The sequence below is a fragment of the Dermacentor andersoni genome, chromosome 2 (genome assembly GCF_023375885.2).
Source record: "Dermacentor andersoni chromosome 2, qqDerAnde1_hic_scaffold, whole genome shotgun sequence".
Classification (NCBI taxonomy): domain Eukaryota; kingdom Metazoa; phylum Arthropoda; class Arachnida; order Ixodida; family Ixodidae; genus Dermacentor; species Dermacentor andersoni.
Window position 1 is genome coordinate 15,925,729 of NC_092815.1, and position 72,089 is coordinate 15,997,817.

Genomic DNA, 72,089 nt, shown 5'->3' on the forward strand with positions numbered 1-72,089 from the left:
AAAAAGACTACTTCAGTTTAGTACACGTATTGTGAAGGTACTGAAATTCGCAATCTAACAGAGACAACGATGCATGGCTAACGCAAGTGTCTCCTAATCTTTTGATGTGGAATGCCTCGATAATTTCCCGTGTGGTTTGGCATTTGTGTCTGGAAAGAATTTTTGTGTCTTCAAAGAAAGGTTTACAACCACAATTGAAACAATGTGACGCTAAATGTGATGCATTAGGGTTGTTTAGTGAATGTTTGTGTTCTTTTAGTCTAATATTAATGCACCTGCCGCTCTGTCCAATGTAAGCTTTCCCGCACTTGAGTGGAATCTGATAAACTATACTGGTGTTACAAGGCACTAAAGGGGACACAGGTTTAACGCCGCAATCATCTTTTCTTTATTTTTTTTGCCACCCTGTTCAACTTTCCTATTTATCATAGGGCACATGTTAGACATCTTGCGAGGGGCCGAGAAAACTGTATTGACCCACCTGTATTGACCCAAACTGTATTGACCCAAACTGTATTGACGTCACACCTATTGGCCACGTTCCGTAAACCATGGGATAGTCTATGTACATAGGGTACCACAGCAAACTTTGTTTCTTTTCTCTGTTTTTATTGTTTCTTACTGGGGCTTTTTACCCATTTTAAAAGTTTTTCGCAGGTTAGTGATAATAAATGCACGGGATAACTAGCCTTTCCAAGCCTTTCTATCTGTTGTGAAAAACTTTGTTGCATATTGTGCGGACATGACTTAGTAATGGCAGACCTAAGAGTTGAATGAGCTATCCCCTGTTTAACAAGTTTAGAATGACAAGAAGAAAATTCAAGCAGTGGTTTCTTAGCCCTAGGCGAATAATGACAACAGACGCGTCAATAGAATATCTAAGTCGCGTCAATAGAAAACTACAAAACAATCTTAAGGAATTGGCGGTGCATGCGTTTAAATACGTAGATGACTACCTGGTGTTTTGTTCTCGCGATAACTACGCCAAGAAAGCTACGGATATTTTAAAAGCTTTTAGGGAATGTGGTGGGGCCTAAGTTTCACGCTTGAGCTTATCCAGGGCAACAAATTACAATCTTTAGATCTGTGCTTAACGTTCCAGGATGAGCATGTCTGTTGGCATTATTCGCCTAGGGCTAAGAAGAAACTGCTTGAATTTTCTTCTTGTCATTCTAAACTTGTTAAACAGGAGATAGTTCATTCAACTCTTAGGTCTGCCATTACTAAGTCATGTCCGCACAATATGCAGCAAAGTTTTTCACAACAGATAGAAAGGCTTGGAAAGGCTAGTTAACCCGTGCATTTATTATCACTAACCTGCGAAAAACATTTAAAATGGGTAAAAAGCCCCGGTAGGAAACAAGAAGAACAGAAAAAAGAAACAAAGTTTGCTGTGGTACCCTATGTGCATAGACTATCCCATGGTTTACGGAACGTGGCCAAAAGGTATGACGTCAATACAGTTGTCTCGGCCCCTCGCAAGTTGTCTAACATGTGCCCTATGACAAATAGGAAACTTGAACAGGGTGGCAAAAAAAGAAAAGATGATTACGGCGTTAAACATGTTTCCCCTTTAGTGCCTTGTAACACCGGTATAGTTTATCAGATTCCACTCAAGTGCGGGAAAGCTTACATTGGACAGAGCGGCAGCTGCATTAATATTAGACTAAAAGAACACAAACATTCACTAAACAACCCTAATGCATCACATTTAGCGTCACATTGTTTCAATTGTGGTTGTAAATCTTTCTTTGAAGACACAAAAATTCTTTCCAGACACAAATGCCAAACCAGACAGGAAATTATATCGAGGCATTCCACATCAGAAGATTAGGATACACTTGCGTTAGCCATGCATCGTTGTCTCTGTTAGATTCCGAATTTCAGTACCTTCACAATACGTGTACTAATCTGAAGTAATCTTTTTTTTGTGTTTCCTTCTTTGACTTCCATACCTCCTGATATGCTTAACTGATGTTTTTTACCTTATCATGTTCTTATGCTGCGGTTTTTGCAATCACCTATATATATATATATATATATATATATATATAAGTTCTTCGGCTTAATAAAAATTTAGTTGAGAGTTAGCGCTCGTCCTGTCTGCTCCTTTCTGTGTCTGTGTTCGCTTCGCACTACAATCCAAGATCATGTTACCGTACCAACTCGCCCAACTTTCGATCCTTTTGCATTCCAGTCCAGAACAGATCATGACGTCGTCCTGACCCAAAGGAAAAGAGAAAAGAAGAAGGAAGAAAATGCGCAGCTTATTTTGCAGTGAGCAAGACAGCCCGAACAAAGACAGCCGAAGGCTATGCCATTATCGCTGATAAACATAGCAGACTTGACCTTCAAACCAAGAACGCAGCGCTGCGTTTCGACGGACGCGAGACAAACCGCCGTTCCACTCTTCGACCGCGTCGGCTTGCGATCGGCGAAGTGGGGACCCGAGGAAACCCTCCCTGGGCAATGAAAACGGGCCGCCGTACGTGCTGAGCGAGTAAATAAACGATGCCACACGCACACCCGCGCAATGACGAAAAGGCATGAAGACTGCACAAGCTTCTCGCAGCCAATGCACACAACTGTCGCACCGTGGTCGACCGAGCGGCAAACCGCAGACAGGACGGCCACGAGGCTGCGCACTCTGAGTGCCTCGCCTGCCAACTCTGGGCTTCACACACAGCGCGTGAGATCACGAAGGAACGCGCGCATATACAGCGTTCGCATAGAACAAACCTTCGCGCGCATGCGTTCACAAGTGGAGAGACAGAACTCGCCTCTTCCAGCTCACAACGCGCGGTAGAGTAAAATAAGAGTCGACAAGAACCGCAGACACGACGTCATCTCCAGAAGTTTATTCCAAGAGAGTCCTTTTCCGCGAAGACCTTCTGCCCCCCTCGTATTGAGAAGCGTTGCGGCCCTTGCTATAGCTACTCTAAGAAGGAGAAGAGAGAGAGAATAAAAAAAGAAATAGAGAAACAGAAACCGGCAAAGGCACGAGAAAGGAGAGAAAGGGAACTTATTTTCTCTTCAACGCAATTATCAAAAAGACAAGCACTGAGGAAGGCAGCTGGCCCGCCGGCGGTCAGACTGTCCAGGAGCGGCCGCGCAGAGAAAGGATAGAGAGAGTGCGCGAGAGAAGAGCTGTCCCGCCATAACCGGTGGCGAGCGCTTTCGACGTCGCCGCCGGTGCCCGCCGAAACGGGGTCAGCGCAGCGAGAGAAACCCTCCGCGGCGGCCGTTACAGGCTGCGAAGCGAAATCCCGAAAGACCAGTTGTCGACGAGCCAGTCTCGCCAGCGCCCGTATAAAACGCAAGCCGGTTTGCGCGGGCGTCTCTCTCCTTAGCGCAGCGCACGTCCGCGGGAGAGCGAGTGCAAGGCAGATACCGCTAGCCGACGGCCGGCAAACAACGGCATCGCCTTCGGTCGCCTCCGGCAGAGGCGAGAGAAGAACAGCCACGTTGCCACTGCGATAGCCTTCACGACCAGAGAACGACCGAGTGCCGCCGCAGACGGCTGTTTCTTCGGGAACGTGTGCATCCGGGAAACATGGCGTCGACCTGACCGGCCGGCGTTCCGCCCCCATCGCGCATCTCTTCGCACGTACAGTGACTTGTAGCGAAGGAAGAGACAGGAGGGCCTGTCGTCTCCGTGACCGCTCCTCGCCATCCTTGTGCCAGTGAGAGTGAGTGAGGTGACGAGGTATTGTGCAAGTGACACGACATTCGGCGCTTATCTGTCTCGGAGTGTGCGCCTGCAGGATTTTGCGCTCCCATCTCGGTCGGCATCGCGAGCTCCTAAAGGGGAGGTGACACAGCCGTAACCTTGCGAGGCCGACGTGCCGCCCGTGTTTCGCGAGAACAAGGATTGCATCGCCGTTTCGTTTTCCGTTCTCCGTCGAAAGCCGCCCAGGGACCGAAGAACGGCCGGATAATGCAGCTGAGGTAGGTGGCCCTGCTCACCCTCATTTTGCGCTTCGATGGTGCTTGTGGTTCCGGCCTATACGCTCTTCTAGGCTCGGCTTAGTGCAAATTGCATTCACTGTGCCTCTTCAGTCATCGAGAACCTTACAAATAAGATACGGGATATTTTGCAACTGTCCGTAGCTTTCTTTGGACTTTCTAAGGATTTCATGTGTGTGCGTTTATAAGCGCTAGAAAAAGAAATGCACGGTGTAATTCCATTTCGTCTTAAGCACTCAATTTCTCTTGTTCGTACGTAGTTAATCTTGTTTATTTATTTGTTAATTTTTTTCAAGGGGACACAAGCTCATGTATGTTTTGTGAGTACAATACTTACACAGGCTGTTCAACGTCATTTCGGGTATGAGGATTGAATAGCGAGATCTTCGAGCCAAACAGAAAATAGCAATGACTGCAAGCTGTTTTTCCAGCATGCCTTCTCATAATTTGGGAAAGTATCTCTAACGCAGAGCGACGACCAAGTGGTAACTCTATCGGCTTCTGAATTTTGTTCCAGACAACATAAAATCAATGCATAATGTTGTTTGTTCTTTAGTTTACATACTTCGTCCTAAAGACGTCTTCCTTACCGGCGTCGTCGCAAAGGCGAGGCGCGGCCATGTGGGAAGACTGATGTGATTATGCAAATAAAACAACCATGACGTACGGTGAACTCTCGGGCTGCTTTCAATTTTACTGTTCAGAGCAGTTGAGGACTCTGGGGAAAGCCTGAAGGAACGACTCGACGTGACTAGATTGTCAAGTATGCAAATATGCCCAGACATTTCGCGAACGCATCTAAGATAACACCATTACAGCGTCGTCTGCGTACCATCATTGAGCACGACGCAGCGAACGCAGTGGCGTAGAAACGTTATTTTCTTTGCTTTGTAGTTGTGTAGCTAGATAGATAAACACCTGGGAAGTGTATATTGAACTGCTTTTATTAACCATGGGAAATTTGCAAGGGTTGAAGTCTGCCAATCGATCCCTTAAAGATATCGTTCTAGACGTCCTCCGACGGAGTCTAGGTTGCACGAGCCAATTGGTTTTTATATGATATAAAAATATAGAGCTATGATGCCTAATCTAAATATTTCTTTCTTTCTGCAGTACCCTGCAAACAGAGTGCAAGTTCGGACTAACAACCTTATTAGAGCTTAAAGTAATAAAAAGAAATCCGCCTGACTGTTTATTCAATATGACAAATAGCGATCAAATGACCAAGTTGGAAATATCGAGAGCAGTGCCCACCACGTGACTAAATTAAATTAAATTATGGGGTTTAACGTGCCAAAACCACTTTCTGATTATGAGGCACGCCGTAGTGGAGAACTCCGGAAATTTCGACCACCTGGGGATCTTTAACGTGCACCTAAATCTAAGTACACGGGTGTTTTCGCATTTCGCCCCCATCGAAATGCGGCCGCCGTGGCCACCACGTGACTAGTAGCTATCGGCAAGATAAACCATTGCGGCTGTCGCCAACGACTCAAACGTCGGTGTACCAATCATAATGATAATCAATGATAAACGAGCAAAACCAGCACTCATGCACAAAATTAGCTTTGCTGTTTGCTAGCGCCTAGCTGACATAACAACAATTTGGTAAACCTCGTGGCCGAATGATGACTAAAAATACCCTTTTGCTTTTCATATCTGAACTCTCACAGCTGCATTATTGTGCCAGCGATATTTACGCTCCGTAGGAAACATTGTCACTGCAATCAGACATCGTCAAGTTCTAAGACACGGAAAGTTGAGGTAGCGGTCCTGAGGCAGCTTTTGTTTAACTGCAATTTAACACCTCGCCGAAAGAGTTCCAAAACAAGAAAGCGATTCACAAGAAGATGGAGGCTTCGACTTATTAACAGTGGAGGGATGTCGCTGAAGCCGGCGCTCCGACAAGGGCACTTGTCTTCGTCAGGGCAGCCCTGACGAAGACAAGCCCTGATGACAGGGCTTCACCAGACAAGCCCCGGTGCCAGGCCAAATGAAGCTAACGTTCCGACAGGGGGGACTTGTCTTCGTCAGTGCTTGCCTTCTTGTCTTCTACTACTGGGAGCGTGCACTGTGCGGCATGGAAGGCTCAACGGTCACTTTAGTATACGCATCGCGGACGTTCTGCCAACCGTGCTGTTTTTTATCTTCCTCAGTGCCCACGCGCAGGCAAACTTGTTCCATTCTGTGTGGCAATGATATGCCTTTCGTCGTCGCTGACACGAGATAAAGTACAACGCGGTGCAACAAACTTGACGAAAGATAAACAAATGATCGAAACCTAATAATGGAGCGGCAAGATTATTTCAGTGTGCGTTTGAAAGAAGATGTAACACCAAGAAGGATTCCGAGAAAGGTAAAAGCTACCGACCAACAATGACCCGAACGTATATGCTTGGTTGCGGATACTGACGCATATGACTGCAGCGATATCGAGCACGCAGGAACGCGATGCGAATATGGCATCACTCGCAGTCACTGTGCACTTTTGGCTATAAGAGCTGAGGCGTCGTCGATGACGACACTTTAGAAATGGCCATGGATCGAGAAGAAGAATAAATCCAGCAGAAAAATAAAGCGAGTTCAATTCGAAGTAAGCGTACACTGGCAGACGCGCATAGAGCCACCAAGGGCGCGGAACAGTGCGGGCGTTGCAGCCGTCTGTCTTCCTCCGTGGCTCGCTCATGGACCACATACCATCACGCACCCCTGCACACTGCACTCCTTCTTTCATCACTTCCCCGATCGCATAGATAGCGGGGATAAAAGGAAGATGAAGGAAAAGAGAAGATCGACGCTAGCCCCACATTCTCTGTACACGCAGTATACGCATAAAGGTGAAAGCGGCGACAAAGAAAGAAAGCCGTCAGCGAATGTAGCCGAGGAAGCGTTGTCTTCTCTTTTTCTCTAATTTGTGGCGGGACTCCGTGAAATATGCCGGCGAAAGGCAACAAAACGCCAGGGGAAAGTCGATTACCGGGTTAAAGAAAAACAAACAGGCAGCCCAGTTACAACGCCGCCAGCAGGAAACGAAAGGAAACCGCCGGCGCCGCTTCATAAGTCTTTCTCGCGGTTCTATTTTAGGGTTGCGCCACGCTTCTTTCATTCCAGCGAAGCGGGTCACACGCACACTTACGCTTCTTCGAGTGGGTCCGGAAAGAGAAACCTCGCCGAGCCAGAAAACGAGCGTCTCTCCGCCGCTGACGCCACAGCTGATTTCCGTAACGCGGTGGGCACATCGTTGCTGCTGCTTTCTACACCGGGCCTCCAGTTATAGTCATTCCATCCGCCTCAATACTGCCCGTCAAACGTCTCCCGTTTCTTCCTCGTCTCCTGTTTAGATCGATTTGCTTTGGACAAATCTACGGCGGGATTCTTCTTTTGCTTAGTATGCAAGGACAGTGAAAAAAAAAAGAAAGAAATGAACAGTTCTTATTCCTTCCCCGTCTTTCTAGTACGGTTCTCACTCTCCTCTGTTTCTCCCGCGGCAGTTATTTCTTACCGTTGAAGCGCACTGCTCATAACCTGTGCCCCATCCGGTAGCTGGGCGCAATAAAACCCGGCACACGCGTGCACTGCAGAAGGCCGGCGTTTCTCAGCAACACGCATACGCGCGCCACCGCTCGGAATCTCGCTGCCTCGGGAATGCAACGCGTAACGCCACCCACGGCGTGTGGCCCGCGCCGCCACTTGATTGCTTTCCCACCGCCGGCAGCGCTGAACCGCAACAGAAAATAAACAGCGCAGGATCAACGCACGCACGGTCGGCTTTCCGAATCGTGGCCCGTAACAATAAAACCCGATGTAGCCGTACGCGGAAGGAGAATCCGCTTGCCAGGAACGAGTACGCAATATGCGCTGCGTGGAAGTTGTGGCGAAGGGACGACGATGGGATTGTGTAAAAAGAGACTGTATACGAGGAAAAGAGGACTTCCCGCCCGGCCTTCTTTCTTCCTTTTGCGGTTGTTTTGCATCCTTCTTTTTTTTTTTTTCATCGTGGAAGACCGTTTTAGCGTTTCATTTTTGGCAAGCGTGCAGCCGTGTGCCTGCGATCTCGTTGACCCGCGCAGATCTTTGGATAGCTGCTTCAAAGTGCTGCGCACGCCTTCCCCGCATCTGCAAATCCTTTGGCACGACCACCTCAGGTGTCGTTTGTGGAGCACGAGGAAAAGCGCGATAAAACGGGAGTGCGTGCGGAGAAGAAGCGTGTTCGATGAATATTCCACGCGGACGCACGCGCCAACGTCGCCGCGTGCGAGTTAACCTGCACCACGGCCGTGCACGGGACTCGCGCGCGCGTGGAGTCCAGCCAGGCCGTGCCTGCACCTTCGACAGATTCGTATCCATCCGCTGAGGAGAAATTATTCGGTGTCGCCGAATGAGATCTGGCGACACCGAATAACAGTGAAATTCACGTAAATACTTGTCATTGTGTCTCTGTGAATGCATGTAAAGCTTATTTTATGCGCCAGACATATGCATACGTAGGGCGTCTCTGATGTTTGAGATAGAATGCCTGCTTTTCGCCCACAAGTAAAGCTTAACGACGTTCGGATACGGCTACGTGAATGTCTGATTTATTGGCACCGAGGCAGAAATGCGTTCGTTTAGTGCCGACAACAAGAAATTCGTCTAACAAGAAATCTCTTGCAGGAGTGATTTACACACATCTCCTTTGAAAATTCTCAATGCGTTAACCGCGTTCGTTAACCGAAGCGAACGTATACATTTCGCACTAGACATTTAAGTGTTCCAAGCGTTTAAAGAACATATAGAGGGTGACTAAGTGAAAGTGCCCCACTGCAACCCTCCTCATCTGAATGCATGCCTAATTAAGGATTTACTTAGTCAAGTCACGTGCTAAATTTGCAGAAACTTCATAATATCCTCTAAATAACAAAATGACTGCGTTGTAGGAACGTAACCGAAGTCTTAGTGGCATAACTGTCTGCTAGTATAGCATGGTTAAACGATTGCGTAACGAAAAGCATGAAACCAAAGAAAACTCCGTATCTAGCACGAACATCGACATTGTATGCTGCGTACTTGTTTCTGCACGAGTGCGCGTTGAAAATATGCACGCTACAGCGCCAGGCGCCAGACGAGACCAGGCTTTGAATTCCAACAAACGTTGGCAACTGCTTGAACTGGAAGCCGCGGCAAAGACTTCGTGGCGAATGTCCATAAGGACGCTAAGCTATTGCCGTGCCAATCAGTATATTACTTAAAATATCCCCCGAGGGGGGGGGGGGGGGGGGGCACAACTTGAGTAATGCAGAGGCCGCATTCATCTTGCAGTTCTTCGACGTTTCCTTGTACCTTTTCCAGTCTTGCACTACATTCTAGCACGCAACGCCTTCAGTGGTCGGTGTCCTGCTTTTTTTTTTGCGCTTCTTCATGATGCCTCCCGACCAGACGGGCTTCCGTGAAAACCTCTACTTCACTGAAGCCGAATGGGAAAAAGAAAAAGAAAAGAAGACCGCGAGCAAGAAATGTAAATGTGCGGTCACTGCGCACTAGGTCGACGAAGCCCTGGTGATACTGCAATTCGTCCTGTGCAGGACCACTTTCTTTGACGTGCGCCGAAATTGTAATGCAAGGGCGTTTTCTTGCCCCTCAGTTAAACAAACGGTTGCGGCTTGGCCGAGCATGAAGTCGATGTCCGTGGTAGCTGTGTGGTGACGCCCAAACAACAGAGCAGGAACAGGGCTGAGCAAGGATCACTGTTTTGTGCTCTGCGTTTGTAAATAATCAGGTGGTCTAAAACGTAATTAATTGTCATATATTGCAAACGTCAAAACAGCTCAAAAACCTGTGCAGAATTCCTTTTACATTTTTTTAGCAGCTTCTTGTTAGTCTATCCAACGTGCGTGAAGTCACAAACGTACCCTCATGCAAAAAGCGGCAGGTCACATTTCACGTAGTGTGGGTGAAACAAAGGATTACCGTGCAGTGTCGACGTCGCGATCAATACTTCCGGCTGCAGCGCGCGCGGTAAGGATGAGCTAGAACTCAGAACCGAGGTCGCATATTAAACCACATCCAACTACGTTGCTGTCGCAGTCTATGACTTATTAAACATACTAGCTTTTTTTACTTTGTGTTCCCCCCAAACGCAAAAATTTCTTCGCATCTGTTCCATAGTGTCGTCAGAACATCTCTCGAAAAAGTGTCTGCATAATGGATTTGTCACGTGGATAGTGATGCTAGCGAGCACCAGGCGCCGCTTTGCGCTGTGTAGGCCGCTCTTAATAAAGTAATGAATTACATCAGATTTCAAATGTTGGCCACTTGAACCGCTGTTTAGTTTGTTGCTATTGTCTGACCACCCGGTTCATGCTCCTGACGCATTATCACGTACGCACTTCTCCAAGCTCTTGAGACGAGCAGAAAACCACGTGCCATGGCAATGCAGCGCGGCTGCCTCGACGTTAGCGGCGGTGCCTGTTTACAACGACGACATAGCGGATCGACTGCACAGACCAAGCAGCCCGAAGCGTGAGCTCGCGGGGAGCGGTCTTCTTCGTTATTGCGATTTGTCTATGAGAACAAGTTGAGAGCACGTGCCCCGTCGTCCTGTTGGCTAAACCATCAACTCCACCGGGCCCCTCTCCCGGCCTGGCCCTTTCCGTTCTTCTGACATGGCGCGCAGTTCACACGGCGACGGCATGCAGTGTGCACGGCGCAGCCTTCACCCAGATCGGTGGTGCATCGAGCGCTTCGGATAACGTCACCGCTGCGCGTCCTCGCGCATTCCACATCTTAGCGCCAGCCTTGCGGGCTTCACTCGGTATCGGAGAGCGCGCGCTGATCTCAAGCTCGATGCGAATTCGTCGTGCGGCTGAGCAAGGTCGGCCAATGGCCGCAAGCCGGCCTCGTCGGCGTAAACAATCACAGTTTTTACGACGCTTAGGCAAATTACCCTGGAAAGCTCGTTCGCCAGCGATTAACAATGGTTCTCACTGAAAAATAAAAGAACGAGAGCGTCTCACAGATGTGCGGTCCTTTAGCTGCTCACGCCTGTCACCCGAGACGACTGCGCATGCCCGAGAGCTGCCTCCTCTGCTCGGGTCGTTCAGCATGTCTAGGACAAGGAGACACGGGTTTCTTCCCTGTTTTCCAAGGCAGCGACTGTCACGCAGCGATATACAGAAACTGCTCGTATATTGGCTGCTCGTTATATGACGAACAGGGTCAGACCATTCAAGGACTCGACGGCCCAAACCCCAGCGGGCAGCTTCGAGCGCTTGTACTGTACATACATGTTAATAGATCGACAGGGACTGTCTTTACTCTCTCAGCCCCTGTGGATTTATTGTGCAATAGTGTGCAATAGACACGTACTATGGGTGCTACACGAAATATATTCATAATGTACGCTTCGCCTTCGTCAGCTATCAGAAAATTGATGCCGATCTGCGGAGTTCATCTTTGCGTAGGCTTCGCTTAGTTGCTTGGTCGCTACGCTGAATTAGCTCGCCACTTTACATTTTGTAGGCTAGAGCCGGGTATAAGACCGCTGCAGCTAGGTGTATCATACTAGCTAAAAAATGCTAAGTGCGCAGCCTTGGAACGTCAAGGAGCAAGAGAGAAATCCGAATGATTATTCAGTGATCACAGAAGTGCATGGTGGCATGAATTTGTACGAAAAGTTCGAATGGGGGTGAGTTAAGAGGATCAGGGTATGAAGAGCATCGAAACAAAGCTCCTCCCTAAGTTTGACTGGCTGCAGAGCGTTAGCTGTGAGGCAATAGAACTTGTAGCACGGTGCGGTGTCTTCTTAGGCTTATCGTTCATTGCACATATGCATGTTTTGATTTATTAATGAGCAAGGATTATATGCCCCATTACGCGAAAATCCGTCGGCGTGACTGAAAGATGGTACCAAAAATTTCCGACGCTGCAAAGAGTAAAATCACGTCAAATAAATGCGCGTATTGACGTCACATTTCTCAGGGAGGTTCCTGTAAACAAAGTAAATTAATGGCTTTGAAAATAAAGTTTCGCGAATTTCGGTTAGAGTGGGAATCGAACCTGGGCCTCCGGAGTGCGAGACGAGCACGCTTCACCGACGCCGCGACGGCTTTCTTTTTTTTTTCATTATAGTCGATTTTTCATGGACTGGAAACACACAATACATGTACATACTAAGAAATCATTATATTGATAATGATAAAAAAGGCGCGCCATCAATTCTTAGCTCGCCTGTTGGAGTTAAAAGCGCGTCAATGACACTAAGTCATCCAGCATAATAAACCATACTTGGTTCGTCTTGGTGCGACGCCACGACGGCTCCACGGGTCTGGTTGACGGCATGGAAAAAGGAACGGCTAGGAAGGAGCATCGCGCAATGCGATTGATGTCGTCCCAACAGGTGCCCAGAGATACGGGAAAAATGTGACCACAGACACAGACAGAGCAGCCGAGCAGCTGCCGGCCGAGCGCGCATCGATTAAAAACTACGCATAGAATAAAACAACTACCAGGCACATGGAGGAAGGAAAGCGTAGGAGAGTCGCCAGTCGCATTTTTACATTTGCTAGTAAGTACAGCGGGGCGTGGCATTTCCCGAGGCACTTTCGGAGGCGCTCGACGTTTCTGCTAAGACCGGGTGCGAGAGAGAAAATGTGGGGGCTTTTGCTCCTTGAATATCGGACTTTGCCTAGGCACTACGGAGGAGAAGTTTCCTTGCTCGTGTTGTACGCGTTTGTGCCCTAGATATTCCGGCATTGCGGAGTTGGGTCGAGTTTGTTTACGCTCTGACGCTGGCTGCCCGCACGGTGAAGCAGTGGGCACGGATTTGGTGATCGCTGTGTCTGGAGGTACGTCGGACAGACTCGCGCCTGCGGCGCTGGTGCTTAGTAATTTCGGATTAAACATTTCTGGCCCTTTACGGCGCTCTACCTAAAAAAAAACATCACTGATTTTCCAGGGGGAGCAGTAGGGGCTGTACTAGAGGCCGGGCCTTCTCTCCTAGTGCAGTATCTTCGCTCTCTTGGCAGGCTTTTCGTATGCTGCTGTCTTCGATTTTTCAGGAGCATTTTAAAGGGATCCCCTTTGCGTGAAATAAGCGTACGGTGCCTTAGCAACCGCGGTTGAACGCCATTGCCTGATGTCACGCCATGATGATTATTGGCTTTGCGTCTCGCCCCCGTTAGGTTCTGTTAAGCTTAGGTTTAGGTTAACTTAGATTAGGTTAGCGTAAAAGGTGTTAGAGTCGCGCGGCGTATTCTCACAGCGGTAACGCCGTGTGGATTATTGTCCTTGCGGCTCTGCCACGCTAGGTTAGGCTAACGGTAGGGTACGTTAGGTTACGCTGCGTTAGCGTAAAAGACGTTAGTGTGGCGCGGCGTAGTCTCACAGCGGTAACGCCGTGCGGATTATTGTCCTTGCGGCTCTGCCACGCTAGGTTAGGCTAACGGTAGGGTACGTTAGGTTACGCTGCGTTAGCGTAAAAGACGTTAGTGTGGCGCGGCGTATTCTCACAGCGGTAACGCCGTGCGGATTATTGTCCTTGCGGCTCTGCCACGCTAGGTTAGGCTAACGGTAGGGTACGTTAGGTTACGCTGCGTTAGCGTAAAAGACGTTAGTGTGGCGCGGCGTAGTCTCACAGCGGTAACGCCGTGCGGATTATTGTCCTTGCGGCTCTGCCACGCTAGGTTAGGGTAACGTTAGGTTACGTTAGGTTAGGCTACGTTAACGTAAAAAGGTGTTAGGGTAGCGCGGCGTAGCCTCACAGCAGTAACTCCGTGCGGATTATTGTCCTTGCGGCTCGGCCACGCTAGGTTAGGTTAACGTTACGTTACGTTATGTTAGGCTACGTTAGCGTAAAAGGCGTTAGGGTATAGCGCGGCGTAGTCTCACAGCGGTAACGCCGTGCGGATTATTGTCCTTGCGGCTCGGCCACGCTAGGTTGGATTAATGTTAGGTTACGTTAGGTTAGCTTAGCGTAAAATGCGTTAGGGTGGCGCGGCATATTCTCAGAGTGGTTACGCCGTGAGGATTATTGTTTTTGCGTGTCGGGCACGTTTGGTTAGGTTAACTTTAGGTTAGGTTAACATTACGTTAGGTTAGGTTAGTGTACAAGGCGCTAGGGTAGCGTGACGTATTCTGATAGCGGTTGCAGGGGCGCCAAGCGTCACCGACGGCCTTTCAGCCACTGGCGTTCAACCGCGGTTGCTAAGGCGCTCTGCCTTCTCCATCTTCAATACATGCGGCCCGATTTATACTACGGTCCCTACTACTCCCACGGAAACACATTTGATGTTATTTTCAAGGTGCATTGCCGTAAGGCGCGAGAAACGTACGATCCGGCACGACTGACTTAGCACAAGCGCCGCAGGTGCGAGACAGTCTGTCCGACACAGCGGTCGCCAAATGGGGGGTCAGTGTCCGCTGTTTCACCTGTTTCACCGCGCCGGCAGCCAGCGTCCGAGCGTAAACAAACTCGCCCCCACTCCGCAATGCCGGCACGCCTGGGCACCGAAACGCGTACAACACGCGCTAACAAACTTCTCCGTAGTGCCTAGGCAAAGTCATATACTGAAGGAGCAAAAGCCCCACATTTTCTCTTTCGCACCTACTCTTTCTCGTGCATGAGCACAAGCGTCCTGCGCCTCCGGAAGTGCCTAGCAATTGTAAACTCGCGCCCCGGCCAGCACGGACGTTTTGGAGAAAGTGTGGCGGAAGTCACGTGCCGTTTTTCGCAAAGGACCACTGGGACTGGTACCCCAAACCTCAACGTCGCCATAGCAACCGCGCTTCTTAAGCTCTTGCGGCTGCTGTTCTAGGCCTCTGAAAAGTGAGATAACTTTTTTTGGCCCGCGTCTTTCTCGCAGCACATTCTGTTCGCGAGACCGCTTGTCTTTGAAGCGGGGTGTGTAAGTTTCAAAGTTGTGTTTAGGGTCTATGAGAGTGAGTGCCAGCCAGGCAACAGACACACTCAAGCAACCACGGCGCGGGTCTTCATCGTCTTCAGCACAGGAGCGCATCTGCTGCGCTAAAACTGTTACCCAAGTTTCGTAGGCTTTGTTCTGACGCGTGTCGGCAGCACCCACTTCCGACGGCTCGTAGCAATGCAAGTTCAAAGCTCCCGTCTATCTGCTCCGGCGAGCTGATTGGAGGTGCAAAGGGAGACGGAACACCAACATGGCTGCAGTTCCAGCTTCAAGGACGTGACGTCAGGGCCTCTCCTATTTTGTTTCGTTCCTCCATGACTGGGCACCAAACGTCTCGGCCAATCTCGATTCTTGCTCGTGATCTCGACGCAAGGGGTGACTGGTGTCACGTAGCGTTCGCTTGCCAAGGCTGGCAACGTGACGTAATGCTCTCTCCCAAGGAGGAAGGAAAAATACAGGAGGAAGCATTACGTTACACAGCCAGCCTTGGCAAGCGAACGCTCCGTGAAGCCACAATAGTGGCCCAACACGTGACCTCTTGCGTCGAGATCATGGAGCAAGAATCGAGATTTGCTGAGATGTTTGGTTGCCAGTAGCTATGCCAGTAGTTTTTATTCGGTGCGCGCTTGTTCAGCTGCCCTGCCGTGGCTCTGCCTGCAGAGTGGGAACATTAAAACCAACCGCGCACTTTGACGTGTGATCACGTTTTGGGCCACCAGGTTGGCTTGAGTCGCGTTGAGGTGTGCTTCCTCCTATCATTTTCCTTCCTCCATGACTATATACAGGTGTGCCTAGTGCGTGCGTCATTGCACACGTCACGTTTATGAACTCCTTTCAGCAAGTGAGCGCGTTGAGAGGCTTTGCACGTTTTGATTTGGCCTTATCGAGGCGCAGTTAGAACGCAGGCGAGAGCTTGCGCTGACAAGGAACGCGCGAAAAAAAAATGAATTCACCAAAGGCACTATCATACTTTCGCATTCCCACACGTAAGCAGTGTTTCTGCTGACTTTTTTTATTTGCCGACACTATCGGTTCTGATTAGAACCAAGATGGGAGTGGTATTACACACACACGCAAAAAGATACGATAAACAGTGTTGGTGCACGTAGCAGAAAGAAGGTATAACGGCGTGTACACGGGTAACACAACACTCACCAATAACAATAAACTCGCACTTGGGGTAACAGAAATTAAGTAGAACGCAGTTAAAACTTACTTTTCCATCGAGTTCCCGGCGTAGTTATTAGATAGCAATAAACACGGGCGGAGGGACGCGCCCACGCACGGGACTTTGCAGAGCGACACGATTTCAAAACCGAAAGCAAACTGCAAAGATTGAACTGCAGTGGTCTACAGCAACAGTTACCTTTTAAATAAGGCAGCACAATCGCATCGCACAGCGCTATCGCGAGAAATCGCGAATACACAGTCGCGCATGTCCAGTAGATATGTTACTGACCAATCCATTTTTCCATTCTCCTCAGGAGTCCCACTGTGCACAGCAGCCTAGGTTTAACGACGGCGGCACAGCTGCCTCGGTCCTTGCCCGCGGATCACTCAAAAAACGAGCATCGCCTCCGCGTCGCCGACTTAAGAGGAAGCTTTAGCTCGCGTGCTCCTATCTAAACACATGTAAAAGGAGAATTCGTTTTTCTCGGCAACCACTGCACCAAATTTGACGAGGTTTGTTGCATTTAAAAGACAGACTTAAAATCTAGTAACAGTTGGTTTCGAATTTTCGATTTATGTCCTCATTTTCTTATAAAAAAAATGGCAAAAATCGGAAATCTTCAGAAAACGAAACTATCACGTTTACAACTCTGTAACTCAGTAAGAAAAACTGATAAAACAATTCTCTAAATTGCATCTAATAGTACATCTAAAGCGGACAAAATTGATATGTTACTCATGAATCTGAAAAAATCTAGTAATATGGAAATGCAGCTTTTGCAGAACCTTTGTAAACAACGTAACAAATTCACGTAAGATATAAAATGACATACTGAATTTGTCCGCTTTCAACGATCTGATGGATGCCATTTACAGGAACGCGATATCTTTTCTTGATGTAGAGCTACTAATTTGTAAACTTCGTGCTTCTATATTTTTTCAGACGGTCGAATATTTTAAAATCCTTTTAAAAAAATCCAGGCCCTAAAGCGACATCGCGCTTCCAACAGTCACTAGAATTAAACTTTTTCTCTGAAATGCAACAAATTTCATTAAAATCGGTCCCGAGGTTATCTTAGAAAAACGTTCTTGCCTTTTACACGTCTTTCAATAGGCCGTGCCGGAGTTGGGCCCGAGCTAAAGCTTCCTCTTAAGAGGATTTTAAAAAATTCGAAAGTTCGAAAATTATAGACGCACGAAGTTTACAAATCAACAGCTCTGCGTCAAGAGCAGGTATCGCGGTTCTGTAAACGGCATCTATTAGATTATTCAAGGCAGCCAAATTCGATATGTCAATTTATATCTTACGGGAATTTGTTACGTTGTCTACAAGGATTCTGCAAAAGTTGTATTTCCATATTACTGACTTTTTTTTAGATTCATGCGTAACATATCAATTTTGTCCGCTTTAGATGTACTATCAGATGCAATTCACAGAATTGTGATATCATCTTTTTCTGGCTGAGTCATAGAGTTGTAAACTTGATAGTTTCGTTTTCTGAAAATGTTAGATTTTTTCCAATTTTTAATAGAAAGTTGACAACCTAAATCAAAAATTGGAAACCAGCAGTCACTAGACTTTAAGTTTTTTCTTTTAAATGCAGCAAATCTGGTCAAATTTAGTGAAGTAGTTGCCGAGAAAAACGTATTCTCCTTTTACATGTATTTAGATAGGAGCTCCCGAGCTTCCCCTTACAACCGCCCTGCCATAACGCACCAGCCGTGCTCACGCCTGGCGAGCTAGGAGAGTGCACGCTCTGGAACGCGCGTCAAGCAGGCGCCTCCATCAGTGCACGCCCCCGCCGCGGAGGTCGGCCGCAAAAAGAAAAGGCGGTTGCAGCCGCGGCGGCGTGGCAGCGGCAACGCTGGCGACGCAATCGGGTCAGCGAGCCAACACCCAGCGGCTCCGGGATCCGAATTACATGCAATAAGGCTCCCTGGGCAACGCTTTTGCAGCGCCGAGGGGAGGGAGGGGTGTAAGGGGGTCGCGGGCTCAATTCCTCGGCCCCCTGCCTGTTGGCGCGGCCTCCACTTGTGTTCGCAACGAGCTCTCTCGTACTGCCCTCGCTTCGGCGCGTGCGGCCTGCAAAGCACACTCGTTGCTCGCAACCCATGTTTGTGTGCGTGGGCAGCCGGCGTCCAAGTCGTGCGCGGAGTCGAGGAGGAGGAGGCGTACGTACGCAAAGACAGCGCTGTCCCAGTTCGGCCGACACTCGCCGCCGCTTCACTTCCTCTCGCCGTGGCCGCTGTGCCAGTGTCACGCCAAGGCCACGCACCGAGTTTCGCACGGTGAACGCTGGGAATGCGCGTCGGTGTCGCGGAAGACGGTGTCTGCTGGGAGAAAACGTGGCGTTCGTGAAGGTGGAAACTGAGATGGGAAGAAGCGATCCTTCGGCGCGGGCATGCGGCGCCCAATTGTTTGAAAAAAATACAAAACAACGTAGATGGCACAATGAGCCAAAGACTCAGTAAAGTGTTACTGACTTGTTGTAATTAGGTTTTATATTGACAGCCGTCGTTGCCATCTGTGACACAGTGAAGAGAATTTTCATTGCGTCGGCGGCTCCAGTGCACGTGAGTACCATTGACCTCTCTCCATGTGGATCTTTTCCTCCCCTTTCTGAGTGCAGGGCAGCCAGCGGAAGTTTGTTCTGGACAACCTTCCTGCCTTTTATTCATTCGTTTCTCTCCATATCTGGCTCGTCATTGTCTCTCACGCTATTTTAAGTATTAGAGACACTCCATAAGATGAAGCTGAATTCTGTGTGCTAAACAAAATACAACAGGGACGCGCCCCGCCTTACATCGCGCACACACGTGCATATGCCCGGGTACCAAAACAGTACCAACGAACGAACCAGCGAAGCCAAAGCGGGAGAACTGCATGCACGATGAAAGTCGCGAAAGCATCCAGATGCCACCGGGGCGCTGAGGCCGCCCAGCTAGAGTTACTGAGTATGCTATCTTTGGTAGCATATACAGTAACTCTACGTCCAGCGACAGTCACGCTCCACTATCGTACCACTGCCTTCACAAAGCTTTCGCTATGCAGCGACTCTCTACAGCGGGGCTCGGCAGAAGGACATTTATATAGGAGAAGATAGAATCCGCGCCTGCATATACAAGATATATATCAGTGCAATGCCCAAGGTATCACTAACAAAAGGATGATTTAGCTGCACATGAGCGATCTTAAGCAAGGCGTGATACTGATTATACTTCTGGGTCAGTGCGTGGATGTATACCAGAAAATATCTGACGGAAATGTGATCGGCTCCGTGAGGATGACGTTCAACAAAAGGTTCTCTTAAGGCATTCTGTTTGGGGTGCTGTAACGATCGGCCAGCGGGGGTAGTGACCTTCTAGCCTCTCCTGCTCCGCTTCGACGAATCGCTTCGTGAAGCCAACAATGCGTCCCCTTCGGACAGGCGTGCGGCGCCAGTAGGGGAGACACGTTAGGTGGACCGAATAATGTTTGTTGGTTCACTGTCGCCTTCACGGACCAATGGGAGCAAGAAAGCTCGTGGAAAAGGGTGTTCTAAGGCGTTTCCTCATGGACCCCGAAAACTACCACGGTCGTTTGACAAACGCTCCAGCTAACTGCGGGGTCATTCCAGGAACCAAGACGCGCCAGCTTGAGTCAAGCGTGACAATCCCATTGTACGAGGCTCCCCTCCTTTCTGTGTGCTGATTGAACAAAGGTGCTGGAGTGAGTTTGTGAACCCTCGCCCTCAACGTGGGTCCTTCGACGACATTGGACGATCCGATTGGACGAAAGTTGGACGGCAGTTTTCCTGACCTAGGGATCTAGGGAGGACAGAGGTTAAGCAGTTGTTTTCGGCTCCTCAGTGTGTGCTTCACTTCAGTCATGCTAGACTGACGAGATGTAGCGTTCTCCACTCTTCATGTAGATATTGTAAAAGTACTCCTCGTTCTCGACGAGAACACGTTCCTTCCCTCAACAACGTCCTCAGCATGCATGAGTCGGACGAAGGCATGGGCCAGCTACCCCTTTTTACATGACCGACCCCAACTCTTACAACGTGCAGTACACATACGGCCACTTTGCTCTGCAGAATGCTAATTTTGAAGCTATTTCTATTCATTACTTTGTTTCTTATCATGGCAGCGCAATGCCTTTGTTTGTAATAGGGAGACGAGTCAGACGCGCGCACAAGGAGAACGAGTGCTCGATATATAAAAACGGAAGGGTGTTGCGACCGGGGGTCCGAAGATGTGAGATGTTCATTCACTGTGGAGGAGTAACGGAACGTCAGGCTGAGCCTGACATCCAGGACGTTTTAAACACACGTTTACATTCACGTTTTGTGCAAGAATGATGATGAATAGTGAAGGTAATATCGCAACCCCCCCCCGCCCCCCATCGTCCTGGTGCCGTCGCCTTCCCCCAATATAGCGTCAGGAGATTGATGACATCACCTCCCCCCCACCCTCCCCCGCCAATCCAGAAGTTGGTAGCACTTTTATACCGAGGAGAGCTTGGCCCAAGACACCCGCACATCACTGTGCACCAACAAGGAAAGAGGGAATCTCAATGACTACGTCTCTGGCGCGGACATGGTCGTTGGGGCCGGAGGTCATGTGAAGGAATGTCGCCTTGGAAATTGCCCAAACCCGTCCTGCCGGTGTTGAACTGTTTGCCATGAATCATCGCAATTAGAGACAGCTCTGGCGAGGTCATCGGCTCGTTCACCATTGTCGCGTTCTTCGAGAGCGACTGGTTTCGCGGGGTAAACAGTCGATCACAACAAGGGTCACAAGTGCAGCGCTCATCAAGCCAAACTACCTGGTAAATACGGTGAATTGAAATTGAAATCCAGTCCACTTTTTTCCTTATGAACGCGTCTTAATGCCTCACTGGCCTCCTTCCTGTTCGTTCACAAACACGTAGAAGCTCGCCCGAACCCACTGTTTTGTATTATGGCTTGAACGCAAGAGTGCTTGGGCTCAATTCCAATTGCAAGCTCGCAGAGTGCAGTGTAATGTTTTGAATACACAACATCCCTTGGAAATCTGATCGTGCGTATTGTGAGGAGCACGGACACTGCTTCCGAGACATGTGTTATTTAAAAATCAATGGACACAAAACTTGCGTTCCAAATTGAGCTTGTAGTGAACCAATATGTAAATTTTGAAAACTTCAAGTGCCACTGAAACGTGTTTTGTGCTATTTCTATGTTTGTGTAGCATTTCTGACTGATATGTTTATGTTGTCTTAATATTTCCAACTGGGCCAGTGTAATGCGTATTACATTTACAAATGTTCTTGACGCGATGGATGAGAAGCACCAATTTCTTTAAGTGCATATAAATTATAAGAGAACGTCCACAGTGAAGTTCGATGACGCAACCTTTGGATTTAGTGCATATACTATATCAAGGATTTCAGGATGCCGAATGTATGATTTGCAGTGCCTTTCTTGAGAAAACCAGCACAGTTTGGTACCGAAATTAAGAACTCGTAATAGAGTATTGCGAATAAAATAAGGTCTCCAATGGCGTGAGGGTCTTTGTGGAGCTACTGGGGGGCGATAAATACGAAGTGCAGTTTCTCCTCACGTGCACAGCCATGCGATAGCCCCTACTCACGAGAGCTACAACAAACCAATAAATGAAGTTGGTGGTCGCGACGTATGGCCAGAAGTTGCAAGTGGAAGGTGTGTTAGGTCTTCACAAACGGTACCTGAAAAATTTTTCTCGTCAACCAGCGAGTAATCAGTGGTGAATAGTACGCAGTCACATCACACGAGAGAACATTTGTAACTTAACACAGCGAAGAAGTACGATTGGCGAAGCGTCCCGCCGGTTCATTTTATGGGAGCTTGCGGCAAGAAATGGATAAAGAGTATTTTTTTCGACACCAACAACACCCATTTGTGAATTGATGTACACCTTAAAGAGGTTTGTTCTCAATATTTTATCGTGGAACCACAAATGCAATCGAATACCACGAGTACTCCACGGCCGCCTGATCTGGGAATCCGCCTCTCTTGTCCCTAGCAATGCCGCCATGCTTTCACTTGCCCTCGTAGGCGGCTGCAAGAATTGCCACCCCAGAAGTTTTATATAACCTCCTTGCGGAAACCCTCCCTGAAACGCTCCTTTTTGTAGCTTCCGGGGGGCGGCGTCACAAGTTCAAGCTTGTGCCGTCGCGGCAGCAGCCTGATAATTCATCACAGTGCACTCGGTGCTCGGTACACGAGCGTCTTTGCATACCGCCCCCCTTGAGTATATGGCCACCGAAATCGGGAATCGAACTCTCGACCTCGTGTTCAGCAGCAGAATGCCACAACCACAAGGCCGCAGATAGCTCGTGTACGCTCGCATACACACCGCACTGACATGCAACTGTGAGCGTCTGAGCGTGCAGAAATTGAAAACACCTGAGCCCCGAATTCAGATCAAGACCCATAAAAAAATTTCATAGTTCTTAGTTTAATTCGTAAGGGTAGCTGCAAGCGAATAGCGACGTCAGACGCGACTGCTTCGTTGAAAAAGAAGTCTAAATGAGGATAACTTCTCTTGGAACTCGAGCCGTTTATACTGCGAGAGCTATTTTCATAACAGGATCTATTCGGCCAGCACGTTCGCTCTTTTCGTGCTCCTTTCTTCTTCAAGCAAACATGCTTTCAGAAAGCGCGAAACGAGTCTGCCCGGTTTCTCTATGTTAGCTGCGGCTGTACACAGTTCGATTTGCTTTGCGAGGAATCAAACAAGGACAAGGTAATATAAAGAAGGCACCTGCTACTGTGCTGTTATTTTAACTGTCTGCTTCAATGGATTGTGAAAGCATCACTTGGCTTCAAAGAAACGCGAGAACAGATACGGTGCCGCGGCACACGTCCCCCCACAAATATTCCTTCGCATCGAATAGGCTTCGCTACGGAAAACTGCGTTGACGAGAAAAAAGCAAGAGGAAGGAAAGAAGGAAACTTCAAGCGCCGGGCTATTTAATTTTCGAGCCAAAGTAGGTCAACAGAGAAGGCACGCGTTTTATGAGAATTCTTCGGGATTCGTCATGGTAATTCTGTAGTATGCTAATTGAAAAGAGCGGTACATGTTCCATTCGACTCTATGTGGTAGTGGTAGCGTAAATACGGTTACATTTTCTCATACGATAACGCTTCTGCGCTTTAAACAAACACCGAGAAGCGGGTAATAAAGAAACGGTGGAAAGGAAGAAGTTAGTAAGCGGCGAAAGAGATATAGCGCACGAAATGAACACAAACATCCCGCCGCTGGAGAAATTTTATTTTAAAAACAGGCAAGTCATGGAAATAGATGCACTGTAGCTGGGAAATATTCTTCGATTGTTGTTCTTTTTATTACGATAGCAAATATATGGACACTTCTGGCGCATTTCTGCCGCCATCGCTGTGACGTTCCGTATAAATTCCAAGGGCGATAACAACGGCCCCGCACGCCGTATGCTGATTGCGCGAGTGAAAGCATGCAAGTGTGAGCCGACGATGGCAGCTCGATCTCGTGCGTGCAAGGCAGGAAAGCTCGGAGGAAGCGCGCCGTCTTCGGTCGCGCGCAAGGCGGAGGGAAGGGAGGGGGGTTACGCTGGCGGCTGCTGCGTATGGCACGGCCGCGCGTGTCCTACCTTGAAAGAGATCTACGAGGGGTCAGAGGGCGCCGCGTGCTCATAGCTTCGTGTGCGCTGCGTTCGCGCTGCTTAGTTCGCGTTGAAGCATGAGTCAGCACGAAAGTCAATTCGCGCGCTGCTGCAGCCGCGCTTCCTCACACCAGCGTTTTGAGAGCGAGTATCAGCGGCCATTGAGTGAGAAGTGTTCATGTTTGCTTGTGCGCGCGTGACACCATGCTTGTTATTTAGTTAGCGAATGTTTACAAGTCTATGAGGCATATAATACGACTATCCTTACTTCGCATAGGTGTCGACTAATTTACTATCTCAGTCGATGCTTCGCGTTTCGGGCGAAATTGTGACTTTTTTGTATCGTTGAGACCTACAGTTTGATACCTCTTTCAACTGGATCAGACGCTTTGGAGGCGCGAAGGGATCGTTTTTACTTCTGGAAGTGGTTACAAGATATCCAGATCCCACATACCTCTTACCCGTGTGAAATTAGCCAAGACCTGGTCTTCAAAAGTGTCGTAAGATGGCTTTCCCTCAACATATATATATCTGCAGCGAAGCACCCTTTACTGGAGTGTAGTGCTATGTGGTTTAATTTAGACTACAGTGGCGATAGTTGCACCCGTACCATACCTACTCCACGTCAAACAAGTGCCGATGATAAATAAGACAAGGTCGACGTATATCGTTGTAAAGTGATTATTTCATTAAGGTTGATTTCATCTCTCTATTTCCTCTATTTGCCTATTTCATGTTCATTATTCACTCATTTTGTGTCTTATTCATGTCGTATTTCACGCGTCGACCTTGTCTTATTTAGCACCGACGCTTGGTTGACCCTTCCGGTTTTCCTTTTTTAACCAAGAGGCCAGGGGAGCCGATACCGGTGATCGTATGGTGCAATTTCGCTACTTTTCTACTATATTGGCACTAATTACGCCCGTACCGTTAGTTATGCCTACACTTCGACTAATTCTCAATTTTTGTTCCGCTGAGAGCTACATTATGATACCTCCTGTAACTCGCTACGACGCTCTGGAGGCGCGAAAAGGCCGTTTTTTTATCGGAGAGGCTACAACATACACAGATCCCAAATACCTTATACGCGTGGAAAGTTAAACTAAATACACCTTGTTCTTCAAAAAAATCTGCCCAGTGTACCCAGCGAGTGTTCGCAGCACGCGTCGTACACACTGAGGCGACTAAATGCTACGCATTGCATCTGTGTCACATACACGCATGTCCGCCGCGTGTAGAAGAGCAGATACATCGCGTTCGCAAAAGAGCAAGCGTGGCCGCCCTGTAATTGCAGCAGGCACTAGACAGTTCCCTTTTTTGGCCTTACCGCCCGGCACAAGTGGGATATTCAACCAGCTAAAGCTTTCAAAGTCAACGCTATCCGAAAATACGCCAACTATGGCATATGCATGAGCTTAAGACGTTATAGCTTCTGGTTATAATTTGAACACAAAACGTATTTTCTCTCTCGGAGACTTAAAAGGCGAACCTTTAAAATATCGGCTATTAATGAGTGGGCTGAGACAATGAGCAGACTTAAAATCCTTCGGCACCCGTCTGGGAAACACGCACACAGCCATCTGGCAAGACGCGTCTCCCCCCTGATGCAGGTTATCAGAAAGATATTTCGCATGCCGATTCCACATCTCAATCGTGTCCATGATGACGTAATTCTGGGGACTGTGCCCACAATAGGAAGTCGCTTGGAAGGCTTGGAAGTCCAGCGTATGTCTTCTTTTGCATGCGAAACGTGTGAATCTATTCGAGACGTCCATGGAACTTTTCGTATCGTCTGGGATAAGATATATTTTAAAGCGAAGCTTTCTTTATCTGCTTCCCCGAGGTTTGGCGTGGCTAGATCGGTCGTTCAGTGCCTCACCTTGGTGGCCCAGCACAAAGGGTCACTCAAAAAAAAAAAAGAAAACATTTCCGGTGGTGGAATTTAAAATAGGGTCCTTCATTGCAGCAGCCAGAAGCTCTACCCTTTCTGTGTCTGTAAGGTTCGTGGCCGAGGATGGTTGCGGGATGCGTTTATCGTTGGAATATAAGCTACGCGAGACGCGAGGAAAAAACGCACTGCGTCGGTTATCGTGTTGCGCCCTTTCGTCTTGCCGGCTCGCCAAAGCTTCGCTTATAGCGATTTCTACAGTGCGTGAGATTTTTATGAAGTTCAAAGCGAATAGATTTATATGGCTCTTTTATTGCGATAGCAAGTGTATGGAGACTCCAGGCGCATTTCAGCCGTCGGCGTCGCCGTGAAGTTTTGTATAAAGTCCAATGGCGCTAAAAGCGTCGCCGCGCGTCATATGCTGTATGCGAGAGTGAAAGCGTGCGAGGGTGAGCCGACGATGGTAGCTCAATATCGCACGCGCAATGGAGGAAAGCGGGGAGAAAGCGCGCAGTCTTCGGTCGCGCGCAAGGCCCGGGAGGGGGGGGGGGCGGAGGCGGGCGGCGCGTTCTACTTCGGGTCGCCGCGCGCGCCCGCCCGCCCTGTCCACTATATCATGAAAGCTACCTGCGATGGGGACAGTCCGCCGCACGCTGTGCTTTCGCGACTTCGTTCGTGTGGATGCGAGACGCTCACAGGTCAATTCGCTCGCTGCTGCTGCCGCGCTTTCTCGCTCCAGCGTTTTGACAAGTTTCCGCTGTCAACGAGTGAGATGTGTATATGTTTGCTATTGCGCGCGTGACACCATGCCTGGTAATTTAGTTAGTATTTGAACGTTTACAAGTTTATACGGCCGATAAAACTACTATCCGTACTTCGTATAGTTGTCTACTAATTTGCTATCGCAATAGATGCTTCGCCTTTCGGGCAAAATTACAACTTGTTTCTTTGTTTACCCGCAGAAGTGGTTTATAACTTGGTTTCCAACAAACTTCTGGTGCCAGGGTGGTACCTTTCTGCCCATACAGATTATCATTTCTGACCCATTTACTCCGTTTACGGAAAGCGGACGCTGTTGCAGGCTTTCGCTTTTCTTTATCTGACATCGGAAGCAAACTTTGTGCTTTGCTTAGGCTGTTGTCTTGACATTTGTTCTCGATATCGAGGGAAGAATGTCTATAGCTTATGTTAACGCGCAGGTGGCCAGCCATGTTACTGTCTTGGATTTGCTTGACTTCAGGCAGCATGCGCAAACATCCGATCTTCGCTCGTGGCAGCTCGCGTGTTGATATGACTGAAACACTCATTGACGAACACAAAGAGACGAAAGCAGCGAAACGCTTAATTCAGTAGATTGAATGACGCCAAGTGACCCATGTTCAACGCGCCCTCTTTAAATGAACAGACTTTATAACTCGAGTCCCACAGACGCCTGTAGTGTATACTATGTCTTCAAGTTCTGCAGTTCCTGCAGCCCTCGCTAGCCTTCGACCGTCATCTAGTTAGCTTGAGAAATCAAATAGCCATGTTCTTTTTCAAACACCTTTCTATTTGGTTTAGCGATTCGCGCCAACGCTGATGCAAATTCCGCCAAATATTATGACACAAGGTTTGTGAAAGAGCCAGAAAAAATAAGTAAATAAGAGGAACTTTTCCGCGCTTGAAAAAGAGAGAGCCAAAAGAATAAGGAAGGTACATGGGATACGCCAGCACAAAGCGAATAACATTGTTGAAAAAGGTAACCAGAGAGAGACGTGCGTGTATGAATTTCGCAACGCGCGCAAAGGCCCTTAAAGGATGAAGAAAAGCATATAGTGCACAACGCAGGTTCGAATGTATTGCCAAGAGCGCAAACACGGTACCGAGTCAGAAGCAAGTTACTCGTTCACAAGATAACGCAACTTAGCATAGCGCGCACTTCATTATACTATACAGACGATTGAAAAGAAAAACACGATTTCTATTCACTAGGGTGCTTAGAATGCAGAGAGCGCAACCGAATGTCTCGCAAGCATTCGTGCTCTTGGCAAACTTGTAAGAGCAGTTCATTATTAACGGAACAAAAGGTGCGGGCTGCACGTAATGTTACAACGAGTAAATAAATTCCCTCGCTCCATCGCACTCCATTGCATAGCATGGTATTGTTATCTCACGGGCGCACTGCGAACGAAACAGCTCGCGGCCCAACTTGCCTGTTTTATTCGTCGCAAGTTTCAAATTACTCGGCGCCCTATTGCATACCCACTCTTTTGTACACCTTACTCTTCGTTTTGCAATTTTCGCCTCGTGACGTTGTGGATCTCATAAACAAATGGGACAATTGGCTCTTATTCGCTGCTTGCTGACGACTTCGTTCCGCGAGTCTGTCAAAGCAGAGACCTGCGGTTTTGTATACTGCTTATATTTCTGGCAGAAATGAAAAGTAAAAATAAAATATAAAGCATACACCAAAACAAATGATGAAGAAGAAGCAGAACGTAATCGAAATCACTAAGAACGCCCGGAACGGTGTAAGCCGGACGCTAGTTTGAACAGCAGGTGATTAACTGACAAGCGTGCTCTTTAAGCTTTAGCAATGTACCGGCGACAAAGAAAACGGGAATTGTTTAAAAGCATTCTGCAAGGAGTGTGCTGCTTTGTCGCTTTGTGAAAGCTCAAGCATGCATTCAGGCTCAGCTTTTGTTCTCCAAATGTGTTCTTAGAATAAAGACCCTCTGGATTCGAGACTGTAGTGCGAATGATGTCTTTCTATCGCTCAGTGAAAAAGAAAAAAAACGCGTCTGTACTCCGGAGCACCGCGACTGCTTGGATGTCTGCGCTTCGATAGTGCCCTTACTTCCATCGGCGTTTTCAAGGAAACTGGATCCTCCGCACGTGAAAGCAAGGAAGCAACGCGTCAGCCGTGATTTTTGCGCGAACGCATCTGATTCAGCCACTCCTTAACTATTGCAGACTGGCGGCAGCAAGTGCGTACACAGGATTAAGTTTCCCTAGTCACGCATTCGTTTCCAGGGCCACCATCGTTTTCTAAGAGGTGTAGTAAAACAGTTAGAGGATGTAGAAAGAAGAGAGAGAAAGAGAGAAACACTTATTGTTCGAAACAGTGTTCCGAGCTAGGCCCGGTATCACCCTGAGGTGGGAAGGCTCATTATCATTAGTCCAGGAACCCTCTGGCTTCGACTGCCCTCTTGGCAAGACGAAAAAAAAAAAGGAATTGCCTTCGCCACATCGTGCACATATTTGGCACTGGCGAAACGAAGGATTCTTTTTTTCATTTGCAGATGAGCGTATCTTTGTAGCTGCACCGATGGTCTCTGCATGTGTCGCGTCATATGTCGTCGAGTTTCATTAACGATACATGCGGCCGCAAACATCCACGGCCCATTAAGTCTTTTCGCAGTCATTACCGACAATTTGGGCGAGAATGCGCTGCCAAAAAAAAAAAAAAATTAAACGACAGCACCTGCACCCGGGCACGCCTATACAGTGATAGGATTCGTCATCGTTAATTCGTGTATAGTGACGCGGAGAAATACGGAAGACCATGGCGTGTATACACCTTTGGTTGCGTGTATGGCCATGCCAAGGTATTAGAAAATTGAAAAGCGAATGCCTCTGTGAAAACAGCCCGCTGTTACGAGGGGAAGATCATGCTTCGGTAAGAACCGTTATGCTCAGCTAACCTTGGGAATCGAGCGCCGTTGAGCGCGGTAAACACTTCGCCTGTGTGCATGTGAATTCTCGGAAGCGTCCAGCGCCTTGAGCGAAGGGCGAGGCAAGCACAGCGGGCGCTCCTTAATTGACGACAGAAGATGGCAGGTTAAACGTGGGCTGTCGGTGCCAAATCGCGATTACGACAGCGACGCCCGATGCGCCCGCGCGCATCAGCGCTCACGGACTTCACTCGGCCGGCTGCCCGTGAGACGTCAGTCCTTATGCGCCATTTATTGGCTTTCGTTTTCTTTCCCCTGCTATCTCGTCCCTTTCTGGCCTTTGCAGTTGCTAATGCGAATGCAGATTGCCGCAGCTTACAAAGCAACGTTACAGGAAAGAAAAGAATATTATCTGCATGTTGGAGATAATTTGATCATTATTGAAAGGTTCTCTCATCGAGGGCCCGAACATTCCTAATGCACCTATTCGCAAATATGGCACTTTCCAATGTAGTGAAGAAGGGATCCTCAGGCATTAAGATTTTTTTTTTTGCATATTGTTGTTGATGAGAAATAGATACGAGAGGGAATCGGTGATATCTTGGCAAGCGGACTGCAGTCGATTGCCAGATGTTTAGTCTTTTGTCAGAGCGGTGCGTGCGAGGGAAGTTCCCCGGGCCCCGTGTTACCCCGCCGGACGTGCAGGCAAGTGAGCGGACACGGCGCACTTGAGACCCCGACAGCTGCATTTAAGCAGCCGAGCCAAGCTCACGCGTTTTCCTTCCCAAGGCGGGCGGCACTTGCCTTGGGAGGCTTAATTAAGATCCGCTATAGTCTACGAAAAAAAAGGAACACGCCATTTCTCGCAAAGGACTACGCCTCCATGTCATGGAAAAGAATAATGCAATAAGTAGCTATGTGTATTTTTTTTCCCCGAAGTCACCGTACTTGTCCTCTAGTACCCCTACACTACGGAGACTTGATATATAGATGCATGCTTCTTCATAAAATAATCGTTCAGCCAATCGATTGAGCCACCGATCCCGGCTCAACTACTTTATTTATTATCTTGTTGTCTGACTGACTGTTTTCCCCTTTAATTATCTTTAAATCGGTATTCTAGTTTATAAGTTCGTTTCATATCAGCGGCAATGAAGGAAAAGGCAGAAAAAGCCTGTTGCTATATACAATGTCTCTATGTATGCCATAATACTTTACGCCAGAGACGTAATAATCAAGGTGTACGAAACATTGCACACACGAGAATATCGACATCCACTTAGGACCAATTATACGTATGGCTCTGTAAAATGCTTGTTTGGTCTCTGCAGAAAGGACAAAGAAAGTATGCAGATTCAACGCGCCTGTTAGAGTCCACGTGAAGCGGAGCGGTTACTTAAAGGCCGTACAACTAAATGCTATGCTTGCCGTTGTGTTTATTTTTATCCTATGCAACGGGTAATCACAAGAAATGCTTATGTTTATTCTCCCCACAGATGACAAGTTCTATGTAATGGAGTGTTTACGTTCGTGTACTACACCGTTCATAAGCAGTGGAGAAATGCAAACGCTAAATCACGCGCATGCGCACCGTGAGACGTCTGCACAGCGATGCCACGAGGGCGAAGGCGATGCATAATGTTTGTGGACCGACACACACTTAAATAAATCTAAGCGTCCCGTACAGCTGCTGTCACAGTGGCACGTATACACTCGAGAGGAGACTGGCCGAGAGTGGGCGCGTGTCCAGTGGTCCCAGGCATGGCGTGGCGCAGATATGCTAGGATTAAGAGAATCGAAGAAGCCATTGAATATCGTACGCACTGTTTCATTAGGAGACCTGTGTGCTTCAGAGAAACGTGTGAGCCGACATCAGATGTCGCGATTTATAGTTTGACTACGCAGAACGGAGCTGCTTTAGCTGGCAAATTTGTCGGTCAACGTGCAGTGCTGTACACAAGCCGGTTTTGGTGGAGGCGCCCGTTCCTGCGGCGAGCGCCGGCGTCTCTCGCGACCGAGCGAGCGAGCACAGCGAACGATGAGAGCGAACGCGGAGCGCAGCGGCGGATGAAAAAAGCGGCGAGAGCGAGGAGGAAAGTGGAGAGGAGGGTGCAGCAGTACCATGAGGTGGATCGGGCGAGGAACCGAAGCGTTGACTGTTTTTGTCAACGAACATCTTGATACGACCAATAAGAAGCTGTTTAGCAAAGCGCTTGCTTTAAAAAAAAAAGGAAAAGAAATGGCAGTTCCTCTGGACTAAGAATTGTCATATTAAGGCCCTTCAGTCTGATGATAGCAGGGCCTTTTGGATAAATGCGGAAGCTGACCTTCGCGTATTCTATTGACGCTGATTTCTGCAGTTTATTTTTCCTATTTTATAATATTTGTTCTATATCATGATGACACTGCTTTCACCTGAGGGAACAAAATCGTTGCTCTCTAATTCTGCCTGTTCGTTGCTGCACACCAATGCGCGTAGTTGGTGCAAAAGCCATGACAGCATTGCTGCCTACTCTGAACTGCTCTGTCATTCTTTTTCATTTCTGTGTATTACACAACGTGGTTAGGCCCTTGTGATGGCAATTTGTATGGCTTTCGCTCGTACAATTCAAAATATTATCACCGTGATTCTGGTCGCTACGGTGGCTCGGCTATATTTATATCATCTGAAATTAGGTACAAGCGTAGGTTTGATTTGTCTTTAAATGTTTTGAACTGTGAATCCGTGTGGATTGAACCTAATGTTTCCCCTTCTTGCAATCTTAACAATTTGATCATCGTGTGCATTTACCGTTCCCCATCTTCATTTATCCCGGATTTTCTACGCAATTTTGCTGCAGTACTCCAGATAATTCCTGCTGAAAACAAGAAAGTTGCGCTGGTTGGTGATATCAGTCATTAATTTATTGGACACATATAACAATAGCATATAGTGATTGCTTTCTTTGTTTCGGGCTTCAGTCCCTAATTTCATCCCGTACGCGATTTTCACCCAACGGAAATGGTACTCTTCCTGACCACGCTTTACGCAGTATCACACCAACACCACGCGCAGGCATCAACTCTCAACTAAATTTTTATTGAAACTAAGAATATATATATATATATATATATATATATATATATATATATATATATATATATATATATATATATATATATATATATATATATATATATATATATGTGTGATTGGAAATACCGCAGCATATGAACATGAAAATGTCTAACGACATCAGGTGAAGATAGCAAGAGGTATGGAAGCCAAAAAAGAAAACAACAAAAAGACACTACTTGAAGTTAACACTACTTGAAGTTAACACACGTGGGAGTTGAGAGTTAGCGCTCGTCCTGTCTGCATCTAATCTGTCCGTGTCACTTCGCGCTACAATTCAAGATCGGATTCTACAATCCTGAATCTAAAAAACTCTAGCGTCAGGCTAGGTAATATTTCTGCTTATCGCTTAAAGCTCGTTGCTTCATATATTGCGGAAGTATTGAGCAATGTAATTAATCCCATATTTAAATGTGGCACCTTTCCGCGCTCACTTAAGAAGGCCAAGTTAATCCCAGCGCAAAAGAAAGGTGATATAACAGAGGTCCTAAACTATTGCCCTATCTCTCCTCAATTAGCAAAATTATTGAAAAATTATTTCTGAAACGCATTAACAAGTACCTAGACAAATTTAACTCACTAAAACCTTGGCGATTTAGTTTTCGTGCAGCTAGTTCAACCAATTTAGCTTTACTTAATCGATTTCTTAATGTCTTCCATCGACAAAGGCGATTTCGTCGGTTCTATATTTCTTGATTTTACTAAAGCCTTTGACAGCGTTAATCATAATATTTTATTTACTAAACTAAAATGATTGGCTATAACTGGTCCACCTTTAACTTTTCAAAATATTACATACTTGATCGCGAACAATCAGTCTGCATAAGTGTCGTTTACTCAAATGTTAAGGTCATTAATCAAGGGGTACCGCAGGCCTCAATACTTGGCCCTTTATTATTTTGCATCTACATTAATGATTTACCTGATTGCATTAATCTTCCTAAAGTTGTCCTTTACGCTGATGATACCACCATTCTATGTCACACAAATTGTAAACAACGCTCATAACTAAACTGAACAACGAATTGACCAAAGTTATTCAATGGTGTTCTTTGAGCAACCTAAATTTGAACCCGCTTAAATTTCAGTTCATGATTTTTAAATCATCTCAAAAAGTTTCCCCTTATCTACCCTAAGTATCCATAGGCCATCATTTAATCCCAGCGGCCAATTGTGCAACTTTCCTTGGCATAAAATTAGACCCTAACTTGCACTTGAATAATCATATTGCTTATGTTAGGCAAAAACTGCTTTTGGGATAAGGACTTTCATTAAATCTCGTCCATTTTTTTCTGTTTACGCCTTATTTGCCTTCATAGATAGTCACTTTACATATGGCAATACTCCATGGGGAAATACATATGCTTGTGACCTTTCGTCCATACAGCACATTCAGAAGGAGGCTATTCGCATGTTTACCAACAGTTCTTTTTACTCTAATGCTGCTCCGCTGCTTCAGGCTAAGTTTATTCTTCCTATATCTGGCTTGTTTAAATTTCATTTACTTATCAGATTATTCGAATTACGTAACAAACCGGTCGCGTTTCAATTAATCGACTCTAGATTGCTCACAAATACCAATAGCACTATGTCTTTTTCATAATCACAACTTTCTATTACCTAAATGAAACACGAACTATGACAAGATGACTTCCTCATTCACAGCGATTCAACAGTGAAATGACTTACTTCATGCTCTTAAATCATCATCTTTGCATGCATTCAAATATGAACTTAAAATTTTCATTTTGTATAACTAGTTGTCCTTATTCACTTACTTCGTATATAAAGTGTGTACTTCACTTGTTAAATAGGTTATAACAATTTAGATTGGCAATGTGCGAATTATTTTTATTTTACATGTATGACTCCTTGTACAAAAATCGAATGTATTCCTTTTCACTACTTCGTTATTTATTTACTTATGTATTGCATAATTTTACACTGCTGTATTAAATAATCATTTTGTACCAATCTTCTTGTTAACCGAGGGTCCCGCTGCAGTCGTTTGACTTTGGCGCCCTCGCCTGTATAATATTAACAACCAACTATATTGAAAGAATAATAAACTGAAACTGAATTAAGCACCAGGGTTGTAGGCATTGAGCGATTTCCTTTAAAAAAAGAGATAAGGAAGGGAAAAATTAGTTCATCTCGAGGAGCAGAATGCCTGTTATCTCGAGATATTTCCAATGGACTCATGACAACTTGCTCTTTAAAGGAAGCGTTTGCTTGCTCAAGCTTTACTACACATAGGCAATACAATACTGCTTGTGTAGCGCTCCCGGTAATGTGCTGCACAAATACATTTACGGTTGCAGGCAAAGGGACATCAATGCACCTTGCACAGCCATAACTCCATAGGCAGAACCAGCAGGACATCCGCACTCGGGCAAACAGAACAATGCGTTACGAAACGCGCTCAGATATCTCACAATGAAAGAACACGGCCGTTATAGTGCGCTCGAGTTTCATAAGTACTTGAGCTGCGGTCAGCCCGGAATCCTCAGACGGTCATTAAAAGCGCTGACCAATGCAGCACCACACACATTCGTCTGATTGTGGGAGCAGTTTTGTTGAAAAATGACCGTCGCACTGTACTCATTATACGCACGAACATCGCTCCAAGAAGCATTCCAGTCACGCGCACGTAGAAGCATTCAACGGCCTTTCGAGGAGCGTATATTGTGCAGCCACAACACACGAACTCAGGCTGAAGGCGTTCTTCTCAGCCATGAAAGAGAATGGAGAACCGTAAATGACCGCCTCGGCTTACATCTCGCACAGCTTTGGTGGGCGTGCGCAGTAATGTTTCAGTAATGGCAGAAAACAGCCGCCATTTTGCTTGAAATGCAAGTGCAACTCCAGAGTTCTCGGGGAAAAGAGAGTTTGGAAAATTCGTTGCTCCAGGTATTGTTTCGCAATAACCGCTCCTGCAAAGCTTCGCAATGAAACGATAGCTGCACGCCTGTCGCATGGCTTTGTCTGAGCGCAGTTTGGATGAGGTCATCCCGCGAGAATGTACATACATTATACCGCACCGCCCTAAGTGAAGGCGAACTTTCGTTCGATCGATGTTCGCCTTCTTTGTCACGACCACTGGACAACGACGCAAACGAAAAATTTTGATACGCGTAATGTTTGCTGCTCTAGGCACGACGAACGCGCCAGTTTACCCAATCAGGTAGCAGCCCGAGACGAATCTACGTGCTCTTTGATTGCTCGTGCTGTAAAGGCATGTAAACAAGAGTGCACAGGCTCAACAGTTACGCAACTGTGTGACTGCTTGCTTGTCCGAGGCTGTCGCTACAATTGCACGGCATTTTCCCTCGTGTTTGTCTTAGCCCGCCGGTCTTGAATCATTTACCCCCAATGTGTACTTTGCTTCGCCGATGTCTCGCCATCGTAATCTTCGCGAGCGTAAAACGTTGCGTTAGGTAAGAACCTCATGCGGGAAAAAGAGAGGCGATGGCGTCTTCTCATAGAAGCTGCGGGAACGCTTCTACGAAATCATTGAAGCGAACATTGTTTAACTGCGCGAACGAACGGACCACAGAGACAGCATTGGAAAAGGACGGGCGCAGACTTGCAACAAATGTTTATTCCACAACGACCACATATAACTACACCCCCGACATACACCACTGCGCGTGCGCACAAAAAAGAAAAGATAAAAGAAAAGAAAAACCTTGTATATGCAAAACGCGACCTACCTACGCTCGTCAATAAACCTCATCTCACTGTTGTGTAAATAAACTGAGGTGTCACTGACACAGTCTTGTCCCTTCTTTCTAATATGGTACGCCTCGGCTATCTCGGCAGCGGCACAAAATCTTTACTTCCTTCATGATCGGCTTGCACGTGCACGCCAAGAAGTGGACAGGCAGGTGCCCATTCGTTTTATTTCTAATTGACAATTCATGCTCACGCAAGCGCACATTCACGCACCTTCCTGTTTGGCCTATGAAAATTTGCCGCATGATAGAGGTATCTGATAAACTACTCCAAGATTGAACATTGAGAAATCATTGAACTTCGCCCTTGTTTCAAAGCGCACGTGACAGGCCGTATCATGTGATCGAGACATGCGCAACGTCACTGTTGACTACACTAACCTACATTAATGTACAGCACAGGCTCATCGCATGCCAGCGATTGCAACATTAATTCAAATAATTTTATCGAGTGCCCTGCGATTTGGTGGGGCGGGCCTGGACCCGCCTAGGTTTCGGACAAGGGTTGTTGGCCCTTGGCGGCTTCCTCAGCTCGCTGGACGGTCCAGAGTTGGTGCTGCAGGTCCGAGCTGAGCAACGCTGACTCCCAGCGCGCGCGGAGGCTGTCGCTCTTTGAGGCTGCATCACCGTTATTCTGTATTACAGCCGTACATTCCCATAAGATATGCTCCAGGGTGGCTCTAGAGTCGCAATGTCTGCACTTGCCAGTCGTGTATGAGTCTGGGTGTATTAGGTGCACGATAGCTGGACTCGAGGGTGCAGCGGTGGCGTAGAGGTAGAGCATCCGCCTCGCGTGCAAGAAGAGCGTGATTTGAATCTGGGTGCCGCGCAATTTTCCACCGGATTAAAAAAAAATCCGCGTGTTGATAAACAGACCTGGAGTGCGGCCTGATCCCGGTCACCAGAACCGGTAACGCACTTTCTCACCAGAGCAGGATTGACCAGCGTCGTGCAGTACTTGGCCACAACCTCCTATACGAATACAACAATCAAACCCCGGCCCTCAGTCCCCAGCAGCTGCGAAGCAACTGACCATGCACGGCGGCGGTCAGACCTGCGACGCGGCAGAGCGTGCTAAGAATCCCTGGCTCCGGACAGGCCGTCATTGGAATCTGAACCTGGCAACGTTTAACGTTAGAACGTTATCTAGTGAGGCGAGTTTAGCAGTGCTATTGGAGGAATTAGAGGGCAGTAAATGAGACATAATAGGGCTCAGTGAAGTTAGGAGGACGAAAGAAGCATACACAGTGCTGAAAAGCGGGCACGTCCTGTGCTACTGGGGCTTACCGGAGAGACGAGAACTAGGAGTCGGATCCCTGATTATTAAGGATATAGCTGGTAACATACAGGAATTCTATAGCATTAACGAGAGGGTGGCAGGTCTTGTTGTGAAACTTAATAAGAGGTACAAGTTGAAGGTCGTACAGGTCTACGCCCCTACATCCAGTCATGATTACCAGGAAGTCGAAAGCTTCTATGAAGACGTGGAATCGGCGATGGGTAAAGTCAAAACAAAATACACTATACTGATGGGCGACTTCAATGCCAGGGTAGGCAAGAAGCAGGCTGGAGACAAGTCAGTGGCGGAATATGGCATAGGCTCTAGGAATAGCAGGGGAGAGTTATTAGTAGAGTTTGCAGAACAGAATAATATGCGGATAATGAATGCCTTCTTCCGCATGCGGGATAGCCGAAAGTGGACGTGGAGGAGCCCGAATGGCGAGACTGGAAATGATATAGACCGTATACTCTGCGCTAACCTTAGCATCATACAAGACGTGGACGTGCTCGGCAAGGTGCGCTGCAGTGACTATAGGATAATAAGAACTCGAATTAGCCTAGACTTGAGGAGGGAACGGAGGAAACTGGTACATAAGAAGCCAATCAATGAGTTAGCGGTAAGAGGGAAAATAGAGGAATTCCGGATCAAGCTACGGAACAGGCATTGTTGGTACAGGTAGTGTAGGAACAGGTAGTGTTGGAACAGGTAGTGTTGAAGCAATAACCGACAATATTATGGGAACCATTAAGGATTGTGCAATAGAAGTCGGGGGTAGCTTCGTTAGACAGCATACCGGTAAGCTATCGAAGGAGACGAAAGATCTGAATAAGAAGCGCCAATGTATGAAACCCTCTAACCCTACGGTTAGAATAGAACTGGCAGAACCTTCCAAGTTAATCAACAGGCGTAAGATAGCTGACATAAGGAAGGATAATATGGATAGAATTGAGCACGCCCTCAGGAACGGAGGAAGCCTAAAAGCAGTGAAGAAGAAACTAGGAATAGGCAAGAATCAGATGTGTGCGTTAAGAGACAAAGCCGGCAATATCATTACTAATATGGATAAGATAGTTCAAGTAGCTGAGGAGTTCTATAGAGATTCATACAGTACCAGTGGCACCCACGACGATAATGGAAGAGGGAATAGTCTAGAGGAATTTGACAGCACACAAGTAACGCCGGAAGAAGTAAAGAAAGCCTTGGGAGCTATGCAAAGCGGGAAGGCTGTTGGAGAGGATCAGGTAACAGCAGATTTGTTGAAGGATGGTGGGCAGATTGTTCTACAGAAACTGGCCACTCTGTATATGCAATGCCTTATGACCTCGAGCGTGCCGGCAACTTGGAAAAACGAACACATTATCTTAATCCATAACAAAGGGGACGCCAAAGACTTTAAAAATTATAGACCGATCAGCTTACTGTCAGTTGCCTACAAAGTATTTACTAAGGTAATCGCAAATAGAATCAGGAACACCTTAGACTTCTGTCAACCAAAGGACCAGGCAGGATTCCGTAAAGGCTACTCAACAATAGACCATATTCCCACTATCAATCAGGTGATAGAGAAATGTGCGAAATATAACCAACCCTTATATATAGATTTCATTGATTACGAGAAAGCGTTTGATTCAGTCGAAACCTCTGCAGTCATGCAGGCATTACAGAATCAAGATGTAGACGAGCCGTATGTAAAAATACTGAAAGATATTTATAGCGGCTTCACAGCCATCGTAGTCCTCCATAAAGAAAGCAACAAAATCCCAATAAAGAAGGGCGTCAGGCAGGGAGATACGATCTCTCCAATGCTATTCACAGCATGTTTACAAGAGGTATTCAGAGACCTGGATTGGGAAGAATTGGAAATAAGAGTTAATGGAGAATACCTGAGTAACCTGCGATTCGCTGATGATATTGCCTTGCTTACTAACTCAGGGTACCATTCGCAATGCATGCTCACTGACCTGGAGAGGCAAAGCAGAAGAGTGGGTCTAAAAATTAATGTGCAGAAAACTAAAGTAATGTTTAACAGTTTCGGAAGAAAACAGCAGTTTACGATAGGTAGCGAGGCACTGGAAATGGTAAGGGAATACATCTAGTTAGGGCAGGTAGTGACCGCTGATCCGGATCATGAGACTGAAATAATCAGAAGAATAAGAATGGGCTGGGGTGCGTTTGGCAGGCATTCTCAGATCATGAACAGCAGGTTGCCATTGTCCCTCAAAAGAAAAGTGTTTAACAGATGTGTCTTACCAGTACTCACCTACGAAGCAGAAACCTGGAGGCTTACGAAAAGGGTTCTACTTAAATTGAGGACGACGCAACGAGCTATGGAAAGAAGAATGATGGGTGTAACGTTAAGGGATAAGAAAAGAGCAGATTGGGGGAAGGAACAAACGCGAGTTAATGACATCTTAGTTGAAATCAAGAAAAAGAAATGGGCATGGGCAGGACATGTAATGAGGAGGGAAGATAACCGATGGTCATTAAGGGTTGCGGAATGGATTCCAAAAGAAGGGAAGCGGAGCAGGAGGCGGCAGAAAGTTAGGTGGGCGGATGAGATTAAGAAGTTTGCAGGAACAACATGGCCACAATTAGCACATTACCGGGGTAGTTGGAGAAGTATGGGAGAGGCATTCACCCTGCAGTGGGCGTAGCCAGGCTGATGATGATGATGAGCTGGACTCGGATACGATCTGGATTGTAACTGCCGCCATTCGACAGACAAACTTTTGCTTAATTTCGGGTGCGGCGGCTGGAATGTGCATAAGTTAGGCGCCGACAAGGGTAAAACGAAAAATTAGTAGAGCCTAAAGTTATTCTTGAAATGTGCACAGGCAATGAGACTGTGCCTTGGTAGATGTTTTTATAAAGTGAACATTACACGTTCTGTTTTCTTGTCAAGGCAATGGACGCCGTGACGCGTGAAGTCAAAATGTTAATTAGCGTCTCATGTGGCGCTCGGTGCAAGGTCACTTCTTTATTTATGTGTGCATGTCGAAGGAACAGGCATACGTTTTAGAAAGCACATTTTAGGCGCCCGTTCCCGCGGCGAGCGTCAGCGTCACTTGTGACCGAGCGAGCGAGCACAGCGAAAGATGAGAGCGAACGCGGCGCGCAGCGGGGGATGACAAAAGCGGCGAGAGCGGAGAGGAGGGTGCAGCGGAACCATGAGGTGGAAATCGGAGGAGGGTATGGCGAAAGGATGAGGAGGAAAGCGGAGTGTCGGCGGCGACCAGGCATGTGGCCAGCGCGGAAATAAAGCGCTGGCATATTGACACGTGTACTTATATTTATCGGGCGACCATGTTTCGCCGCCTAACAAATGTTATCGCACAGCGCGGGACGCGCCTGCATGTATCCGAAGTTTCTGGAAAGTTATCGATGCTTCTATCCGCTCTCTGTTGTCGCCGAACTTTATGTTATCTGATTTCATCGCCTGACGCGAATGGTGTAGAACTTTGTGGAAGGCACGCGGGTCCGAACGATCAGTCTGGAACATTCGACGACTGCTCTATAAAAGCCGACGCTCTTGACCCGCTGATCAGATTTTCGACAATCGCCGACTGTGTTCGCCGATCTAGTTGTGCTATAAGTGTAGCCTGTTTTGTGGGCACAGGTTCGCCCAATAAAATCTAGTTTTGTCGTTCACAGTATTGCTACTGTGTTCTTTGAAGTCACGACCACGTGACAATATGTTGAATTCCAATGGCGGAGTCGGAGCAGCCGACGGACTCCGCGAGCGAGCACTCGACTCTGGCATAGAGCAACGCCTCCAAATCCACGAGTGGAATACAACCTGCGCCGCCGGAGCAAGGCGGAAGCGGAACTTGTATCGCCGAATTACCCAGGATGCCTTGCGTGTTGTTTCTTGCCGCTGTTTGCTCCCAGCACCGCCGCACCGGTCACTTGTCTCTTCAGCGCCGTTCACCTGTTGTTTTTTTAATTGTGCGGAATGAATATCTCGCCAAGGGTGCAGCAGCTTTTGCTTCCTCGCGAGTCGTGACCGGTGGCGCCTCCCAGCAGAAAAACGTGGTAAAGGAAATACGTGACGCAGAGTTCCGGTCCACTCCGCCGATTTTGGCGGAGCATCTTTTTCTGCTCCACGGAGTGACTCCCGCTCTAAATCCACTCCGACTCCCTCATTGGAACACCTTACTCCCGCCGTCACTCTGTCATTGGAACAAACGTGCTCCGAAACGAGCAGAAAAACTTGCTCCGACTCCGCCATTGGAATTCAACAATAGGCTTCGGATCCACTGCTCATACTTGGACTGCGGTTCCTCCGCCGCTATTAGCGGCGAGAAGGCGAGAACTTGGAGTGGCGCCCTCTCGCGAGTGACGTCACGGCCGTGACGTCATGACAACGCGCTCGCTCCGGCTCGCTCGGCTGCCGCCTGCGCTCGTTCCCTTCGTGTATGCTTAGGGTATGGGTGGCTCGAACCGTACTTATTGAAGGATATGTCATTTTCTTTCATTCTACTGCCATGCCTGAAGGACAGTTACTTCTTCAAAAGCGCGTGAGTCAAGAGAATTTGCGGCTTGGATATCGCAAGCTATGTAGCGTTGAAGGGGTCTACTGGTTTAGCGATGCATATATGCGCCGTGTCTGTCCATAAATATTGCGTAAAAACAATGTCTGCAAATTCAACACGCGAAGTTGTGTATGATGCTTCGCTGAACACTTAACATTCCCTTAGTACTTAGCTATGGGAGACATTGCATTTTACACGGAAGAAATATCTTAGTATTTGGGGTCAGCATGTTATCCGCGTTAGAAAGACACTGCCCAGCGAAGCTGTCATCATGATTCTTCTTACTCAGCTGCGTTGTTCTAGTCAAATACGGCCTGTTTATTACTGCGTGAAAGAAAGAGTTAGGCGCGTATTTTGAATAAAAAATTTGCTCGTACCTTCATAGTTCTCTGAAACAGGCCCCATAAAACGAATTGCTCATGGCTGCTAACACGATGGCGCGTCATGTAGAGTATTTACATAGTTAATTCACAAATACCATAGCAGCAATGACCTGAAAGAAAAGTATCGTGGTTAAGATCGAGAGCCAATCAATTGCAAACGATGAAATGTTTCATGGTGGCGCTCAGTAGCCTTTATGGACAATATGGCACACCCCTCACGCAACGGTAGCAACAGATTGTCGTTATGGCGAGGCACGCATTGTTCGCGAAACCCATCAGTTCACTATACCTTCGAATTTAAACCATGAAGCAGTTCTTTACAGCGCTATTGCAATGCCTACAGTATACTCGAGGTACTACAACGCAGCCGGTGCCTAGGAAAGGAAAATTCAAACACCTTCTGCCTCACAATGACTCGATCCAGCCTTGTTCAATTATACAAACGGAGAACTATTCGCTTCGTCAGTACATAAAAGATAACCTAGCAAACTTTCATAAGGAAGACACCAAAAGCCTCGCCTATTTCACTTGATTTTTCACCCTCCACCGGGGAATTATGATATCGTCAATATGTCCCATACTGCTAATGAATGACGCTTCGGCTTCTTTCTGGTTGTAGACATACGGTCAAAAATGCATATTTCACTAAAATATTTGGGCCGAGCAGCCTGTGTCAGTTCGCCAAACGGATTCGTCATGTATATTGCTCAAGCAACAAACACCAGTAAATTGCCCACGTGAGTTGTACGTGTAGCACGGAAAAGGGAATATATATTGGTACATTCCTTTTCATATTCTGCAAACAGCTGTAAGCCTCGACTCTTTAATTGAAATTACCGCCACTTAAAGTAAACACGTGAAGAACCGCCTAATTTTGAGCAGTTAAAGAAGCAAGTGGTACTGGTATAATGTAAATTGCAGTGTTAGTTAAGTCCTAGTGTTACTGCCGAGCGTTGCTGTGAAGAAATGCAAAAATTCGATATTATACCATGAACTCCTCGTCGTGAGAAAACTTGTTTGAGCGGATTAAAATCAAGGTATACATATATATAGTTGTTGTAGAAGTCAGATTTAGCCAGCGTTTGTGACATACTTGTTGCACCGCACAAGGTATGATATCTTAACTAGATTCTTATATGCTATATTTTTGCGGCTGTCGATCCGCGCATGAGAAACCCTCAAATGAGCTGGTCTGCGCTCCTTCGGCTGGCACTGTAGGGTTGCCTTTGAGAACTGTATTGTCGTATAAGAAATAAGCTCGTTGAATATATTTTCTCGAAAGAAGGCGTCGCAAAAATATACTTGAGGCAACCACCATAATTATATAAGCAGACGGAACGAGATCGAACAAAGGAAAATACTGCAGAAGGCGCCCGCGCGAGTCCGTGCCCTGACGTCATGCGAGCGGCGCTCGCAGCGCCCCTGTAGTTCGTTCTCGGGGCTAATAGAGAATGCGCTCCGCGCGAGCCGCGCTATCCCGTGTTCAAGCTTTCTTTTTACAAAATCAGCGACGCACCCGGTGTAAATGCTCTACCTGCCGCTGCTGCTAAACGAGCTGCCCGAGCACAGGCTCAGCGCCACCGCCGAGAGCACCCTCGCGTTCAGAATCGAATTCTTTGCCACAATATATCGCGAATTCAAAACACCTAAAGATGACATTCGCTGCTGCCAGATCGGGACCCATATTCGGCAAATGTCGTTTACGCAAGAACATTCTCTCATTGGCCTGCGTTAGGACGTCGGACACTATAGCGATCGGGATGAAAATGAGACCATTACTGCGGTGGTGGTCAATCGCTGAGAGCACATTAAGAAAATTAGATTCTTAGTATTACGTGCCACACCCACGATATCATTAGGAAGTATGCCGTAGGGGGTGTCTACGAATTAATTTTGACCACCTGGGGTTCTTGAAAGGCGCACGCAATACACGGTACGCGGGCGTTTTTGCATCCCCACCCCATCGAAATGCGGTTGCGGTGGTCAAAATTTGACATCACGGTGACCGCCATGTCATACAGATATAATGAACTAGAATATACACCTTCTTTTTTTTAGTCACATACCTTAAGGGCCCTTTACGGGCGTTACATAGGGGGTTAAAAGAACCCAATGAAGTGAGCATATTGCATAACACAGTGAAAAATCAGAAAAGCATAAACAAACATGCGCTCAGGAAAACAGGGAACATATCTGGATAAAAGAAGTGTCTGAGAACACCTACACACGTGGACTACAATGCTCAAGACAATGTAAAAAAGAATACACTTCCGCACATAGTAAGCACATCAGTTTGTTCACAAATGCGTCGTAATTATTTTCGGAAACGATTTCTGCAGGTAGTTTATTCCAATGATAAATGGCAAGGAACAATGGCGAATGACGCATAAGTTTAGTATGAGCTATCTTGGGTTGCACTTTGAGGCAGTGGTCTAATCGGGGCAAAATGCGATGTGCTGGTTTGATATGAGAGTCTGTGAACGGTGAAGGATTGTGATAGAGCTTGTGAAAGGGACCAGCCGGTGTGCGAAAATAGCGAGAGTAGGAGTGTGAGAACAATCTCCTGTTCGAGCATCGTGGGCTACAGGGTCGTTTGCTCGTGTGCTGGACGCAGCCTCGTAGATCCTGCTTCTTATACGCTTCCAACGAAAGCACAAATTCCCACATGACCTTTCGAGCAAGCTCCGCGCAACTCGATTGACCATCGTCCCCCGTGATTCTTGCGCGCGAAAAATTGTTACAATGATTGGTTACAAGAAACAGATTAAATGGGCTATGTCGCTTTGAAAAGAATAGCCTGTAGCAGACGATGTTCGGAACAGAACATATATACTATACTCGGCACGCATGCGCCTACTCGTCCTATTTTCGCAGGTGCGTTCAGTGACCCGGAGCTGTAATCATTATAGTGTTCCCACATCTTTCATAATATAGTGCTAGCGTTGAACGCATGACATGTCAGTGGCCTATAGCGATCAGATCGGACACAGTAGGCGCAAGCGCGCAGAGCACTGTACTCTGCAATGCGATCGTCATTCTGCTACACTGTTCATTTGAGGAGAAAACACTCCCTGTCGATGTTACCTGTGTGGTCCTGTTTGCAAAAACCGGTGTTAAGCAGAACACGTGCACAACTAATGGTACATTCGGCTGGTTTTTGAGCGCTCGCAACACGTTCGATTGGTGCCTGCAGAGCTCGGAGACGCTGTGTCTTCGACCTGAGAGCGCGGCCCAGATTTTGCGGAGTTCCGGTGATGTGACTGCTGCACTTTCCATTGGCCATGCGTCTGCAGCAAAAGTGTAGTATAGTGCAAGTGCAGGTCCGTGCTGTTGGTCATTCATGTTTGTTTACATCAGAAGCGCTGGCATGCTTTTTCGATCTTCGATCGGCCGATAGAAGCCGTACGTTCGGCTTGGGCACGCTTTCTCTGGCTTCTATGTAGAGCGGGCTCCGAGTCGGAGCGCGGTAAACCAGCCGAATGTACATGCCATCGTGTCCGTGTCATCTGCAAGGCGCTTTCCATATTTCTTTAATGCGGTAGCATTCTTAGGGTGCTTCGATCATATTCCGGGGGCTATGTTTGTATATTTGGATCTATGGACGAGCATCTAACTGTTTTCCCGTCTAACTTGCTCCCTGGGTAGTCCGTGGTCGCGTGGGTAGCGCATCGGGCTGCTGTGCTTAAAAGAGGGTTCGAAACCAACCATCGTACTGACTTGGGTTACTGGGTGTGTGCAGTTGAGTGTGCGGCAAGCGAGGAAACAATTGTTCGCAGGCACCGGTGCGCCACACTCCTCGTGCACGCGCAGACTTCTCGGCAGCGCCACTGGATGGCGCAGTTTGCCCAGAAAGAAGCCGCAGAGAGGAGCCCGGTTGCCGCTTGGCATCTCGGAGGCCATGCGCAGCCTTCGCGGCAGCGACGGTAGATGGCGCCGAGTGCTCTTAGGGAAGCGCGAACTCGCCAATCCCGCGTGCTGTATATCTTACATTGGCGTGATTGTAGCGGTGGTTGTGCCTTGCACAGAACCCAGTCAATATTTCCGCGCGGTGAACATGAAATGACACACTGAGCACATTACGTTCGTTGTTAACAAAAACTATATGCAATTTCAAAACTGGTCATGGTGCTAAGTATTAGTGAAATTGTAAGTTTCCTGAAAATAAACTGCAGTTTTGAGGCGTCAGTATATAACACTTAAGTGCTAGCTTAACAGTGTTTTGACTAAGGCGTCTCGAATATGTTAATTTAGGGTACGGACGACGACGAGCAGAAGACGGTGCACCGTTACAGTTTCTTCCCAAGTTCACAAAGTTGTTCGCGCGTAAGATTGTTTCGAAAGGGGCTGGCCCTGGCGAACTCTTTTTTGAGAACCGCTTTTATGATCTACAGTTGGCAGACAAGTCTCATTAATCATGACGACGACGTAAAAGGCGCCAGCACTTGATAAGTTGCCGGTCTTTACTAAAAAAAAGTATTGCGAATTCTCCCCCTCGCTAGTCATATCCTCTACAGCATGTTGCCTTTCTCCGCAGGTGGGCCCTCGTGGCAGTGGCTGCCGCACTGCTGTCGACACCAGGCCTGGCTGAGGACCCGGCGCGGATGAAACGCCAGTCACGGCCGCCGCAAGACCCTTCGCACGACCCCAACTATAGCGTGTTCGTGCGGGCGCTGCCGCCGAACGCCAACCCTCCTGCAGGGCCCCAGCCGCCCAACAGTCCGGTCCGCTTCGCGAACGACTTCGCCCAACCCGTGCAGCAGTCGCCGCCGCCCCAGTTCTCGGTACGCAACCAGCCCCAGTACCAATTCCAGCAACAGCCACAGCAACAGCCGCAGCAACAGCCGCAGCAACAGCCGCAGCAGCAGCAACAACAGCCGCAACAGCAGCTGCAGTTCCAGTTCAACCGTCAACAGCAGTCGCTGTCTCCACAACAGCTGTTACTTCAGCAGCAGCAGCAGCAGCAGCAACAACAGCAGCAGCAACAGTTTAGGCAGTTCCAGCAGCAGAACCCGCAGCCACAGCAGCCGCCACAACTTTCAGTTCAACAGCCGCAGCAACCGTTTCCCCATCAGCAGCAACAAGTGTTCAATAATCAACAGCAACAGCATCGCCAACAGCAGCAGCAGCAGCAGCAGTTTATCAGTCCGCAGCAGCAACAGCAGCAGCAGTTTCCTCAGCAGCAGCAGTTTCCTCAGCAGCATCAGCAACAAGTGCCTCAACAGCGCCAGCAATTTAGCTTTTCCGACGGAAGTCAGCAGCAGCCCAGCCTAGGCTTCGCGTTCCCCCAACAGGCGCCCGTTACGCCGTCGACCACACCGAAACCACCTCCATCATTGCAGTCCTTCCCGAGACACTCGTTCTCAGTATCCTCTTCGACGTCATCCGAGGATGCTCTGAGGCAAGGTAAGATCGTCGGCTCTATTCAGCCACCCGCTCAGGTCATCCAGAAATCACCGGCTTCGGAAATCGAGTCCAGCAAGCAAGCCGAGGCCAAAGACAAGGCTGCCAAAAGCAAGGACAAAGAGAAAGATGAGTACGTAGTTTACTACTATTACTACTATGATGATGACAACAAGAAGAATTTGTCCCTTAATTTCGACGACGTTCCCAGCCTGGAAGGTTTTGACAAGACCGATGGCTCTAAGCTGAAGGGTAAGGGTTCCAGTCAAAGGCTGGCTTCGCCTAACCCACAGAACAGGTTCGAACCCAAGACAGTGACAACGAGCCCACCGTCAGGGCAACAACCAGCGCCGCCTCCTGCTTTCCCTCTAGAGCATGGTGTCACGTCTGCTCCTCAGACTGTCACCCAAGTCTCGGTGTCGGTCTCCGTCTCCGAAGGAACGCACGTATTGCTTCCAAGTCAACCGTTCGAGGCTAAACGTCCACCGCTTGCGGGCCCACCGAACTTGGGGTTCACGGGAGCTAAACTCGTACCAGATCCAGGAGTTCCGATTGGTCCTGCACCTGATGTCCGAGGACTTGTCACGCCTCAAGGTTCGCCTGTATCCACCGTGTCACCGCCGTCGGACACGCAGGTAGCCAACGAGATCAGTGGCAGGAAAGGAGCGGCCGACCTCTTGACTACATCTGCAGAGACCACTACTCCGACGACGACCACCACGACAACAGAGGCACCGACCACTCTAGCACCGACGACAACCACCACTGAGGAACCGACGACCACGACTGAGAAGACGAAGAGGCCTTTCGGCAACAGGAGGCGGTTCGGCGGAGCGCACGGCGCAGGTGCGCATGTCAGGGCGCCCGGTTCCCGCAAGTCGCACACCACGTCTACGACGACGACGACGCCAGCCACATCATCCACGCGAAGACTGCTGGGAGGACTGCGGCGAAACCGGCCGACGCCACGATCGTCGTCTAGCAGGCTCCAGTTCGGCCGGCGTCCTTCGCCGATCCACTCGCGGCACCAGAAGGAGGAAGAGCCCGAGGAAGAGGAGAGCACGTCGCCAGCGGACGCAGAGCCGACTACGACCACCGCTGCTCCTGCAAACAACGGCAAGAAGCGCTTCGGCGGAAGCAGCCGCTTCGGTGGGAAGTCTGCGAGGACAAGGACCTCTAGCACGGCGGCGTCTTCGACAACGGCAGCACCCAAAAGACCCGGAGCCCGGCCCAGCTCTGGCGGGCTGTTCGGGCGCACCAATCGGGGTCCCAGGCCCCGCACGTCGTTCACCCGCCACCGACCTGGACACAAGAAGGTCGAGGAGGAAGAGAAGCCGGAAGAGAACGAGGAGTCGTCGCCGGTGACCACGCCGGAGAACAAGGAAGAGGCTTCGGCGGCATCTACCGAGACAGCCTCCAAGCATGAGGAAGCAGCGGCAGCTGCCTCCGAGTCGGAGGCCACGTCTGAAGACAGCCACGCCACGGAGGCGCCCGCCGTCACGCCCGAGAGCAAGCCGGCGCATGGCCGGAGTCGCTTCGGGTCTAGACCGCGACCCGCGCTCTTCGGAGGTAGCCGGCCGCGACCAGTCCTGGGACGATGAATGGTGAACCGTGGAATGCGCACGTGAGATCACGAGAACACATGTCGTGAGACTCTTTCCCCCCTCCCCCCTCTTTTCACGCACAGTGACCGTGGCCGTGTCAACGGTGCGAAGCAGCGGTGGCACAGAGCGCGGTCGATGAGCTCTCACCAAGTCACCAGCCAGCAGCTTCCTTGTGTTGTACTACTAACGTCACCCCCTTGACAAGGCCGCAGTTCAGCAGCACCTGTCGTGTGTGCCAGTGCTGTGGATCGCGATCACTGTTCAGGCAATGAGTGAAAGTATAGCTTCTGTCGTTTCGCCTTATTGGTCCACCCGTCAAACTAGTGCGGGAAGGACCTCAACTCCGTGACTTCCTGTTCGCATTATCAGCAGAGCAATCGGTGGCAATATGCCGGAACCAGTCCAGAAGGCCAAACACATACGTAGTAAGAGTGCGTGCAGGCAGAAAGAAGGCCAGCAGTTTATTGCATAAAGAAAAACTACTTAACGCTTAATTGCTGAGGGTCTTCGTCACGGAGAAGTAACAGCACATTATGCAGACTTCATGGACGTTCTCAATAAGAGGGAGTCACGTTATGAGGACATTGCGTAAGAACGTATACGTAAAAGGGCACGTGCCGCCGGCAAATGACGGCAGCGAGGTGCAAAGGCTGCTGATTATATATATATATATATATACATAGAAGCTGCACACCGTTTCTTTTCAACCTCGCAAATTTCGAGACAGAGGAAGACAATCCAGGAGACTGTGCTCAATATTCTTCTCCGCCGCTGTCCGAGGCTATTCTTGTCCAAAAGAGTTTCTCGGAGTCATGTGCAATTTTTCCCAAAATACACCTCGACAAGGTAACGCACTAAGCTTTATGCCTGCGAAGTACTCGAAAGTGCACTGTACCCTGTAAATACTACTGCATACTGCGCGCCGCTCTGTACTAAGCCGTTACATGCTCACGTATGTCACATGTGCCGCGAAGCATGTGTTGCAAGTGACTCTCAGCGCAGTGGCCTACCAACGGCAATCTAAAGCGTTGTCCGTTCGTTTCAGTGCCATGTTGAGACACACTTGCATTAGGTACCCTTGACGACAGCTTCACTGCAACGACAATGACGCTGGTGGTTTATCGGTAGAAACTATAGTGGTTTCTAGCAGTGAATTCTCGCGTTGCGTTAAACATATGCGCTGACGTCAACGGAAGAAAGCGACCAACATTCTACGTATGACTGTACGAGTGCTTCGGTTGTTGTACGTTTTTTTTATTGTTTTGTTTTTTTCGCAAGAGGATTTCATAAAGTGTTGTTTTGCTTACGGCTCTTGTGGCTTCACATGTCGTTCTTCTTACCTCTTCTCTCCTACTAGGGGAAAGCGGAACATTTACCTCGAGTGTGCCATGCGTAAAAAGCAACTACACAATGCTTGATAATTGTATTTCCACACGCCGCCGTTTGTCAGAGTGTTCCTGGGCCGCCGAATGTACGTGGTGTCCAACAGCGCTGTGTAAGTTCGCGGTGTTTGCAAAAAGCAATGTCATGCGACACGTAAATAGGACGGCCGAGTAACACGGTGTACGGTGCCAGAAGCACCAACCGCCAGGAAAGGGAAACATTGCCGACGCTCCGAAGGCTGCTAAGTATTCTCAATATTTTGCAAGTGCATAAATATTTAAGGCGAACGCTCAGCCCGCCGACAGTCTGTTCCCTACGCTTCATTACGCAAAAAGTAGGAAGTTACAAGCCAGCAGACACGGCTGCCGCTTCTTGGTCGTTTTTGTGAAGGTTTAATCTTGCCCGTTTTCAGAGCAACGCGCGTGAGCTGCAAGAAGGTTTCGTGTTTGGAAATGGTGAGTGTTTACAGAGTAAGAACACCGTCGAGAACCGCCTCTGCCTCGCCACGTCTGCCCATGTCAAGGTCTGTTTTTCCTTTGACTCCTTCCTGAGGTTATTGGGAGAGCGAGAAAGGTGCTCAGAAGGAAGTAAAGGAGTTTATACAGAGAAATATTCGGGTCGTATGCCCTATACTGGAGAACAGGAAAACGGGTAGGGAAGATGAAGTGGAGGGAACTGGAAATAACAATGAACTCACACACACCTGCAAGGTGGATCGCAGTCATGCAATTTCACTCTCAGAGGACACAGAAGCGCCACTAAAGACATTCGCACTGATGTCGATTGGTATAAGCACGCAATAAATTTGTTTTTTGCAGTAGATGGATGTCCAGTTTGCCTAAAGATAAGTCGTCCACTCGCGGCCATATATCCGGGAAATAAAAAGTGCTGAGGTTCCGGCATGCCGCTAAGCAAGACATGTGAAAGAGCGCGGTCCTCGTGCCCGGTTACACCGTGGCACTTGCGTGTACGCCAAATCGTCAGAATAATCGGAGCACAGAATCGATCCGAGACTGAACAAAATTTTCGTCGCGCACCATGTCTCTATTTTCGTATCGAAAAGCTCAGTGAATACTTTTCCGTACAACTACCACGTCATTTACAACCTGAACCGCGGGTGCGATTAGGGGTGCGACTTTTTAAGCGACTTGCGTGGTCCGATCTCTCTCTTTTTTTTTTTCTGTTGGCTTTCACATTATAGACCGCGCACGCTCTCTGCGCCGCGGCTGCAGCGGACAATGCGTCGGCCCGCCAGAGGGCACTCGCGAGGGTGTGCCGTGCGGTCACTGCACACCGACCCAGACCGCGGTGCCTGGAATCTAGACGACGGCACATTGCTTCACCAACGACGCCGCCCCTGGCGCCCAAGGCTCAGCGCCGTTTATTCCGCGCCACAGCGCGGCTACATTCGACCGCCTTCTCGAGTCCGCGGAGCATGTCGGAGCGGCAGACCACGCGCGCGAGTCAACCTCGAGCGAGGAGCGCTGTGCAGTAATGAATACGCGGCGCTCCGGAATTGGAGCCCCTGCGGACTCGAAGGCCGATTATCGGGCCGGTCCGAAGAAGGCCGCCACTGCCGAGTTCGTAGGGACTGGACGAACTGGGCAAGGCGAGCGGAGAAGGGGAGAAGATGAGAAACAGAGTTTGCGGCAAGCCTGTTTCAGCGAAGCAAGCACCGCGGAAAGTGGAGCGACGCTCGGGCCGAAGTATAATCAGCAGTATGCGTACCCCTGGGTCTAGTTCTGGTGACGGGCCGCTCTTGCGATCCTCACAAATCGGACCGGCGAAGCCTTCGGATAGTGTCCGTTACTATGCAGCCGTAAGTCGGTCAATCGAACGCGTGCGTCGAGGATCCTCTCGAAAAGCCAGGTGCTCCTCGTTGAATATGCAAAGGACATGCACTGTTCGTACGTGACTGGGGAGGAAAAGAAAACGAAACAGAAGATGGCGGCTCGCCAACCAAGAAGCGAAAGAAACTGCACAGTAAAACCAAGCGGTGCCTGTGCTATGAAACAAAGGTGTTCGTAACGGCAGGAACGGAGAGTGCCAAACCAGGTGAATCATAACGTAATGTTAACTCAATGACCGATGAAAAGAAACGCAGGGCAAACTTTGGGCAGACGTTCCGAAAGTGAAACTGGACGTAGGAAAGCGACCAAAAGCGTGACACGATGTGTGCCCTTAGCATATTGCAAGCAGGGAGAGGTTCAGAAACTGCGTCACTAGTTTGCACACTACAACTGAAGGTTCTGAGACGCGCACCCATGAAGCTTGTTGAAGCATTCGCTTGACCCGTGAGAAAGGCGAAAAAAAAAAAAGTGCCCGACCGTAGTCAGCCTAGAGCGCATGCTAGAACTGCAAACGTTCCCCGTTACCACGAGAGCTGTTCGGCCCAGTCAAGGATTTCTACATACTTATCCTGATTCACAGGACAACACCCCAGGTCACTTGTTAACATGGGGGGGGGGTGTTATTGACAAGCGAAACTCACTGGGCCGGAACAGCCGTTCCCTACTGACTTTGCCTTATCTGTAGTTCCTGACTTGTTGGACCAGACGCTGCCTGTCATGCCTGTCAGTTTACGTCGGCAGACGTATGTTTTGTGTCTTTAAAGGTCGCTGTGTCCCTGTCTCTTTCGGTGATAAGCGGCGACCGCAAACACTGAACTGAACAGCAAGCAATACGGAAGTCGTCAACGTCGACTCAGAAATGACAAGGCCGGCCTGTCACTCGCGCACAAGCAAGGCGGCAATGCAGAAAAGCGGTAGGCCAGCGGGTTATATACAACGTAACATCATGCACTGAGCGCGGCGTTAGCTGAAAGCTAGCGCTTACACACTTTATTTATTTATGTTTGGCGAGAATTAACATTTATTTTCAAGGACATAGATAATTAGGTAATGAGGAGTTCATTCGTTTGCCAAAATACAGAATGCTAACAGGCCGCACAGCAGCTTACTCGCAAGAGAAAAAAAAATCAATTATAATAACCGAAGTTCAACGTCTCGAACTGCACATAGGGCCATTAGCGACGCCGTATTAAGATTTATTTTAACCACGTCAGGTCCTTTAACGTGAACCTACATAATGGCTAAGTACACGAGCGTCTATTGTTTTCTGACCCCATACATAATCAATACGGTGACATACATAATAAATACGGTTTATTATGACACGTGTACATAAAAAGCAATGTATCATGCCAACGAGATGAGGCAAAAGGAAACAGACAAATCTGCAGAGCACTGAGATAGAGGCTGGACTCCTAGCCGCGACCTCACAACAGCGGAATGTCATAAATCTACCTTAAAAACAGCGTGAAATAACGGGGCGTAGAGAAATACAATAGAAATCAGCGCTGTTTATTACTATCAACTGAAGTATATATTGAAGCGGAGATAGCACACGATAATCATACATCGAAGCAACCCCTCCCCCCCACCAAAAGAAAAAGAAAAACATAAGAAAAGAAGTGAAACAGCAAAAATCACCGCAGCCTTTCGCCCTCCTCCGGAGACACCAACTAGGGGCCAATATTCAATTGAACGACACAGCCAGCGAATCAGTGCAGCCTGTCAAGAGACGCAAGCGCCTTTTTTCTTCGTGCTGCTTTCGAGGACGTTGTTCTGTTGCAGCGAAGCGCACGCGAGCCCCGTCCGCCCTTCGTTGAGGCAGCATCGTGTAGCCATTACGCCTTCTCGCGGATGCCGAAGTCTAGCGGGCGGCTCACGACCGCCGCCATGGAAAGATGTAGAGCGCGCAACGTCCGCTCCACGCAGGCCGCCCTCTGTGGCCGCGCGGAAGGGGCGGCCCCGTCTGTCACCCAGCGGGCGCACGTCGTGTCGGCAGACGAGACGCGACCGCCTGCAAATGAAACTCGGAATCGGAACGAGGCTCATCGTGCGAGCCAATTGGTATGCACGCACCACTTCGAGCCGGCGGCGGCGACGATCGAGCGCTCTTCGTCATTACCGTCCCGGACCGAGCGAGACGATGATGGCACTGCATATTTACGCAACACTCTGCACAACCAACCGGTCATTTGGTCATTCTGTCCTCGTATATGCGAGCTGCACTTACAAGGCCGCATCTGCGCAATCGGCGATTTGAATTTGTGGCCGCATTCGCAGAGAGAGAGAGAAAATAAATTGGGCGATCGAGGCTACGCGGTTCGCCAGGAGCGGTGAAGTGCAGTCAAAACGCATGGTCGTATGCAATGAATACCCGCAGCGATTTCGCTCGTTACGTAAGAATAGGCATCTATTCATGACACGCGTGTGACATGTCGTTACGCGTCCAAAGCGCGCTAGCTCGCCTCATTAAGAAGTACCCGCTGTGCATACGGCAAGTTGTCAACACTGCCGTGATTTGTAATATTGCATGCACCATGCACTAACTGTGGTCAGTGTTAGTACTGCGCAGAGAGACGGAGTGAAATGCGGTCGACCAATTCTAGATTAAATTAGGATCACTAATTGCGTTGGAACAAGTGCACAAGTGTCCGGCTTTCAGAGCGAAATTGCAGGCCGTTGATAACAGCTCGCGAGAAGTGCAGGGCCAATAACTGCGTAGAAATGTGCCATGAATATTATACAATTAAACGTATGTGTTACGCATTTCCTGTACCATGCGCGGCTCTATCTCGAGTGTGTAGTATCAATTTGTCCGACGAAGTATTAACTAAAGCAACAAACTACAAACCAGTGTCCCTTTTTTTGCCTCTGTAGGCGTTAATATCCGCCGCAATGCAAAGTGATATTTGCGAATCCAATCACTCTACTTCCCTCCTCCCCCCTTACACCTCTTTTTTGCCTATTCATTATTTTTCTTCAAGCCCACGATAACTAAAGTGGTGGCGGATGCTAAAACTAAAAGAAAATGAAGTACTGAATTTTCTGACCGACGTGCGTTATACAGAACCCTCGCCTCCTTCGCCTTTCTTCAAGTTTCACTGACTCTCGAAATACACAGTCCAAGGTTACGTAAAGCGTAAACTTACAAAAAAACAACTTAGTCGCTAGGTTAAATGACTGCTCGCAATATATACATATGTGTTTCAGTAGCATGACGTCTATCGTAAAGAGACACTAAAGGCGAATACCAAGTCGACGTGGAGTGTTTAAATACCATTTCAGAAACCTCGTAACGCTCGTTGCGTGCCAAGAAATTGTTTACGAGAAAATTGCACCTCCAGGGTCCGAATATCTTTTTCCAAATTCAAATCTCCCGCTACCCAAGCGGGGTGGGGGGGAGTGGTGACGTTACATACGCCATCACCAGCGTTTTCTGCCGTCGGTGAGTAAAACAGCGCCCGACAGGCGGCGGTACCGAGCGAAGACAGAGCGGTGGATTCGCCCCTTCAGTTGCTTTTTGGCCGAGTGGCGTAGACCGTTCGGGCATCCCACGACATCACATGGAAGTTAACTTCTCTGCCACTTCAGTTAGTGCGAGTTTCGCGAGCCAGCAAAACCAGCGCAGCATTACGCGATAACGAAACTACTGAAACGCCAAAGCGTGGTTGACCCGGAGTCGAGCGAAAACGAAACCTTTCGACCGCCCGCATCGTTGCCAAGGATAATTTCAATGAGTTCATTTTTCTAAAACTAAAATACAACAGGACAAGTAGCATTTTATTTCGTCTTATAATGCAATAGAAGGATGTTTTTCGCAACGAGTGGTTGAGTATTAGTGACAGAATTTAACTGAGGAGTGCTTTCGTCATTGGGCAAGTACTTGAATGTCCTGGGGGAGCCTCTAACCATGTCCTGCATTTACCTCAATTTCTCGATTATGAAGGCTCTGTTCGCGATAATATTGACGCCTTAGAGATTCTAGAGCACTAATCTGTCACTTTAGCTTGACATAATATTTGCCTTCAGTGTCCCTTTAGGTGTGAACTGAGATCGCTAAGGCTGCTGATTCTGCCGCTCTCGGTATGGTATGAAGAACTTTATTTGGGTCCTGAGGGCTCAGTCTGGGACTAATGCGGGCCGCTCCCACGTCGGGACAGAGAGGCCGAGCCCCTCGGCCGTCACACGGGCCCTCTGAACAGCCCTGAGTTGGTCTGCCAGCACTTCACTGTGCACCAACCGCTGCCACCACTGTTCACCTTGATAACCATCACCGGCCAACGCCAAGCAGCGCCAAAGCATGTGTTCTAAATCGAGCAAACCCCCACACTTACTACAATAGACTGAAACTCCGCAGTCCGGATTAATTTTATTCATGATGACCGGGTTAGGGTACGTACGTGTCTGCAGAAGCCTTAATGTAACTGCCTGTGGCCTATTTAATTTAGAATGTGGCAGGGAGAATGCCCTAAGTAATAGTGCTTGTTGATCTCGTTGTAGGTTAACAGTTGGTCCCTGAACTCAGGAGCGGGAGATCCAGCCCCTTCGGGGAGTACAGGGCACACTAATCCTCGTGCCTCCCTGTGCGCCATCCTCGTTAAGGTTACGCGGGTCTCCCTCCACTGTCCCCATGTGCGCCGGGAACCAAGTAACTGTATGCGAAATGATATCCATACACTGCAGCAGTATGTTAGCCGGTTTCGCAACAAGTCCTCTCGAGACGGCTTTAATCGCAGATCACGAGTCACTTACCACCAGCATTCTTCGGTGAAAGTTAACGTTTACTTAGTTCTGTTGAAGGCTGTCTGTAATGCAGCTTCTTCCAAAAGAGAGAGGCAGATAGAGAAATGGGATGGGAAAGGCAAGAAGGTTAACCGGAAGTGATTTAGGTTTGCTACCCTGCACTGAGGGAAGGATAAGGGGAAATGAAAGAGGAAAAGAATAGGGCAGAGAGCTAAAACAAAGGCCCGAAAAGAAAATGGCGAAAGTGGAGGATGTCAGTGAGAACTATAGTTTCTCTAATAGGCCAGCGGAACGCAAAATCTTCAAGGGTGCCTTAACCGACTTGCGGTGTGACGACTTTAGAGGCCCGCGTTCCGAGACTGTCTACTCCGAAAGCGGCTGGTCGACAAGACGGGCCAGCGTGGTCGCGAGTGAGTGCTTGTGTGCGCTGTATCGGGGACAACGGCAAAAAAACGTGTTCAATCGTTTCCTCGCTGCATGCTGCAGTGGTCACACACAGCACTGTCTTCCCTTTTGATGCGGAAAGCAAAGGATTTGGTCAAAGCGACGCAACGCCACAATCGGCAAAGCTCCATTGTCTCGGTTCGGGCTAGTCGAGGTAGAGGTCAAAGTCGAAGACAGAGGTCCAGTAGATGAGACGTGTGTGCTGGAAGCTAGGTGTGTTCCACAACGGTCGTGTACTATCATTTGCAAGCACTCGAAGTTTCGTTGCTGCACCTGTTCTTGACAGCGGGATTGGCTCCTGCACGCCGTCTTCATGAGCAGATCGAGCAGCTTCTTTGGCATCTTCGGATTACTATACAAAAACGTTTCGCGAGTCCGGTATTCGGGTAAACGCAAGCGAGGGGACAGGGCCTGGCCGCTTGACCATGACGTTTCACGGGATGAGCAGAAGCGCAGACGTGAACGATCTGCACGGTGCAGCCACCTAGTGACACAGAGCTCAAACAAACACTGTAGCAGTAACGAAGTGTATTCTTTTTTGCTGCTGGTGTAAATTTTTCGCAGGAGCGTAATCATTAACATGGTGTTTTTGTAGATGTTTAAAATGTTTTACACTAGGTTAGAGTAATATTAGCTCTTTGTTTGGCTGGTTAAGCTCTTTGCCAACAGGAGGCTGAGCCGTGCAGACCGATCAGGCCGCTCACGTACGTCTGCGCTAAAGTTGCTTCATCAGCTTGAGTTTATGGCTCCACCCATCCGTCGAAACACCCAGATCGCCTGTGGTTACCGGAATACCAGACAGGTTCGTCGCTGCGACAGAATGCTCGCAACGCACGCTGCTTGCGGCCCTCGCTTGCGGCCGACTGCCAAGCAGCTGCCGGAGAGGTTAGAGAGGCTTCGCGCCACGGAGGAAGGAAACTAAGGAGAGGCCCTACCCCCTCCGCGCGCTAGGAGAAAAGTGTGGCGGAAATGACGTAGTAGGTTCTCATTTTTTTGCTGCTTTTTTATTTTTTTGTTGTATGGCCACGCCTTTTGGGCCACAATGGTGGCGTTGTTATGGTTTTGAGCGCTCACACGTGTTGCTCCGGTAGGTTTCGGGCCGTGGCAAAGGCGCTGAGTGGGCGGGTTTGCGTTAGTCACCGTGTCTTGTTGCGCTGTGTTACCTGCACCCTGCTCTGCCAGATGTTGCGCGAGCGCGCGACACCACGCGCAGCGCGGCGTGGTTTCGCGAAAGATGTAAACAAGAGAGGAGGGTGGCCCAAAAGGCGGAGCATCGCCATGAGCAACGCCAAATTCCGGCTTCACTTTTGCTTCACAAAGAGTGACGTCAGGGCCTCTCCTTAGTTTCCTTCCTCCGTGCTTCGCGCGCTCGCTCCTAGAGAACCGGAAGTAGACCCCGAAATTTCAAGTTGACCAACCCCATAATTTCGAGTTGGCCCACCCTCCCAAGTGTCAACTTGAGGCACCCCCAAATTTTACTTGGGCCACGTCTAAATTTCAAATTGGCCCACCCCCAAATTCTAAGTTGGCCTACCCTCAAACTTTAAGTTGGCCCAACCCGAATTTAAGTTGGCCCATCCCCAACTTTCAAGTTCGTCCATCCCCTAATTTAAGTTGGCCCATCCTCAAATTTAAAGGCAGTCTACGCCCAAACTTCAAGTTGTCCCATGCCCAAATGTAAATTGGCCCACTCCCAAATTTCAGTTGGCCCACTCTTAAATTCTAAGTTGGCCCGTGCCCAATTTCATATGGGCCACCCCAAATTTCAAGTTGGCCCACCCACAAATTTATGTTGGCCCATTCCCTAATTTAAGCTGGTCCATTTCTAAGTTCTAAGTTGGCCCACCCTCAAATTTGGCCCACCCCCAAATTTTAATTTGGCCAACCCTCAAACTTGGCCCACCCCCAAATTTAAGTTGACCCACCACAAAGTTTAAAGGGGCCCTGAACCACCCCTCGCGCTTGGTGAAAAAACATTCAGCGGATAGCATACACTGCTGCGAACATAAGTCAAATTTTGCAGTCATGCATGGCGCGTGAATCTTGCAAGCGGAGCGCGAAGTCACCTTTCTCTCAAACGCTCCCTTTTCAGCAGAAGCGTTCTTCTCACTCTTTTCTGGACGCTTTATTTCGTGATATAGCAGGCTCCAATACGTGACTGCTATTGGCAAATGGCTGACATCAATAAAAATATCAGGAGCCATTCCACTCTGTCAAGGTAGATGACCAGCGAAGTTGTTTAGCACACGACACAGAAGTGCCACAGAATTTTGATCAAAGGTACGAACTCACCGTGATTTCAATAGCGGAGCTGTCTAAGCTTTTAATTTCACCGTGGAGCGTTACTAGAAAACTCAGCCAAACTGTGCGCCGCCTCGCGTTGCCCAGCAACCACGTGCGAGAGCACCGAGCCACGTAACTTCCTCGCGCCCCACGCGCGTAGGGCGGAGTCGTGACATCACAGGCGAGTAAAAGCTCGGAACAGCCGATGCGGCGACACACCTCTCGTCTCTTCTACTCCGTGCGCACGTGCTGCTGCCATGGGAAGACAGAAGAAAGTCCGGACGCCCGAAGAAGACGCGGCTTACCAGGAAGAGCGCCGTACTGCCAAGCGAGAAGCGATGCGTCGCCGCCGAGCTGACGAGCTGATCCGGAACACCGCGCCGAAGCTGCGACTGAGAAGAGGCGACGCCGAGTCGAGTATCCCGAGTTTCAGTCCAGGGGACGCGAGAGTCGGCGCCTGAACGCTCGACGTGGCCGAGAAAGCGATCCTAGCCTGCGATTGCCCGAAAACTTCCAGCGTCAAGCCCGCCGAGACAGCAACTTAGCATAACCTCGCAAAACCTAGAAGAAAGGGGTTAACCGAGGGGCCCGATTTTTATTAGTCATATCACAAGAAGCCAACAAACACTGGTGTCAGTGTTTGTTGGCTTCTTGTGATATGACTCGCAAAACCTAGAAACAACTTAGCCAAGCCTGCCAAAGCCTCGCAAAACCTAGAAACGACTTATAGCCAAGCCTACCAACAACTTAGCACAACGAAGCATAACCTCGCAAAACCTACAGAGAACTTAGGCAAGCCACGTAAAAGCTAGGTGATCACAAGCTCCGGTGTTGACTCACCCGCCGTGGTTGCTCAGTGGCTATGGTGTTGGGCTGCTGAGCACGAGGTCGCGGGATCGAGTCCCGGCCACGGCGGCCGCATTTCGATGGGGGCGAAATGCGAAAACACCCGTGTACTTAGATTTAGGTGCACGTTAAAGAACCCCAGGTGGTCGAAATTTCCGGAGTCCTCCACTACGGCGTGCCTCATAACCAGAAAGTGGTTTTGGCACGTAAAACCCCATAATTAAATTAGTGTTGACTCCAGCTTTGCACCACCAGAGCAAGCTGCGCATGTTCTTTTTTTTTTTTTTTGTATACATTCGCATGAACGACGGGACCGCCGCCCCGAGGTATACCGGAGGAAACTAGGCTCGCGTGACGTTTCGACGGGACCGGCACCACGGCAGAGTGGTAGGAAACGAGATAGGCAACCGCTTAGAACGCCGACGAAGGGAAGGCGGCGCGTACGTAGACATGGCCGACGCAGGTCAAAGTGTGGTATCTGTTGTTATCAGCTTAATACCTGATACGGGTTCTATTTGAACCCAATATATTAAACCTATTTTTGCAAGTTGGCGGAGTGCTTGAAGCCTGCTTTACCTCCGCCGCGGGTCGGCCCGGTATCGGACCATCTGCGGCATCGGCCCACGGTTTTCGCACACGTAGGAGCAAAATTTGCGGAACCCTAGGCATAAACAGCTTCGCTGAAAAAGGGTGTTTGGATCAGTGCGCTTTTTCCTACTGTTACTGTGTACATTTATTGACGCAGTCTAATAAACAGGTTAAGCGAAAATCTGTTTTCGAATTTCGATAATTATTACGTACTACTGGAAGAAGCCGACCATGGCCTGCTTAAACTCGGCCGCGGCGGCCTGCATAGGAATTAAACTTTGCCCCCCCTGTTTATCGGTGTCGAAGCCGTCGGGTCTCGCTAATTTCGACTAGTTTTGAACACAGCTGTCTTCGAACCACTCAAAACTTAAGGTCAGACCACACGCACGCTTGCCAGTGCGCGCACACTCTTGGCCGCTCCTGGTTCGGCACCTTAGCAGACTTCGTTTCGTAATGAGCTATCGATAGCACTTCAAAATGCGCAAGTTGGATGTGGTTACCATCTGTCGGTCAAGCTGGTGCAAGACAAAGCCGGTCCGCACCACGTAGCACAGCCAGACAGTAGCATATGAGCCGCATACAAAGTAAACGCTGCAGTTACATGTAGCTGCGGTCTGCTACATAGCGTAGATACCGCGGCCACCGCAGTGTACCGGGATGAGCCCACTGGCTGAGCGCACTGCGTCTCGTTGAGGACAACCGTATTTGGCTAAAAGTTGCTTACATTTGGCGAGTCGTAGGCGCCAAAATCGGAAATGATGGTGAACATTCAAAATCAAGTTTGAACTGCGTGCCACGGTGACGTTCAGTTGTGGGCACACCCCGCTCCGCCGTAGCCTTCACGGTGCAAATCATTGAAGAAGGAGCGGAAGCACGGCGAACGGTGTGTTTGATTGTCAATCACTGCGCTCCTACAGAACGTACTGAACAAATTTTTGCGGCAATGTATTTCTGAAATAGTCCAATTTAACTTGAAATGCATTTCATGACTTCGATAAAGAGTAGTTCCGGGCCCCTTTTAGTCGGCGTACCCCCAAATTTCATTTGGCCCACCATACCACAGGCTTCCCCATGCATTTACTATGGAGCCCTGTGTATCCTTGTATTAGTCTCTGATCAAATTCTTGTCTTGCTTTAGCGCAACTCAATTTGAGTACGAAGGAAAAAGGCAAGTGACAGGATGAGTGCTTACTTCCAACTGGGTTTATTCCATGAACCTATGGTGCAATGGAGTGATGAAATAAAACCAGTTGGAAGTTAGCGCTCATCCTGTTACCTGCCCTTTCTCCTTCATACTCAAACTCAGTTGCGCTAAAAGTAGACAACTTGAAGCACAAATAAACTCGCCCATTCAGCAATACTTGTTAACTTCTCTGATTAAGCTTCTTTCTTTTTTAATTGTTTCTTATCGCTTATAAAGCTGTCAATAATCTACATTTGCACTATTATAACGACTAAATCTATTAACTTCGCAAATTACGCATTTTTGTGCACATACAAGGCATCAGATTTTTTGAGTGACAGACAGATTTTGCTTGCTAGTGTACTCGCCAAAGGATGCTTACGCATTAAAAAGGAAGAGGCGGAAGGCATTGCTTAGATTCTGATGTGCTTATATTGTGACGGTAGCCATTTTTCTCTTTGCTTGGACGAATAAATGTTTCAAGAAGGACCAGCTATGGAACTGAGAGTGCTTTCTGAACTTCAGCACTGCAGCTGCTACCGACGTAACGTGCAGACTCAAACATTACATTTTCTTAATGCGAAAGCATCAAATGGCCCATTGCGTCAAAAAGCCGGCATCTGTAGCAGCAAAGGGGACACCTAAACTATCATCAGCCGCGACGCCACTCCATGTGCGCGCCTCGACGGAGCAGAGGGGGCGGAAGGGTGCGCATGCTGCAGCGCTGGCGCGCCAGGCGTTGCGTGAAGGGAGAGGGCGTCGCCGCGACGCCATGTCACCCGCGCTCTCGCAAGCCTGTGTTATCCCTGCGTTCCTTGTCCGCGAAAGCTCTCGCCTGCGTTCTAACTTCGCCTCGGTAATCATTATAACGAAATTAACGTATAAAAAAATCCACTTCCATTGCACCCTGCGAAATTGGATGTACAGCGAAGCTGTTGCCGACGTTAGGCATGTACCACCGCCCCAACTGACGTTAGACGATGTTAGACAAATACCACCTCCACAAGCTACGTACGTCACGTGCGCATGCACGTATGCGGAAGTGCAGCATACATTCTCATTCTTCTAGGCGCTCCGCCAAGCGCAAGTGCTTTATTGAACTAACTAAATTTGTCATAGTAGATTGCATCAGAAAATTTGTAAAGTACGACTTACAAACAGGCTGCAGACATGATAGGGTCGGATTGTAATTCGAATACACGAGAAAAAATAATTCTGTTACGTTGAAACTCAAAAACAGGGCCCTGGGCCAACTGCCGTTCGAGGTCTGAGTGGCTGCGCTCGCTAGGTGGCGATACTGTTTGGGGTGAACACAAGCTTACGAAAAATCCCGACCAACTAGAGGCTAACAGCTTTGCCGTGAAAAACAGAATAAATTCTAAAGGAAAAACGTAGGCGGTATTGAGTTTCGAGCCTATGACCCCATGCTCAGAAGACGAGTGTCGTACCCATTGGGCCAAACCAGCGCCCTGGCCAAGCGTCTCAACGTGCTCGCTTGCCCTCGAGTAGTTCATAGCTCGAAGGACCGCTCAGCGGCGTTCAACTGGACAATAATACTTTCGCATTCACAACTCATAAGAATTGCTTAGGTGTCCTAGGCTTTTTCTTTAAACTTTCCTGGCCGTGAACTTGCGATTTCGCCGTGGCCGTGCTCTGAGGAGGCACATGACGTCACACCGCGTTCCTCGTCACACCGCGTTCCTTGTCGTTGCGATCGCCTCCGCTTGCTTCGCCAGCTGCGTAGCATGCATGATAACATGTCGGAGGATAGAAAGGGAGAGCTCGAGTGCGCCGCAACCACAGCTGAGGCGGCAGTATGGGCGGCGGCGACAATTCTAATAAGCAGGAGGAGGCCTAGAATCGACATCGGAACGAGATGAAGAGAAAACGAATCGCCTAGAAAACAGACGAACAGCGCGCCGAACGACTGGCTAAATAAAATAAATTATGGGGTTTTACGTGCCAAAACCACTTTCTGATTATGAGGCACGCCGTACTGGAGGACTCCGGAAATTTCGACCACCTGGGGTTCTTTAACGTGCACCTAAATCTAAGTACACGGGTGTTTTCGCATTTCGCCCCCATCGAAATACAGCCGCCGTGGCCGGGATTCGATCCCGCCACCTCGTGCTCAGCAGCCTAACACCATAGCCACTGAGCAACCACGGCGGGTTAAACGACTGGCTAAACGCCGTAACATAGCTAGACAACCAGACTAACCTGGACTTGCAATCAAGATTAACCAAGGCGAACCACGCTATGCCTTAGCTTTCGCTACGTATATCCTGCCATAGTCGAGCTAAGCCACTGCCAATTTTTTAATCCTAGCATCTGATTAGTGCTGTGTTTACTTATTTTATTTTCCTACTTGATTAGGCGTTGTATGCCATTAGGGAAAAAAGGAAGAGAAAAATTAAGCGCGAATGCTTTTTAGCGCTTTCTTCGATGCTTCTTTATCACTGGATGTGATATTTCACAAGATAAATAATATGGTCGTTCCGTTGACGCCCCACGGCTTACTTTCAGCTGGTTTAGCATAAGCGAAACACTGCCTTGGATCGAATTTTTTGCACATCTGAGAACTTGACTAACCTGTGCCGTATCCCAGGGTGAATTGAGGAAGCCGATTGCGAGAGAGAATTGGTGGGGGGGGGGGGGGGGGGAGGCGGTGATAGACAGCCATCCAATTATTCACCGAGCATTTCTGTATATTTTGCGGAGTTGGGCCCGCATACATATTCGCGAAAATGTTCCTACGCTCAAACTTCGCTATAGCGGATGCATACCAGGTGAACGTGATGTCGCATTTGTTATTCGCGAAGGCGGCCGGCCAGTTGCAAGCAGCACTAACACGAACGAAAAGTATATTCTGAATTATTGTGAATTCGGTCCCTATTACTCGTGCGGGAAATCGCGGTCCACATGTAGTGTGTCAGTAGCATAGTAGTGATGTTTGTAGTAGCAGAGTTAACAAAATATTCTCTTTCTGACTCTTCATGTGCATTATCGCTGTCTTCTGGTGCCGTAGTACAGGGCCGGTATTCGTAATGAAGTTCTTACGCTACAAGTATTCGTAAAAAAGAAACAAAAATCCTGGGCACCTGCGATGTCGGGCTTCGGCCACACAATAGTTTATAAAAAGCACCTACAAACGAAACTCTTTGTAAATTAGGTACGAAATAAATATGAGACGAAAGAAGAAATTCTGACAGTGGGAAGCAGGCCATACAGGATGCAAACATGCCACTGCTGCAGTAGAGGTTGCCGTCGATACGGACGCTTGACTGCACGCAGAACTTTCTGCCTTCGAAGAGTCACACGAGACTGCTGCCGGCCTTTGCCCTCTGCTAACATTAGAGGGCCGTTGACACTGGACCAACTCGAGAAGAAAGTCAAGAAGTTACTTGTTATACGGCCCGTCAGCACGAGATAATAAAGAGAAGAAACTATCCGTCCAGCGAAAATTTATTTCGCGGCGCCGCCTGAACCGAGCTCTCTGGCACCTTGTCCTTGTGCGTCGTTCGCACACAATGTCAAACGCCCGAAGGCTAGCCGAGAAACGCCTCTGCCAAACTACTCGCCGCCCCGATCGGGTGTCGTGCAAACAGCGGCCGCCTCTGCTTCGCCGTCGCAGGGACGCATGCGCGCGGGTCTGGACGACGCGCACGAGGAGACCGGAGAGCTCCGCCGCTGGTGCGCGAGCGTGCCACGAGCGTTCGCCGAAGCCTACGCGGCGGCGAAGAAAGTCTAAAGAAATACGGTCCCTCTTGTACATTTTCACGGGGAGGGCGGCTTGTTTGCCTCCGCCACCCTGTCTGCTCGGCGGGATGCCTGGCGGCTGCGGCTGTGTGCTTCTCGGATGTCATTGACCTGGGACCTGGTTCGAAAGTGACTGGCGCTGGCGCATTAACCCACATCGAATCAGGAAGCACGGCCCGGCGGCGGCGGCCGCGTGCGCCAGGTAGCACTGTGTATAATGCACGCACGCACTCTGTCCCACTGAAAAGGTGCACTACGGAGAAAGCTCACGTCACCAAATCGGGGGGCGCGGTGGTTGCGGTGGGGGTAGACTCGCGGTTCGCGCATCTGCGTGCGGGTACGCCATCCGCTTTAGAGTAAAGGATGTGACTTCGATACGCGCGGAATTTCGTTGGGTTTATGCTTTCACCACAGGCGCTATATTGCGCTGCCGCACCGTAGCGACAAGGCGGCGTTAGTTCTCCGCGCTTGCCGACTGCCCCGGCCGGCCTCGCAGCACCCAAACGCTGCACGGTATAACGCGAACAGCGCACAGGAGAGGCAAGAGAAAAACACAGAACGCCGCCACTTGGGCGCTGCGTCTTCTCCTGCTGCTGCCGCCGCCGCGAGTCTTCGATCGTATATATAACGATGCGCGCTGGTTACGCGGACGGCGTGTACGCGTTAGCGGCGAGCGTGCGCAAGAGCCAGGAAGACGATGTGGCGTAATAGATGGCTGGCTCGGGCGAAAGCAGGCGCGAGACCTCTCGCTAATGCACTCACGCCTGCTCACATGCGAAAGAAGCGTTCGTCTGCAAAATTCTCATTACTTGTAATCTCTCTCGCTTGAGCACCTTCACACAGCGCGGAGGCATGGCATGGTATGGTACACCGTGCGGGTTCGTATGGCATGATATACCGTATAACGTAGGTGCGTAGCTTAATGCACTACAGTATAACACACCTGCCGCGGTGACTCAGCGGCTGTGGCGTTGCGCTGCTAAGCACGAGGTGGCGGGTTCGATACCCGGTCGCGGCGGCCGCATTTCGGTGGTGGGCTAAATGCAGAAACGCCCGTGTGCCGATTATTGGGCGCACGTCAGACGATCCCAGTGGAAAAATTAATCCGGCGATGCCTCATTATGGCGTGCCTCATAATCGTATCGCGGTTCTGGCCCGTAAGACCCCACAATTTATTTAATTTACAATTTGACATGGTATATTACTGTTCGTTTAGGTGCAGTAGGATATTTTATGAACTTATTACGTAATGACCAACAGTGGACGAACAAGGAAAGCCTCTGGCTCGAGGCAACGTTTGGACAAGGAAACTTGTATTCGTCAGGATAGCGCTGCCAGGATGACGAAGACTGTCGGAACGTTGCATCAATCTTCCCTTGTTCGCTGTGACTCTCCTACTTTCTGTGTACTATTTGTCCTGTTTGGTAATTACGTAGTGTAATTTATAGCACACTGCAAAACTGTACTGCGTAATGCAGAGCGGTACCATATGTGACAGTAGTATAGAGCTCAAATTACGAAAACTAGAGTCATAACGTACCAGCCATCCATCGAGCCATGTCACTTGACGAAAGCGTGCCTTTATACACCTCTCAGGTTTTTTTTTTTTGTGTGTGTGTGTGTATCTAGCATAGATGCGTCTAACGCCCTTTGTAAGGAAACAGCAAAAGAAATATGCATGGCGACTTCAGCGCTGGTAATGCTGGTCATGCCAACTCGGCGAACTGCGAGCGCCAGAACGTCTTTGGCGCACGAAATCACATAAAAAGATATTACGAGATCCTATGCACCGCGACATGTCGCAGCTAACGAAAACAATGAAAGCGGCAAGATAAAAAAAAGAAAGAAAAATAAATGTTATTGCGGCCGCTCTTTCACCCTTTCGGAGACTGTTCGGAGGTTGTCATTTTCTCTCTTCTCCCTGAATATTTGCATTTAGTAAATGCACCAACTGAAGACGAGGCAGATACACTATATGGCTGATTCAACGACTTTTTAGAGCTTAAACGCCAAGAACATAACTTCCTTCTCAATAATCCCTTGACTTTGTAAAGGCGCTTTCGCCATCGAATTGAATTACGCGAAACCCTGCAAGGTGTAGGGAAAGTCACGAATTTGGCATGCACATCCTGTACACGCAGCATGAAGCTACATATAAAAAAGAAGCCTGGAGAAGAAAGCTTAGAAGTTCAAGGAGAATTCGCGCTGTTCGTCCTGAGGCGGAGTTTCTTGCGTGTAGCTTTATGCTACGGGATACACAAGGTGGATGCGAACTTCCGTGTCATCAGCTAATATTTCCACATGATCTATGCGGTAAAAGAATAAAAAATTGGACTCGTTGGTAAATGTCCATTATTCGGATCACTCAACCAATTCGTCAATCAATCAAAACAACAATCAAATTCTTGCATCTATTCTATTACAGATAGTTTTCTTTTGCTATATCCCTCCCCCCTCCCGTTTGCCTGTGGATGACACCGGTTTCGATATATGCGCCCAATGAGTTGGTTCATCAACGTGTCCGCGACATTAACCTCCAGGCGCTCTCGATTCCCTGGCCAAATCCAACGACAGTGGAAGACGTCGTCACGTACAAAGAGCAAATAACTGAACACTAGAAGAACATCTGGGAAAACCTCGCTATTTTACACCAACCTCATCCTTCACTCAACACGGAACAAGCACGTGTCCTTCGCGAAGTTCAAACGAACACTCTTCTCACCCGGCTAACGCTCTACAACTTCGGTTGGCGTAGCACAGCTCGCTGCCCCAACCGTCCGGAGATGAGGGCAGGTGCAGAACACATTCTGCATTCATGTAACGCTGCCATTAGCTCTCCTTATTTTCTTTACCTTTCCCCTCCTTCCTGGAGCACTTGGGTTCACTAGGACTCGGCTGATCAACAACGGGCCGAACAAGCGCTCTTCTTTTCTGGGCCTTAGTGCTGGCCTTAAATAAAGTTTTCCTCCTCCTCGTCCTCCACCTCCTCCTCCTGCGTCAGACTTGCGGTAAAAATGCACTGCTGTTTCACTTTCTCTTTTAAGAAAACTGTTGTTATTGTTTTATGCATTGAAGCACGAAAGTAATAGCGACGCCAACGTCTTTCGTCGGACCCCTTAGAATTTAATATCTCGAAACTGGTATCCTGAATTAATCGATTAGAATATGTGCTATTTGCCACAGGCGACATAAAAAAAATTGGGGCAGCTAAAAAAAAAAAAAAACCCCGCTTGGTATACATGTACACACATGTATACATATATGTATGTACACGAAAAAAACGAAAAGGCTTACAGAGTCGCGTTGTATGTCTCTTGTCTTCCTGTGTGTCAGTTCATCGGCTCGCTGGCCATATGGTTTATAACGTCGGCCCTGCCCTTCAGAAATTGGAGCTAGTGTTACTATATGAAAGGCCAAGAAGAAGGGACTCAATAAAAATTTCTGATGCAGAATCTGCAGGGATATATCGAAGATTAAGCTTGGAAAGGAGGATACAGATTCCACCTCGATTGCACCAAGATGTGCAGGGGAAAAACAGGACCGGCACAGGGCGCAGGTCGAATGCTTGCGTTCCCCCCACCAGCTAGTCTGCCCACCCTTCCTACGCAGCGCCCTCAAAAAAATGACGACAAATGTAGACATTCACCTACAAACTGTGCATCAACGAAAAAATTAGGAGGGTCCGAGACACTGCTGCCTCGGAAAATGCTGTGTGGCTGGAAAAATGTAATCTGCAATAAAGTTTATTATTATTATTATTATTATTATTATTATTATTATTATTATTATTATTATTATTATTATATGGAAATTGCAACACATGCCCGCAATGGACAGAGAGGGGAACGGGGGGGGGGGGGGGGGGGAGAAACAATAAGATGACAGGCCACAAGGACTAAAGTAAAGCAAGGCCAAAGAAAGTACTAATGAGTTTTTCAACGACATATGATGAACTTGACTTAACCCGCCGTGGTTGCTCAGTGGCTATGGTGTTGGGCTGCTGAGCACGAGGTCGCGGGATCGAATCCCGGCCACAGCGGCCGCATTTCGATGGGGGCGAAATGCGAAAGCACCCGTGTACTTAGATTTAGGTGCACGTTAAAGAACCCCAGGTGGTCGAAATTTCCGGAGTCCTCCACTACGGCGTGCCTCATATTCAGAAAGTGGTTTTGGCACGTAAAACCCCATAATTTAATTTAATGAACTTGACTTACGCTTTCCTTGCATTAACGCATGTCAGTCATAATCCATTCAAATGTTTGATGAAGCTGGTATTTCGCCGATGTTTAACTTAGTAGTGCGCTGCGGAGGAACCGAAACGAACACGGCGTCCATCCAAACGTGCAGTGCAACTTTTCGCGCTTCAGACCGTCGAAGACAGCTCTGCGATATTCAGCTGCTTCAAAGCAGTCTATAGCAGGCAGCCATAATATGCCTTCACGTCTAAGTATAAACGAACCGTTGCGGAAGCAAACATGCGATCTGTATCGTTTCCTGCTTTCTGCCTCACAGGTCGGAAACCGGAAACTTCGGCGATCGAACAAGCGCAAATATAAATTAATTGCATAGGAAGATTTCGGTTCGTTTTAACGCGTCGGCGATCGTCCAGCCCTAAGCCGTTTGAGGCTTAAGTCTGTCTGACAGCCTTCACACTGGAAATAGACGGCACCAGGAAAAGACCTACCAGAACATCCATTTCTGCTGCCCGACTCAATTTGGGACGTCTGTACAATGGACGCCAAGGCCTAATGGAAGTATATGTATCTACGATCCTTGCGCTAATCTGATACATCAAATGCAGCATTCACCGCATTCCACGACATCGCGCCGTATATGCTATATTTGGAGCGCTAGTAAAAAGACTACAAGGGTGGGTCATATACACATATAGTTAATCCGCGCTGGAAGTTTTCATGCGTGCACGAACCAGTACAAAGAAAGGCTGAATTCACTGACTATGAAAGACAGTATAGCGTGTGACATCCTGGAAGCAGTTTAACACACGCATCACCGGAGAATGCGCCAGTCCGTATATAGGCTGAACTGAAAGGCCACAAAGAGAAAAACAGCGCGGCCAAATAATCCCGTAGCGACGGAAGTCAAAGTGCGGTTCTGCTCTTCAGCCTGCATGTCACCATTACATCTTTATTCATGGTAAAGGAGGGCGAACAAATATACGCGGAAAACCTACACATATAAACAAGCGCTTTTTGTGTCTAAATTTTCTGTGTCTGTTCGCGCCCCTTTGCAATGAATCTGTCTATAGCCCAGCTCTCCACTCTTTTGCAGTTCATCTTTATATACCGACACCTCACTCGCGACATGTTTAATGGACTGTCTCGAAAAAAGAAAAAAGAAAGAGAAACTAAATTAGTATTCAAGGCGCAAACTTCTCGAAGACACGTCCAATGCAGGGCGAGCACTGCCCAACTATGGCGTGTCCGATAACGCTCCTCGGCTGTACACGAGCGTGCCCCACGCATATGTGACTGACACAGACATTCGATAAATTTCGGGTTGCAGTGCTCAGGGTTGCTCAGGGAGGTTGCAGATCCTCCCGAACTTTTTGAAACATGGAACGACTTGCACCACATTTGGGCAGAGAGTCACCCAGTAACTATAGCTGTAAATCTTTGTACAGTAAAGCTGTATATGGCTAGTTTCCAGCGGATCGATGTCCGTAGACCAAAAGCCGTGGGCCGATTCCGAAGATAGTGCAACACCGGGCCGACCCGCGGCGGATGTC

The 72,089-nt window shown here is 48.5% G+C and overlaps 1 protein-coding gene and 2 pseudogenes across 1 annotated transcript; 2 read left to right on the forward strand and 1 right to left on the reverse strand.

Annotated features, from left to right (window-relative positions):
* Window positions 1-3,240: 3,240 nt before the first annotated feature.
* On the forward strand, window positions 3,241-50,575 carry LOC126542842 (uncharacterized). The gene is made up of 2 exons (XM_050189959.3): window positions 3,241-3,948; window positions 46,795-50,575. The coding sequence occupies exons 1-2, from the start codon at window positions 3,938-3,940 to the stop codon at window positions 49,259-49,261; spliced, it is 2,478 nt and encodes an 825-aa protein (XP_050045916.2). The 5' UTR covers window positions 3,241-3,937; the 3' UTR covers window positions 49,262-50,575.
* Window positions 50,576-61,263: 10,688 nt separating this feature from the next.
* Window positions 61,264-61,443, forward strand: LOC126542884 (U2 spliceosomal RNA; annotated as a pseudogene).
* Window positions 61,444-72,032: 10,589 nt separating this feature from the next.
* LOC126542887 (U2 spliceosomal RNA) overlaps window positions 72,033-72,089 on the reverse strand; it is a 179-nt pseudogene continuing 122 nt past the window's right edge.